We start from the raw sequence: 61571 nt of genomic DNA on the forward strand, positions 1-61571 counted from the left end.
TCCACAAATTTTCATTTGTTTTATTCTCATTTCGGTGAGCTGCTGTGAAAGTGTCTTTCATTCCCCCTGGGCTGAGTAAACAGACCGTATGATGTAATAGTCCATTCTGGATTCGAGCCAAAATAAACTTAGTTTAGAAATTATTTCCCAACAGGCAGCCTTTTCCCTAGAACTCCGCACAAAGTGGATCACCTGTCTGATTGGCGCTGCTGCTCAGACCTGTTCTTCTTTCAAAAACACTTTCACCCCTTTAACACCTAGATAGCATAATGGTCTGTATTTTGTGGAACAAAAGAAAGCTCATGGTGATGTAATTCTGCAACTATTGGGTAACCAACAGCAGACTTCCTGCGCTGTAGCCTTTGTATGCATGAATGCAGGCGGTGCAGTAACTTCACGGGCTACCGGACTGCTTGACATTGGATCTATGCTCATAAAAGTCCGGACAAACAGTGATTGTAGACGTTTGTGTTGAAGACCATCCCCTCGTTTTTAAAAGATGTGTTTGTTTGGGAGGAGGGGAAGGTAGAAAGCGCGCGCTAAGAGAACAAAAACGTGACTAGGCACCAAAGCTTTCTGTTATGCAACCGCTGACCTACTAACACACATTGGAAGACTGTGTGTGTGTGTGTGTGTGTGTGTGTGTTTGAAACTGGAGCAAAGCATCCGACATGAGGACACGAGTAGGGAGGGATTCACAGCAAATAGCGCCACATTCAAGGACACAGCCTACAGAGACAGCAGCTCGTGTTAAGTTACTCCACCACGCGGGACATTTTTAGCTAAAAAGTCTCACAGACTTCTGTCTGCAGGCAAAAGAGAAGATAAAGGAGGACAGAGGACGCCACTTTCTGAGACGAAAAGACACCCTCTTTAGCCTCGAAGCGGGTTTTCCTCGGTAGACGGAGCGAGTCTTCTCCACCCGGGTAAGAGCGCCGTGTGAATAGGTGTGTGCGGTCTAACGTGGTTGCGCACAGGCGGCGGATGGTAGCAGCCACACCTCAGAGAGGATATAACCGCTCAGCGCCATGCCTCTCCCGCTATGGTTCGGCGGACACGGGCTGCTTTGGCATCACACGTTTCGTTTCTAACGTTTCACAGTGATTCTGAGTGACTGGCGGTTTGAAAGCGGAGCTGATGGTTGCGGATGATACGGGAGCGCAGGTCTGACACATTGTTTCGCTGCGTGTTCAATGTCACGGCCAGACGGTTCCCCCGTGTTTCGGCACCCGGGGATGAGCGGGGAGACTGGGCAAAATAACACACAAATCCGGCTGACGTTCCAACGAAATCTGTTTAATTACAGTACAATGAATCAAATCCATAGACGGGGAACTATTATTTCTTCCTCCAGTTCACGTATTTATCGGTGTACTTGATCTAACAAAGACAATGACATGCACATTGAGGGCAGAATGGCTTGAATAAATAGCCAGTAGCTTTACGGTGGGAAGTTCGCAGCAGACGCTGATCCATAAACGCCAGGGTAGCATCCGCAACACCAGGCTTCACAGCTGGACTGTGATCAGTACCCTGCATGACTTTGTTCTGTAGTTCGTAGGGAACTACCGGACTGGTTGAGCTGACAAGCTAATGTTTGTTCCCACAGCACGTCTACGTTGCGAATATTGAACTCCTGAACACAAATATTAAATATTTGTGCAGGTCGGGCCATAACCTGCAGAAATATTTATTGTATGCTTATTTTTATACACAACGTATGCATTGCGTCATCAATAAGCCAATCATCACTCCCCACCAACTCAACACCTGCATGTGTCTACATGACGTCACCAGAATAGACCACGCTACAACTCCACTAGGACCTGATGCCTCGTACCCACGTGCTGTGTTGCAGAGTCTGTCCTATAGTCCACACCACAGCGTCTTGCCTTCCTCTCAGAAACTGCATGTGAGCACGAGCACACACACGTGCATACATTTATCTCTCTCTCTATGTGTATATATGAAAAAAATGAAACGTTTCTTTTGTGAAAATCTTTCTACCTGTTCAGAACTATTCTGACAATTTAGATTAGTCCAGTTTTTCTTTGCATTTTCTATGTAGTGAAGGAGGTGTATTGATGTATGAACACACACAGTAGAAGTCAGACTAATCCCAGAACAGGCTATGGAGAATATGAATGATGATGGACCAAAGGTAAGAGAGAACAGTAACTCCAGTGGCTATGAGGGACTCTGTTTCCATAAGATCATACTACTCATTCCATGTATATTACAATACTGTTTTGTTATATAATAACTAATAGGCCTAAAACTTAATCCTGGCTCTTTAATCCAAACCCAGACCATGGTATTGTAATCACTGAGAAATAAATTCAGTGGATTGGCCACTGTGAATTCCTAGGTGAAGGCAGGGCTCGCAATCTGCTGGCCCTGACCCACAAAGAATAAGGACTGAATATCAGAGCCTAACAGATGGTGAAATTAATTTGGAAGACAATACAAATGTCATTTTATGAGGTTGACCCCCCTGGTTTAACATTTAGGACACAATGTGTTTAGTACTGGTCCTGGTCTGAATAGGCACCTTCCTGGAAGAAACATGTAGGCCTCCCACCATAATGATGCCTGCCCTGTTGGTGCTTGGGTGTAGCACACACAGCATGCCATGTGTGCATGCAGGAGTGTGTGTGGGTCACCGTGGTCACCCTGACATTACAGCACTGGTTGACGTCAGTCCCTCTCTGATTATTCTTGGAGACCAGTCTTCCTTTTACAGACTTCCAAGAATCAGAACATTTAATCCATACAGTGAAGTCTGTGTTTTGGGGAATGTAAGTCTGGTGATCTCTGGTTTCAGCACATAGTGTAAATGCTGATATTGTTAATGCTCATATGCTGATGTGAGCTGGGTTTTTTTTTTTTGCCTGCGTGTCACTGCAGTTCTGGTAAATTCCACTCTTCTCTGCCAGTTGGAGTCTGGAGCTCCTCCCTCACACTGTGTCGCTATTTTTAGGATGCACTATAATTCCCCCCAGCTTGCTCACTGGCGCCCCCTCCCTGTCCCACTGACCTATTTTACAGCATAATGTCAGTACTGAGCTAAGTACTTAGAGTGGTGCTTACAGTGCTTACTGTTTCTAGGTCAGTGGGACATGCGTGCTGCCTAGACGTCCCTCATGCTAAGAGGGCAAGTCTGACTGAATTTGTCATACCCTGACAAAATCTTCAGCTTCACTTTGGCTTATTTGTGAAAAAGCTCTGACTCTGGACCAGTGAAACAAAGTCGTTGTGGGTGAGACAAATTAAGGACAAGTGTACTGGAGTAGCTTCAGAAACAGTGTGTCACTTTTCTAAAAGGTCCTTTTCATTTTCATTTCTAATAAAATCTTCCTATGAGGAGGAACGAGCTATATAACCGTAGCAGGCTGAACGATGTCAAAACCACGCTGAGGCCCAGAAACATGCCACAAGAGAAAGCAAAAATTAATAAAAAATGAATCTTTCATTATTTTGTATGTAGACAGCCCTAATGTGATTTTCAAACAAAGCTTTTTTATCATCACAGAGGGCACACAACGTTTGAAAAGGGTATTTAAGAGCAAACAGTCTGGTGAAATACTGAAAAAGCTTTCTGTTATCCTTGGCATTATAGCAGAAGACAAAGTGTTCCAGAGTTATACTGAAGCACATTTTTTGGGTTGGAGCTCTTGGTTTGAACTCCTTCACCAGCTCAGGATTCTTACAGAGTAGTTTTACCTGTATGTTCTAATGCATGTAGATTGAGAACATAACTAGTCTTTTTATATAGACCACATACCTTATATAGTCTGCATGAATTTTGAGAGGCAACAGAAGTGTAATTACAAGAAAACATTCCAGTGAGAAGTGTGTTACATCTAATGCAAACTTGGTGTTTGGCAACAACAAGAAAAAACAATTGTTCTGAGAGGACATATTGCAGAAATCTGTAGGAGATTGATATTTGAGAAATAGTGCTTGATAGGTCATGTGACTGCAGCAGCTCATTCACTCTCACCCTCTCTCTCATTCACACTCACCCCCTCTCTCATTCACTCACCCCCTCTCTCATTCACTCTCACCCCCTCTCTCATTCACTCTCAGCCCCTGTCTCATTCACTCTCAGCCCCTGTCTCATTCACTCTCAGCCCCTGTCTCATTCTCTCTCACCCTCTCTCTCATTCACTCTCAGCCCCTCTCTCATTCACTCTCACCCTCTCTCTCGTTCACTCTCACCCCCTCGCTCGTTCACTCTCACCCTCTCTCTCGTTCACTCTCATCCCCTGTCTCATTCTCTCTCACCCCCTCTCTCATTCACTCTCACCCCCTCTCTCATTCACTCTCAGCCCCTGTCTCATTCTCTCTCACCCTCTCTCTCATTCTCTCTCACCCCCTCTCTCATTCTCTCTCACCCTCTCTCTCGTTCACTCACCCCCTCTCTCATTCACTCTCACCCTCTCTCTTGTTCACTCTCATCCCCTGTCTCATTCTCTCTCACCCCCTCTCTCATTCTCTCTCACCCTCTCTCTCGTTCACTCACCCCCTCTCTCATTCACTCTCACCCTCTCTCTTGTTCACTCTCATCCCCTGTCTCATTCTCTCTCACCCTCTCTCTCATTCACTCTCAGCCCCTCTCTCATTCACTCTCACCCTCTCTCTCGTTCACTCTCACCCCCTCGCTCGTTCACTCTCACCCTCTCTCTCGTTCACTCTCATCCCCTGTCTCATTCTCTCTCACCCTCTCTCTCATTCTCTCTCACCCTCTCTCTCGTTCACTCTCATCCCCTGTCTCATTCTCTCCTTGTCTGCTGCTCTCTGCAGTCCTGGCAGAGTGGCAGGGTGCTGTGGTTATTAGAGTGCAGTGTCTTACACAATAAGCAGCTTACTGTAGAGCTTTAGAGAGCTATTACATGGCTCAATGTTCAGTTATTTCTCTGACCCATATTTCTCAAAAATTCTTCTGACTGAGACTAAGTAAGTCTGCACTTAGAAATGCTTAGAAAAAACCTAAGCACTGGAAAAAAAAAACATGAATTGTTCGTCACTAATGTGAAGATGATACTCTGAGATTGATGACATATCTGCTATAACAAAAATCCCCCACTTCTTTCTTTCTGGCTTTTAATCAAAGTGTGCAGCTATGGTCTTGATCTTCTAATTCCAGTTTGCTAACACAATAAAGAAATCCTTATCTTGTGTTACAGATTTAGTCAGTGGAGTTACAGTGGACTGTGGACAGACATCAATCAACCAGACTGAAGCAAGTTTTAACAACCAGACTTCGTCACTTAAACCTTCAGAAGATACTCATCAAAATACAAATGGTACCACTCAGAAACTTACTGGTAGACTAATTTTAAACACTTCCCTATCAAATGAGATAGGGTTTAATTGAAATCCAAGTCTTCTTTATGTATCTAGCCAATCTGGCCTCTTGAACGTTTAGACAGTGGGTATGAATAGAGAGGAAAAATAGGCAAGAATCAATAAGGTTCCTTCCTGGAGGTGTAAGGGAACATCACAGGTCTTTGCATTCTGCACATTTAGGTAGTTATTTCATCCTTAACCTCACACTTTCAGAAGTCTTATTTTCAATGTCAGCTGAGTCCCAGTCATACAGACTGGCCTCTGCAGGAGCACGATGGAGAGTCAGAACCTTTCTGCTCAAAACCCAAATGCCAACATGGAAACAGACACATTTTCAAATTTCACAGAAAGCTTACCAACACCTCAGATTAGCAGCTCTTCTCGACAAGGCAGACTTATTAAACCAAAGCCCAACGTGAACTGTAGACGCAAGCGCGAGTTCATTTCAGAAGAAAAGAAAGATGCTTCCTACTGGGAAAAACGTCGCAAGAACAACGAGGCAGCAAAGCGTTCAAGGGAGAAGCGACGACTGAATGACATGGTGTTGGAGAACAGGGTGATGGCGCTGAACGAAGAGAATGTTCGCCTAAAGACCGAGCTCCTGCAGCTGAAGCTGAGGTTCGGCCTCATCACCACAGCCTCATATATGGAGAAAAGCCAGCAGATCAGCAGTGGAACTGAGGCTGCTGGCAGTAACACCACTGCTGGGAGTGCAGCTGGAGGAAACACCTATTTCTCAAGTAGTGGATACTCCAGTGCCTCCCAGATTATGATGAACTCAGACTCCTCAGAGACAGAACAGTCGAGTCGGGGTGAGCGGCAAACACCATTACCCAAGTACTCCCCTCATGGCTCTTTGTCTGACATGTCTGACGGATCTTCTCGGGACAGCCCCGAACCGATTTCATACAAAATCAAGCAAGAGAGTTCAGCTATGGACATTAACAGACTTGAGACGAGCGTTCTGAATGGCATGTTTAGTGGTCAACCTGGATTTTCCCAACTGCAGACCCACCAACTACAAGGAACAGAACAGCAGGAGTCTGGTACCAGCCCAGCTAGTCAACCTGCCAGAGTTCAAAGGAGCGTAATCCTGTATCGTTCAGGCAGTAGCACATACCCACTCGAGACCCAGAGACTTAATAGCATGGATCAGCAGACTGGACTACCACCACAGCAGAAGGTACAAGTCACTCACGTGAGCCAAGCAGCATTTAGTCTGCCTGCAAGAGCAGATGGTTTAGAGACTCTGTCAGAGGTTGCTCAGCAACTAGCAAGGAGGTCATTGGATTCACCGTCTTACGAATACGCTAAAAGCAAGGTGGATGCCACAGAAGTCCAGCAGTTTGTCTCTCAGCACATTCAATCTCCCTGCAGTCCTCAGCATTCCTCTAAAGACAGTGTCCCAAATTCCTTCACTACAGACCTTCTTAGTGAGACTGACAAGTGTCACCTTTACCAGCATCAGAACTCCTACCTCAGCCCCATGGATGAGGAGCCACCCTTGTTAACGTATGAGGGTGAGTCTAGAGCTGACAGGTTCTACCAAGAGCCCTCCTCTTCCAGCAAAGACACATCCTCCAGTGATGGAGATCCTCGAAGCTCTGACAAAGAGGCCTCCACTGATGATGAGTCCCCATCATCCTGCTCTTCAGAGACCAGTGGCTATAATGCAGCCATTGCTATCAGCAGTGCTTGCCAAAATGGTGACAGGCAAACAGAAGTAAAAACCACAGCGCTGCCCCACAAGCTAAGGCTGAAATACAAGGCACTGTCCAATGGTGGCTCCCAGGATGGAACCAGCTCTATTACCACTGCCACTGCAGGCACTTTGCTCAGTTCAGCACTTCCCCAGCACCCCTATCTGGCCCTCACACAAGTCCACCAGCAGCCGGGCAGCAACTGTCAAAACAGAGAGGAGGAGGTGGAGGGGGCAGATGGAGAGAGCACCCAGCAGTCCCCATGCAGAGAAAACACAGAGAGCAGGAGGGACATTGGAAGGAAAGTGACAACAGCATGGAACTGCAGAAACAAGGAATATGACTGAGAGGACTGACCTGGAAGACTCAGCCAGCTGATGCCAGATACCTTTAACTGTTCAACAAAACTGAAGTACTAAAAAGACATCATAAGACTACTGCATGAAATAAACTCTTTGATATGTATTTAGAGTGAATTTTAGAAGATTTCATCCATTGTACATTTTTATTGTCCTCACTCAAGCACTTATTTACACAAAAATGAAGAATAAATTAATGGAATTAGTGGAGCTCCTTTTCTATTTTTAAGTCAAATTAAGGGCACAAAGAACAGACCCTCTTTAGTGACAGTGCGTGTCTGTGAGGAAAAGCCTCTGTCATTAATTTTTCGAGCCTCTTTTTCCCCTGTTTATTTCAAGAACCAAAGATACAAAACCCGAGAGTTCCACTCTTTTTATCAGTGTCACTGTTCTTCATAGTCCTTTGACCTTTGTGTTTCTCAAGAATTTAGACTGTAAAATACTGTGATATAATTACAAATTCATATTTAAATATATTTTATGGAAAAAAAAACCTTGGAAAAACTAAAACAAAGACAAGATGGCAGGGGAATGAAATTGGAATGAAATCACTATTTCTCTGTGCCATCTATAAATACTGAGGTCAGCATTGTTTATCTTGTTTTTTCATAGGGGTATTTTTTTGACACCTTAAAACCAACCTGAATTTGTTCATGTTTTGGTTTTAAGCCACTGGGAGACTAAATGAGAAAATAAATCTCTTCACCTCTCCACCTTTACTCTTAAAACCACACAGTCTGACAGAGACAGACTTGCTGTCAAGGTCACTCTGACCAATTTATCTGTAAAGCACCTTTACCTGCCTGATTAGACTGTATAATCACAGCTGTCTCTTCTGGGACTTAGCTTTAAATTAGCATAATGTAAAAACTGTACAATATTTCACTAGCATATTAGGGCAGTTTTCCCTCCTGTGGTTTCAGAAATGTTTCATGCACTACCTCATTAAAACAAAGTGGTCACAGTTATACAGTATTTGAGTGTTAATGTATTTCTATTCAGATGATGCATTGTAGCTTAATTCAGTCACCCAGCAATTGCCATGTAAATGAAACACTATGCTGCATTTCACTAGAAAGTGAACAGCGCTTTTGTTACCCTTCCAGAAACTGAATAGCAAGAAAACCAGCATCAATCTCCACCCACCGAGGTGGTTTAAACACGTTAACTAATCAGGTGGTGTTTTATCTTGTTATGTAATTGGGTGATATTTTATTATGTTGAGTAACCCACATGTTGCTCCTGCACTAAAACATCAGATTTTCTATCTGTGTTTGCAAAACAGGTGCCTGCCACTGGACATTGTGTATAAATGTAAAAGTGTTCTCTTTTAAGTAATGTAAAGTTTTTATCTAGTTTATTTTTGCATTATATAACTAATTATTGTATCTTATTTGATATTTGCATCCGATATTTTTTGTTTGTTTCCAGTGTCTGTTCATTTAATTGTGATTGTGTGGTTGTACGTGTTTGTTCCATATTCTGCTGATGAACGTAGACAGACCATGTGGTGTTTGTTCAAGTTTTAAGAATGAAAAGGAAAAATAAAACATGTAAGAGAAGAGGGAGGGAGAACCTGATATGATGCTCAGACTGTTCGTCATGTCAAGATGCGGGACAAAAAAAATAAATAAATAAATAAATACAACTTTGTTGAATTAAAAAATTTCTATTGTCATTGTTCTATTACTCATTTTTATTTACAGAGCACCTTTAAAACCGATGTAGCAAACAGAGAAATTGGAAACACTTGTGATAAGTGCAACATGTGGAACACACAGGGTCAAACACCAATAAAGCACAACTGTCTCAAATGGCTTTAAATATCCAGGAGGAGTCTAGGAGGAGGGGTCCGTGCAATGACAGACACCCCACCCCCCACATGGCATGACTCCTGGCGCGCCATCCTATGGGGCCTGGCCCCAAGACCAATGCGAAATGGCGAGGCTGGAGGACTGAGACCTCCCTGCCCCAAACACAGGTTAGTGCAGACAGGACAGAGGGGAGGACAACAGGGACCAAGACAATGACAGACACATGGGGGGGCATACTGGGAGACATGGGCATGGAGACAGTGACAGGAATAAGACTAACCGGCCCTATGGGAAGGCTAGGTGAAGGTCCAATGACTGGCTGGAAGGGGACACCGGTGAGTCCATCGATGAGTCCAGGACAAAGCACTTGTTCACATGGGCAGTGAGGGGACCTCTGCCTTCCTGGTGGATGTTCTAGAGAGCACATGGCGAGGGACTATTCCAGATGAATCGCCCACCACAGGCTTGAAAGTGACTAGTAAGTGGGATGCTGAGGCAAGTCTCCGTGATAAATGTATTTATTTAAAACCAAGCCAAAACACAAAGAACAAGGAAAAAAAATCACACTAGACAAACAGAAACTGGAAACACACCATGTGGAACATACAGGGTCAAACACAGACAATGCACCCCTGCCAAACGGCTTTAAATACCCCTACTCACAAGGACAGTAACTAGGGACAGGTGTGACGCGCGACCAATTAACAAGGTAGGGGCGTGGTGATAGAGAAACACACACACACACATTCACATGTCACTTGAACACAGGGAGGAGAAGGGGGCCATGCAGTGACTCCAAGGTGCTTTAGTCAAATCAATTGATAAAACACTATAAAATGAAAAATAATAAACAATTAGATGAAAGATTGTTTTCTTGGTACCAAGCACATTCATATCAACCACAACATGTCACAAAGCAGCTTTACAAATGTCCAAAAGAAAAGATGTTAAAATGTTAAAATTAATTAACTGTAGAAATTAAGATATTTTAATATATTACTAAAAATATGGAAATATATAGAATATAAAAAATAAATGCTAGTAAATGCAAGTTTACATTGAAATGTTACAGCTTCGTGTGGACTGTGCAAACTGTAAATGGGTTGTAAACTTAATTTAATTAAGTTAATTGTAAGCTGTGCATTACTGGTCCTGTATTTCATATTTATTGTTTACTTGTGTTCTTTAGATTTACACCATAGCCCTGGAGAAACATTATAGCATTTCAGTGTATACTTGTCATAGTTAGAATGACAATAAAAAGCATCTTGAGTTGATGCAGGTCTCAGTAGTGGCTTCAAGATAGATGGTGATGACAGGGTCCATTACTGTATTCATGGTGTTAAACAGGCCCATGCTACTATAACATATTTAGGAAATATTTTGCTCTGGCATCTGATAGTAGACTTGCATCATGTTTTTATTTTATTTTGTTCCTATATTGCTGCATTAGAATCCAAATACCACTGATGATCAAATGTCTAACTTTGGGCCTTCTGGACCACTTTATTGGAGCACTAGAGACTGGACAACATTGTGGGTGGAGTTAAATAAGACCACCAGTCCTTTTGTGCTAAGATCTTTTGGAGGATTGGTTAAGGGACTCTTATTGATGAAGGTTAAGGGAGCAGCTGTTAAAAGTCCCTAGAACTGGGAGTACAAGGCCTATTACAGCATGAGCAGTTGAGAACCAGGGTTTATGAGATGGATATGAGATAATTGCATCAAACAAGACAGGGTAATGATCAGGCAGGCAAATAGCTGCCATTTCTACATTTCAGACATGAAAACCAGTGATTATACAAAGTTAAGCTCATGTGTAGGACCAATGACAGACTGCAGATATAGTCAACACTGGCCAGTAATGCTATGTACATCAGAAGTAGAGAAGATGTTTAGCCTACAGTCTGTATTCTTGGGTAAACAACACAGGGTAGCAGACTATAAAAACATTGGGTGAGGGCATGGGTGGAGTCAGCACGGTCTGGACAGACATTGGGTGAGGTGGTGGGTGGAGTCAGCACGATCTGTACAGACATTGGGTGAGGGCGTGAGTGGTGTCGGCACGGTCTGTACAGACATTGGGTGAGGGCGTGGGTGGAGTCGGCACGGTCTGTACAGACATTGGGTGAGGGCGTGGGTGGAGTCGGCACGGTCTGTACAAACATTGGGTGAGGGCGTGGGTGGTGTCGGCACGGTCTGTACAGACATTGGGTGAGGGCGTGGGTGGAGTCGGCACGGTCTGTACAGACATTGGGTAAGGGCGTGGGTGGTGTCGGCACGGTCTGTACAGACATTGGGTAAGGGCGTGGGCGGTGTCGGCACGGTCTGTACAGACATTGGGTGAGGGCGTGGGTGGTGTCGGCACGGTCTGTACAGACCAGAACTCCATTCTGAACTCCATTATTCTCAATTGTAGAGTTCCATTGCATTTGTAAACATATGGCTGTTTTTCTTTATCTACTCCCTCTGTGTAATTTGTATGATCTGTTGTCTTTGGATATTGACAAAAATCCCCTCAATTCTCTCTCCAGCTGTCCACTCTGACTAACCCAAAATCTGCAGACTGCAGTCAACCAGAACAGACTTGGCCAGGCTGAGTAAATGTTGCGCAGTATAACCCCAGCTTCTTTACTGGCTGCATGTTGCAGCAGCTGTTTGACTAGCTGCTCTAGTAAGAACAGCTGAGCTCATCATGTGCAACCAGGATATGCAGGACATCTACCAGTCAATATGCCTTAGGACGACTAACAGAATCACAGTCTGCTTACCAGGCTGCTATTTGGCAGGCAGTACTGCAGCATTTAGGTCAGGACTTGCAGATTAAACAACAGTTTTTACCCTAAGGCTATCAAGCACCTGAACTGTATTCACATTCCCTAGTCACTGTACCTTTTAATATTCTTTAATGTTCCTTCCTTTGAAATCCCTGTAATGTTGCTATGTACTCAGTCTTATGCCCAATCCTAATACTTACACCAAGTAGTAGTCCTATTGCTTGCTCTACTACAGTAATGTTACGTAGTTCTACACTGTTGTACAACAGTCATATTGAAGTTGCACTTATCAGTGTAGTGCAATAGCTTATATCTTCTTTTTGAATTAAAATGTTTTTTTCTTAATGTCAAACTTTTCAACCCTACCCCTGGGACTGTCAGTCTCACAGAAACCAGGAGCCCTGTTGTGTCTTACAAGAACATCCATAAAACGGCACTTAAGCCTGAGCAAGCAAAAGCCTCATCACCCCAGCGTGGCCATCTGACCTTCTGCCCCTTTACCCTTTACATTTAAATTTATGGCATTTAGCTGACCAGACATCCCAAGGGTCAGAGTTCACAGGTTGGAACATTAGAGATTTTCTTCAAAGCACCATATTGCCATGACTCCATGATTGCCATGTTTTCAAACATCCATCATATTTTAAATTCATGTCCTAGTAATTTTTAAATTCCTAGTACATGAAATTCAGCTCTCTGTGACAATATTTTGCAGAGTTATGATGTATTAATTAGATCTGATTGATTTTTTCCCCATAACCATAGTACCACCAGGAAGTGAGGAGTGCTCTATTGGTATATTTCTCCTTCTATGGATATGTCTACAAGCAACAATTTAGAGTTATTTCTCATAGGCTCCTATTATTGTGCATGTTATAATGTTTCCTTTATTGTGAAATAGTGTAAGCAGTGTCTTATTTCATTACATTTTGTTTTAACCTTTGTTCTTGTTGAGCCTTCTTATAATGCCTTGACGAGGAATCCTCCCCTCCCCATCCTTAAGGGAGAGATGATAATGGATGAGACAAAAGCACGTGAAGGCAGAGACTCCAGCTCTTTTGGGAATGTATATTTTGAGAATGAAATTCCAAGAGCAGTTGTGGAAAAGTTAGGTTGGTAAAAATGGATATGAAGTGAGTGTGGAAGAACGAGTAAAGTTTACACATGAAGAAACTAATGATTACATTCTGACTACATTTTGATTATATTTAAAATGATTACATTTTGAGAAACAGTCATCTTTAGAATCAACATGATTTTAATTGTATTTTTCTTAGAACTAAGTCTTTGTTTATTTGCCTTGTTTATTTGTCTTCATTTGCTCATTGCACTCTCTTTCAGTAACATATGTTTTTTGATTAGGCAAACCCGATTTTTGTTTGTTGTTGATAGAGATGGATTTTTCTGTGTGTGTGGCCAGCGATTAATCAGTTCCAGTATCTTCAGACAAGAGAAGAACCTGCCTGGAAGGTGGTGGATCTAGGAGAATGGGGTTCTAGGAGACCACATAGCAGCGGGGAAGGGCACAGGCAGATCCAGGAAATGACAGAGCAGCAGATCACATGGAACTGGAGCATCTGCTAAAAGTATCATGGATGGATCCAACAATATGCATATAAGATGATTGAAAGTATCCATGTTCAATCCAGATCCAGACACCAAGATCTCCACCACACAGTGAGCTTCCTCAGCACTGAAAGCAGGAGCCACTGGAGTAGAAATAGCAGTAGGAGCAAAAGGAAGAGCAGCCAGAGCATCCTCTAGGTGTTTTATAAGCTCTCTCTCTCTCTCTCTCTCTCTCTCTCTCTCTCTCTCTCTCTCTCTCTCTCTCTCTCTGTCTCTGTCTCTCTCTCTCTCTCTCATTGGATTAGCTGAAATATGAGGAGTGCATCTGAAGTGATGCTCAGCTATGATGCCTCGGCTGGCACTTGGAAATCTTCTGCTCTGATGCAACTGTGGCCTAGTTACAGGATGCATGTCAAAACATTAGGAACACACCCTGGGGCAAGAGCCCAACCCCCCCGCTCCACACACACACTGGCCACAGAGGTGTAGGCAAAACATGGAACATATGACCATATTTACATTAATCTCTCCATGAGAGGCGGCATGTCACCTTTCATTTTTTATCTGTATGTATAAACCATATAAGAATCACAGCAATTTATACATAGTTCCACCATGTCATATGAACTGAACACATTAACATAATCTTTTATAAATGTTCATGTCAGTAATTGGTTGTAAAGTCTAAAATCCAATGAGAGTATACAGTATATCAAGACAACTCCTCGGTCAGAGGACGATGCCTCTCCCTTTGAGTCTTGGTTCCTCTCAAAGTTTCTTTCTCATGTTCTAGGGAGTTTTTCCTTGCCACTTTCGCCCCTGGCTTGCTCACTGGGGGCTTGGACTTGGACATTTGTAAAGACTTTGACTTTGACTTTGACAATTAAGCAAGTCTAGTTTTGCAAAACCACCATCGACAGCATGGTATTTGCATGGAAATGTCAACAGTAGGATATCTGCGCTATGTTTATACACATTTCAGGATGCCAATCATAAAGAGATCCTTGCAATATCCTACGTACACCAGATTCTTTCTCACCCAATGCTTAATGCAGTAACTGAGAAATCACTGACATTTAAAAATGATAATAAATATGCCTGCTTGGTTGCTAATAGCAGTTCATCTTGGTAAGTCTTGATCAGGGGATAAGAAGAACTGCCCTCATTAACATCCCACATTACAAGCCAGCAAGTTAGAATGTAAACTTAACAATACTCCAAAAGCCACTAGCTAAGTTGTTAAATCATTCTTGCAGGTAATCCACTCATATAACTACTTATGTGATTAATGTGAGAACAACAATTACACTTATTGTTGTCTTCACTGCTAACTGCTTTGTGTTTTCCAGCACCTTAGATGGATATCTGACTAGCTCATTGCTGCAGAGATGGACTGAGACACCTTGTGGATAAATGTTTCAACCATGAGGATCAATGAGTCAGTCACCTTGTGAGTGAAAATGCTTCTTCCTGTCCGGGTTGCCAGGTGGTCCAGCAAAACAGATGTGCTTGCTGTGCAGTTTACCTGATACTGACCTCCACACCCTCAAATTAAAGCTGACAGTCTGTACTTAACCTCCATGGTCCTTGTGTCTTTTAAATTCGAAAATGCTGGATCACCGAGACAAAAACAATTGTGTCACTGTCCAAATACTTACAGACTGTATTCTTTATTGGTATTTGGACAATGACTTGAATATGAGCTAAAATGTATATGTCTTATTTTACAGAATAAAGGTATTTGAACGCTTGAGTGAGCTAGTGTAAGGTACTACTAGTTACTTAGAATGTGGTCCTACAAAATCTACTGGTTTAAAAACAGTAGTCGGTGTAATATAAATGTATATTTATGCATCTAAAAGTCAAATTAAAAGCAAATGTCACACCACGTCTTTAATACCACCTCATGTTCCCTGGCAACAGAGATGGAATGGTTGCCACGGCAGCATGAGAACAAAAGCAAGGTGACATTTGCCCAGAGCTGCAGTCTTCAGCCCTTCCCAGTGCCCCGCCCACGTTGCCCCACCCCCACTGCTCTGCCCTTCCCACTGCCCCACCTTCTGTAGTGCTCCACCCTCCCACTCTTTTCCACTGCTTTACTTCCTGATGTATCCCTTTCTTTCACTTTTTTTTTTTTGCCCAAAGTATGTGAAACCATCAGTAAGCCGGTCAGGAGAAAAGTAGGTCAGTGTGAAGGGAATGGGAGGAGAGTGGGATGACGAAAGAAGACGGGGTGGGGGAGGGGGATTGTGTGCGTCAGTCGTTCAACTCTGCAGGGACCAGGAGGTAAGTCTCAGCACGCAGCAGCGACCTCAGTATTCAAGTGTCAAGAAGCAGTGGAGTCTCAGCCAGACCTGGCAAATTCACGCCAGAACCTAATTAACCAAACTACAGACCAGAGCCTAATTAACCACTCTACAGACCAGAACCTAATTAACCACACTACAGACCAGAGCCTAATTAACCATACTACAGACCAGAGCCTAATCAACCACACTACAGACCAGAACCTAATTAACCACACTACAGACCAGAACCTAATTAACCACACTACAGACCAGAGCCTAATTAACCATACTACAGACCAGAGCCTAATTAACCACACTACAGACCAGAGCCTAATTAACTAAACTACAGACCAGAGCCTAATTAACTACTCTACAGACCAGAGCCTAATTAACTATATCCTGTAGGAAGTTACAGTCCTTTTCGCTACAGGAAGCGCTGCTGTGAACGTTATCTGCTCGAAAAGTAGAGTATTTGGAAGCAAGTCACAGCTTTGCTGATCTTCACCACCTCTGATCAACTCAGCTAATAAGCAACCACCTGAGCTGCAGTGGAGTGGAAACAAACTGGCCTCTACACCATTACTGCTGCTTCTGTGCTGTGCACAGGTATGTGCTGTGTGCTGTGCACCTGATGTTTTCAGCTCTAAAGCAAAGGATGGGCTGGAAATCAACTGCAGGGTGTATGGATCTCCACGAGCAAGGCCGGAACTAAATTCTCTAGGATGGTGGATCTCTCAGAGCAGGTTTCAAGTCCACTGCTCCAGAAGGCAGATTTAATAAGGCTCATGTTCATTAGAAGTGTGTCTGATTGCTATAATTTAAACAGGTTTTCCAGCTGAGGACAAACTGGGTGCATTTGAAGAGGCCATCTCATGTGCACAGACACATGAGGAGGCGAAGCAGCTGTGGACCAACTGCACTCATTACTTAACTTACATAACTGGGCTGCTGAAATATGGGTCAGGCATGTGTGTGTGTGTGTGTGTGTGTAAATAAGAGATTTATATGCATCTTTCCCAGATGGGCATGTAGTATGTAAATGTGTGTCTGTATGTTCTAGGTTTTCTATGTATATGTTTGTAAGTGAATAGTTCATCTGCACAAACATTGGGCCTCTGTAAATGTAAAAGCACATGAACAGGTGTGTGTGTCGATTAAAGATCAGTCTTTAAAAACATGGGAATGAATCAGGAAGAAAATAACTAAGGCATCCAGTAGCAGAGGTAGGACTGTGTGTGTGTGTGTGTGTGTGTGTGTGTGTGTATGCGCCTCAGTGTTTGAACAGTCTCTCAGAGCAGGAGTATGACTCAGACGTATGGCGGAGGAGTTTTACGGACAGGTCAGCTGTGTTCTTTCAGATGATCTCCATCAGTCTCATCTTCACCCTCTCTTTCTCTCTCTCTCTCTGATTCATGCATTCACTTTCTTTAATGTGTGTGGCTGGACTGCTCTGTATTTCACCTGCCTGCAGACTGTGTGTTGTAATGACCTGATCGGAGGTGGAGACATGTGCAGGTGGCAAAGGTGGTAGAACCTCACAGTGTAGGGACAGTAGAGTTGGTAGAACACCACAGTGTATGGACAGTAGAGTTGGTAGAACACCACAGTGTAGGGAGAGTAGAGTTGGTAGAACACCACAGTGTATGGACAGTAGAGTTGGTAGAACACCACAGTGTAGGGAGAGTAGAGTTGGTAGAACACCACAGTGTAGGGACAGTAGAGTTGGTAGAACACCACAGTGTAGGGACAGTAGAGTTGGTAGAACACCACAGTGTAGGGACAGTAGAGTTGGTAGAACACCACAGTGTATGGACAGTAGAGTTGGTAGAACACCACAGTGTATGGACAGTAGAGTTGGTAGAACACCACAGTGTATGGACAGTAGAGTTGGTAGAACACCACAGTGTAGGGACAGTAGAGTTGGTAGAACACCACAGTGTAGGGACAGTAGTGTTGGTAGAACACCACAGTGTAGGGACAGTAGAGTTGGTAGAACACCACAGTGTAGGGAGAGTAGAGTTGGTAGAACACCACAGTGTAGGGACAGTAGAGTTGGTAGAACACCACAGTGTAGGGACAGTAGAGTTGGTAGAACACCACAGTGTAGGGACAGTAGAGTTGGTAGAACACCACAGTGTATGGACAGTAGAGTTGGTAGAACACCACAGTGTATGGACAGTAGAGTTGGTAGAACACCACAGTGTATGGACAGTAGAGTTGGTAGAACACCACAGTGTAGGGACAGTAGAGTTGGTAGAACACCACAGTGTAGGGACAGTAGTGTTGGTAGAACACCACAGTGTAGGGACAGTAGAGTTGGTAGAACACCACAGTGTAGGGACAGTAGAGTTGGTAGAACACCACAGTGTAGGGACAGTAGAGTTGGTAGAACACCACAGTGTAGGGACAGTAGAGTTGGTAGAACACCACAGTGTATGGACAGTAGAGTTGGTAGAACACCACAGTGTATGGACAGTAGAGTTGGTAGAACACCACAGTGTAGGGACAGTAGAGTTGGTAGAACACCACAGTGTAGGGACAGTAGTGTTGGTAGAACACCACAGTGTAGGGACAGTAGAGTTGGTAGAACACCACAGTGTATGGACAGTAGAGTTGGTAGAACACCACAGTGTATGGACAGTAGAGTTGGTAGAACACCACAGTGTAGGGACAGTAGTGTTGGTAGAACACCACAGTGTAGGGACAGTAGAGTTGGTAGAACACCACAGTGTAGGGACAGTAGTGTTGGTAGAACACCACAGTGTAGGGAGAGTAGAGTTGGTAGAACACCACAGTGTAGGGACAGTAGAGTTGGTAGAACACCACAGTGTAGGGAGAGTAGAGTTGGTAGAACACCACAGTGTAGGGACAGTAGAGTTGGTAGAGCACCACAGTGTAGGGACAGTAGAGTTGGTAGAGCACCACAGTGCAGGGACAGTAGAGTTGGTAGAACTCCATAGTGTAGGGACATTAGAGTTGTGTGTCTTCATACCTTTCTTAGGGCTTACTGCAATAACTTTCATAGTTTTCAAACTGAAACTGCCATGTTACAAAGTGCTGTAGAAAAGTATTCAAATTCAGATTTATGCTAGTTATAAGCCATAAAAGGAGGCTTCCAGTTTAAAGACGTATTACACTCCAAACAGGCTGACTATAATTTATATTTATAGCATTTAGCTGATGCTTTTTATCCAAAGCAACTTACAGTTATGACTAAGTATAATTAGAGCAATTGAGGGTTAAGGGCTTTACTCAGGGGCTACCATTGCCCTGAGGCCACTGCCCTATCGAGGGCAGACTAGCTGGCCAGGTATGGATGTAGCCAGGTAAAGAGTAGGGATGCTGTGGAATGAGGTGGGGAGTTGAAGTTGACCCGCTGGAACAGCCAAGCCACCCGGCTGAGCAAAAAACAGCCTATGGCTACTGAATCCACCAGTGTGTGTGTGTGTGTGTGTGTGTGTGTGTGTGTGTGTGTGTGTGTGTGTGTGTGTGTGTGTGTGTGTGTGTGTGTGTGTGTGTGTGTGTGTGTGTGTGTGTGATGTGGGACTGGCTCCCACAACCACTCCCTGAACAGCTGTTGCTCTCCACTATGCTGCCATAAATCCTGCACCAAGCCTGCTGGACTCGGGGAACTGCTCCAGTCACACACTTAACACAAACAGCTACTTCACTTGTATTTAGTTTAGATCAGCACTACTTAAATCCCATGAGCTATTCCACAGTAAAGCTACACTCCCATTCTGGAGCTGGCCTCTTTGAAACTGCAGTGAGATGGCTGGGTGGATGAGAGGTCAAAACAAAATGTATTTATTGATATAGTGCTTCTTACAACAGATGTTGTCACAAAGCAGCTTTTTACAAATGTCCGAGTCCAAGCCCCCAGTGAGCAAGCCAAGTGCAACAGTGGAAAGGAAAAACTCCCTAGATCATGAGGAAGAAACCTGGAGAGGAAACATGGGTGGGTCCATCCTCCTCTGGCCGAGGTGGGTTAGCTCTGACTGTCTACAAAATGCTGCATGGCTGTAGCAGCAAATATGTGGTGCTGATATCAGATCAAAATGAACTTCCTCCAAGCTGCCATTCAGAAAGCTCCACTGCCTGCTCTCAGCAATGCAGGACGTGCATCAGCACAGTCCCATCACGCAGGAGCCCTGCTCTCTTTTAATTTTCACCGACAAACACACACACACACACACACACACACACACACACACACACACACACACACACACACACACACACACACACACAGACACACACAACTTGGAAAGGCTAAGCCTTGACCTACATTTGAAGCACACACACACAGCTGTGTATTAAAAGTATCTTAAATTACTGAGCAATATTTTTCTCTTTCTTCCAGTGGAAAGGATTATAGAATTTTACTCGAAGACAACAACACAGCTAGCAGATGTGTCTCACACACACACACACACACACACACACACACACACACACACACACAGTCTGTGATTCTAATACAGAAGTTAAAGGCATTGGAAATCACAAAGGGAAACATGGATCTTACAGCTCACAGACAGTGAGTGATACTGCACACACCTGGCCAACCACAACACACACAGTGAATGATACTGCACACAGCGCTTGAGGGCAGAATGAGCAGTGGGTAGGACCTAGCACCAGATAAACACCCCCCGAACTCTGACACTCTCCCTGCACTGCAAACCAAACTGGTCTGTCTACGTCTTATCAAGAGCTGGGCTTCCTGTTGAGTGTTGCTCAAGTGTTACCACTGACTGCTCTGCAGAATAAACTAGTGCCTGGAACATAACTGGACAGTTGGCTGTAAATCTGAGTATGGGGTGCGGTGCAATGTTTTTGCTGTTCATAGGATTGCAGTCTTCTGGACTGAGATTGATGTAATTCCCGCAATCTGTGGGAGCCCATGTGTCACAGCCCAAAGTGCCCCTATCACCACCGGGGCAACATTAATGCTGACCTTCTACACTATTTGTTCTTTCAGTCCCTGGTATTTTTCGTATTCCTTTGCTTTGGGTGTTTCCATCACTGGGTACTGGCTCATCCATGATGCGTGGTTGGTTCACCACTGCTTGTTTACAAACCATAGCTGGTTAGATATGGTTAGATGTACGGCGGTCGTACACAGGCCGTGTGTGCGCTCATGTTCCACATGGCCAGTACACGGCCACATTAATAAAGAGCACTTTTGATAACAGATTTAATTAAGTAGTTTGAGTATAATTTCGAATTAAGTAAATTAAGTGAATTAAGTAGTTTAAGTATAATTTCGAAATGTTAGAATACGCGTATATAGCAAAGTTGTTCTATCTCACAAAGTATAGGAATCGGTTAAATTCTTGTATCGATGCCAGTAAATAGACTTTTTCCGTCGGCCTTGAGATGAGCATTACTTTGAACTGGGAGTAGAATATATGAATCGCTCGTGAAGGCTTTATTACTCGATAAATATCTCCCTCTAGTGGCACAATAGTGTTCTGTACATTTTGGCTAGGTTTGAAACGCTTACCGTAACAACCAACTCGCCCAGTAAAACCCGCAAGATCATAAACTTACCACTGCGGTCGAACACAGACATGCATTTCCTGGCCAGCATGACGAAGTAAACAACGATATATTACGAGAAAGTGAGATCCTGGCTAGCTGTAACTTGCACCCTATTGAGAAATTAATGCCTTATTCATTGACATCATGGTCGAACCACAATAGCTTAATATTTTGAATTGTGGTCTTATCCGTTATCTGTTTTGACCACGGCAAAGGTTTGTCACTGCCCCTATATGATTAAGCTGAAACTAATGCATTTCTGAGTGCAGTGTTGTATGGATGTGAACGCATGGTCTCCGACCCCATCATTCAAAGTGGCACACTCGTTTTGCTTCACAAGTATATAGTGAATTGTGAAGCTTTTGAGTTCACCCATCATTAAATTAAAGTTAACAAACGAACTGTTCAACAGCACAGCTACAGAGAGGTCAAACAGGCCCGCTTGTGTAAAACAGTTTACATCAAAACAAATATGGGAAGGCAAAGAAAAGCTTGACTGCATTCCACAATGTAACTTGTTAATGAACCAGACTCTTGATTCTGATGTCTGTAGTCCAGTAGTCAGACACCGACCATCAGACCAGCTGCATATGTGAAGATTTCTGACTTGGAACCAATATGTGAAATCTCGGTCAGTTGTAATGAAACCGTGGTCTTGAACCGGCTTTAAAATATCAGTTACACTTCTTCTCACTTCTGTGCTTCTATTCAGCAGGAGATATCATTGTTTCACAGAACCCAAAACATTACACATAGGCAAAATCACCTGTGTGATTACAACGCTAAACCACCTACATATGCCAGGGTCGAATACTACAGAGCTTATCAGTATCACTACATTTGGACAGAAACCACTACAGTCATGCTTTAAATGTACACTAAAGATGCACCTCCTGCGCCCAACCAACTTTTACATTAAATGTTTTCATGCATCTTTGATTATGAAGTCTGGTTCATTAGCCTTTTAAGGCAAAGGAAGCAACTGTTAAAGGCACACTAAGCAGATGTTTGAGCTTCCTTCCTGATGTAGGAGACTGCTAGATGTATCTATATTACTCTGTTGGAACAGGTCTTACCCTAGTCCAAACCTCAGCATAAGCAGAGGGCATTCACAGACATGACCCATTCGAAGAGGCTTCAATTCTCTGTGCAACATTCCATATAACTAGTGGTTATGGGCTTTGTTGTGCTTTCATGAAGTTTAAAGATGACTAATTATGGCATCTTTAATTAACATTGTGGTGGTCAGAGAAAGGGAGCTCCAAACAACTGGATGTGATACAGTACAACACAGGAAAAGTGTGTTTTCAATGATTAAAATAAATAAATGATTCAATGATTAAAATAAATAAAATTCAATGATTAAAATAAATAAAATTACTTCTCTGCTGTTAAAAATAATCTTAAAGCTAACACTGAACTATAGCAATTGTATATACACAGACAATTCTACAGTAAAAATATCCTCATTCATTTAAAAAAAATTATATATTACCTCTGTGTTATTAATACTATACATGTAGATATCCAAATAAATATTTCTCCTGTTTCTGTTTACGAGCAACACTGAAATTTACTGGACGCAATGGATTCCTCTGGAATCCAGAGGGAAAAAAACAAAAAACTGGTCTGTGCAGGTTTATACATCCTTCATACCGTTAAAGAGAAAACGTTTTAAAAGTGATTTTTTTTTTTTAGTGTCAGACTATGACTCTGCAAGCTTACATAGAAGGCAGTAATACTCTACAGGCATCTGTGAGAGGAGTGTTAGTGAGGGACGTTTCTTGTATAAAACCGATCTCCAGAACTTGGCGTGGTTCTAACAGCTTAGTGATGGTGGAGGCCTTCATCAGTCAGTATTCTAAAGTGGGCTTGCACCCATTAATATCCCCCATTGTGGTGAGTCTTCCAGGCCAGAGATGGTGTCATCACTTAACATGACGGCCTCTGGGCGTGGCTGCAGGACTGCAGCATGGGTTTTGTGCTTGGCTGTGGTTTCTCCAAAGCTGGCGAAGCACAAAGTCATAATTGTCCGAGGGGTACATGGCATAGAATACGTTGGCTTTGTCTGGCATCCAGAGCTCTGATGGAGACAATAACACCATATTAGTCCTATAAAAAAGTGGTGGAATATGTGGGCTCACAAAAAGAGTTCTTATCATCATCATCATCATCATCTTTGAAAGCACTACATTACACCAAAAGTAATTCCCATTAAGGGCACTAGGTAAAACTGCACTTTGTGTGTGCGCCACATCTACCTTTTCCTTGTGGCAGGATCTGTACGAGGCTGAAGTCATGGCAGCTCAGGTCCTCCAAGTTGTGTTTGTCCAGAGCTCTCTGCACTACCTGACTCGTCTTGTCCTGACTTGTTATCTGAGCCACACAAAAGATCAAACCACAAACTCAGCCAGGAAGAGTCAGTCACCCTAAGAGAACAACCACTGAGTGCTAGCAGGGGGAAGAGCTTAGTGGAGCTATGTGAGACAGCACCTCCTGGCTGTTGTAGTTTCAGCCAACATACCAGAATACTTTTGTAGACATTGCCACTGTCAATTTCCAGGCTGACCCTGATGACGTAGGAGTCTGGGCCCTGCTTATAGCAGGGAGGCTGCTGGGGGAGGCAGGAGGTGGAAGAGGATGTGCATGATGACAATGGGTTAGAAGATGCACCATCAGAGCTCATGACGCAGAGGTCCAGCTGAGAAGAGGTGCAGGAGGTGCAGGAACCAGGGGAGGAGCACCGTGAAGATGAGCAACCAGAGTCTGCAGAGATGTTCACACAGGATCCAGACTGTCCAAGAAAGATTAAAAACCTCCCTGTAAAACAATCTGTCATAACCATTCTACTGGAGATACCACTCAAACTTTAGGTGTACAGTTATAGTCTATAGCCAGTCTTTTGCTATGTAGCTCTCCTTCAAATGTTCATTAACGATCATAGTTTCCATGTCCCTGCCTTGGCAGAGTTACTGCTGCATGGAAGATGGTTCACAACCCAAACACTATCCAGTCAGCAGTGGTGATGTGATGAAATGGTTGCGGGATGCATGATAAATTGTGCATGTCAACAGCTGCACAGCAGTTTGGAATTGTACAGTGCAGGGTAGGTGTCTTTGATAAAGTGGCTTGTGAGTATATAAGGCATCAAAAAAGAGACAACAAAGCACAAACTGTCTCTGTGCCTTTTTACAGTGCTCCCAGTGGGAAGGTGTATTTGCTTTAGCAGAACAACAACCCCCCCCCCCCCCCAAAAAAACAAAACAAAAAAAAAAAACAAATCCACAGATCTTTTCATCAGACACTGGCATGTCATCTCACTCTGGCAACTCAGGAGCCATGAGAGTCAACATCAGCCAGGCTTGGACATGAAGGTGATCTCCACATGATGGAGCTTAGAATGGCACCCACTCGTGTTTCCCATCCACGATAAAACACAAAAACGATGGAAAACATGAAGGGTTAACATGCATGAGTGTCTGACCTATGATTCCTAGGTCATTTCCACCCGGCCAGTTTGTTTATATGTGGCGGTCACTTGCAATGTAGACGCCAATAAGGAGAGGAAATGGCAAGAAAAAACAAAAAGAAAAAAAGACCAAAGTCGAGGAGCATGAAACGAAAACACCAACTGCAGTAAACAGTGTGACAACAGCCTCTGCCTTTTGGGAACTACTGAAGTCACATGACAACCTTGAATCAGCATTTTCTAAAAGCTTAGCCTCATTACAACACCAAAGCTGTGTGTTCAGAATTTCCCACTCGGAAGAGTGTATTTGATTTCAGTTGACTTTCAAATTTCAGTGTTGGGAAATGCTGTTTTAGTGTGAACAAATGGCCTTTACATATGACCTGTGTTAATGTGTAGGATTACAATACTAAACATAAAAACACTGATTACAATACTGCATGTCACTAAATCTAAAGGACATTTATCATCAAAATGGCCTTTAGATTTAAGCCAACCCAGTAGACAATATAAAGTTAGGATGGCTCTCTGGGCGCCGACAGCAGGCAAGGTGTTGTGGGCGGATAATGCACCTGTGATTTGGGTCGGAGGGAAGAGCTCAGAGATGAAAGCTCCTCGACCTCAACGCCACTGGACCCCGAGGACGACACACTGATCTGGTCTACATGAGTCTTCTTCGGAGTGCTGTCACTGCTGTTCAGAAACCTACACACATGATCCATTGCTGTTAATGTGCGTTCATACTCTGGCTTATAATTCAGTATGAAAGTGTTAAATGCACTGCTTTAAAATAGGTTATAGTTAGAAGCTGCTGAATACAGCTTGGCTGAGCGGAATGTGGGGTGTGGAGAGTAGTAGTGTTGGATTGGATTGTGTCTAAGGTGGGCAGGTCAAAGGGGAATCTCTGGGTGGGTGAATTCAGCAGAGGGCAGTAGTGTTGGAATGTACAACATGGGAGTGTTGCTATATTGTGAGGCAGGTGTATTATACAAACTTACAAGCAAAGTTTCCTGCTTATAAGCCGCTGGCTCCAGGTGGGGGGAGAGTTTGGACACACATCCACTGGAGGCTCCAGCTTTACGGACAGATCATAACTACAAAACATAATCCAAATGTAAAACTAGAACCAACGTGCGTGCAACACAAATGAGTGGAAGTGTTGGTGTGCAGCCTGACCTCTGCTGCTCAGTGAGGGTATTGCAGCTGTTGAGCCAGGAGGCGATAACAGGGTGAGATGGGAGACAGTAGAGAGCACATGATGTCTGCAGCTGCCGAATCTGAGACAGAACCTCAAATTCCTAATCTCTCACACACACACACACACACACACACACACACACACACACACTTGTGAATTAAGCACTCTACAAATCTGTAAGTGATAAACTAATTTTTTCATGTATGTAAAGTGTGTGGCTTTACTCACTCTTCTTCGCTTCTCAAAGTTAATCAGACCATCCTGAGAGAGAGAGAGAGCGCTTATAGATCAGTTCTGTGAGGTTGTTGATTCAAGTGTAGTACGAATTGAAAACAGAGGGACAGTGAGTGGACAGGTGAGATGAGGTAAAGTGTCTGACCTGCACGGTGTCTGGGAGTGCTGTGTCCAACATGGTAAGTACGGTCAGGTACGTGCCCAGGTAAGGCACCTCCCCACTGCTGCCACTCTGCACAGTCAAAATACCCCCGTCACACCAAAACACACACACACACACACACACACACACACACACACACACACACACACACACACACACACACACACACACACACACACACACACACACACACACACACTTCCTCCTTTAACCACAAGGGTAATTTCCTGATAGCACAAGAAAGGGGTTGTGATTTATAATTCCATTATGACTCCAACAGTAAAACTAAAAAGACGGAAGTCTGTTGATTCATACAGATGAATTACATGGCATCAAAGAAACAGAAACTTTGTGAGCAATTCTGTTGGCCATTTCCATCAGCCTTCTCCTGAACAAGTACTGTACACACAGGTCCATATTATTCCTTAAAACCAAAGTACTGTACACAAAGGCTCATATTGCTCATACTTATATAACTTTGAGTGCATGTTTAGGCTATCTTGTGTTTGCTCTTAATGACTTGCTTATAAAGAAAATCTTATCTTCCCACTCCAAAGAGGCAGCAAAAGTTCCAAGCTAAGTGTTTTTTAAATACCATTTCATAAACCTTCTGGGAGTAACTTTAACAAACAAATCTGAAATCTTCCAAGAGTAAATTCTCAAAATAAGGGTTTCTGTGACATGATGTTTCAGGACTGAATTTCAGTAGTGACTGGCTGATACTGTAATAGTCTGTGTGTAATAAATTCTTAAATAAAAATGTAAAAAATATTTAACACTTTATTTTTTTTATTAATCATTTCATACATAAAAGCAAGTCTGAATGGTTCAATTTAATAGTTATTCAATACAGTAATCTATAAGACAATGTTTGACACAATAAGTCACACATCACATTATAAACTAATTAGAGGATAGGACTGAATTTAGCTAATATTTAAGTAGATGGTGTATTTTAATTGGCATCTTATAGCCTAGGAAATGGAATTAATTATTGTTTATAGAAACCATTTCCTGTTTGAAGTAGGCTATAGATGACTCAGTGATCACTGAGATGTTCCTATTTTAATCTGGCATAAATGGCTTTTTAGTGCCCAAGTAGTGGAGAGTTGTCAAACTCTTCAACTCCATCTCCAAATCTTTTACAGCCCTTATCTAGACTGTCATGACAACCATTTCAGTACTGTGTGATTTGATTTTGGTCTTTGATACAAGATTCCCCTGGACTACTCCCAAACTGTAGAGTAGCTGTTTTTAGGACTAAAACGCTTTGTGAATTATTCTTAGGCTTAAAACAGGCTGTTTTAATATGAGGACTGATACACCCTTAAGAGTTTCTCCCAAACCAGACAGGTGGGAACTATTAGTCTTTTATTTTTAGTACATCTAGCCTTTTTTAAATACACCGTCATATGAAGAACTCTAACATAACCATGTCAATCACTGCATCACTGTACCTAAAATATGTAAGAACTGGACACTCCCTAGCAACAGTACAACTTAACTAGCACTGAGACCCAAACATGGAAACACAAAGATCAGGCCACGCCAGGCTTTTGGCATGCATCTCCCTGGAAGAGCCACAGTGCCACAGATTCGATAAAAAGTCACATGCTCTAATACATGCTTTGGCCAGCTTCTCTGAGCCTGCAGGCATGCTGTAGTTGAATAACGAGTGCTGGGCGGAGCTCAGATGAGCACCGGCTCCCCCGCGTCTCCCTGCTGGCTGAGCGGTCGTAGACCAGAGGAACACAGCGGCTGTGCTATCTCTGTTTAAACACTGTTATCTCGCTCGGCTAAACGGAAAACTATTGTAAGCAGCTGGTTTTTATATATATATATGAGAGAGAGAGAGAGATATGAATACACACCTCCACCAAGAACTCTCTGGTGGTCAGAACACAGTTTTCATCAGGAAAGGTTTCACACAGGTGATCAAAGATGACCAAGCTCTCTCTGCAATTACAAACCAATTACAACATTTAAGATTAGACACAGCTGAAATCTACAGTGCCATGGTGAAAGTCACATGTCATGTTGCTTTTGGGAGCGGCAGGTGGAGACCGGTCAGGATGGGGGTGGACCGCCTGAGGGTGCGTACCTGCTGACTGCTGCCCAGGTGTTCTTCAGGCGATATACAGCGTTGGACTGCAAAGCTGACAGGATAGCACGCAGAGAGGAGAAGTTCCTCAGCTGACGGCACTCCTGCAAAAGAACACCACCAACATCATCACCATCGGCAACTTACTAAAGTAACATTACTTACCATAGTTTATTAGTACTACAAACTAAAATTCCTGATGCTTTTATTTTAGCCTGTTCTAAGACAATTAACCCTTTCTGTTAACTTTACTCTCCTCCTCTACACTCTTTACACACCTTTTTATCTGAATATATCTAAATATATACTCTGGAAAATATTCCAGGGAGATTATACACACACAGAGACACACACACAGACACACACACACACCTGTGCCACAGAGATCCATTTCTCTATGATCCGTGCCCTATGCATGGGTCTGGTGGCAGCGTGCTGGGGTGACGGGGACAGTCGTGGAGAGATCGGCAATCTCTGCACGTGGGGGGAGTCAGGCGTGGAGCTGGTGGGGGGGGACAGCAGGGAGGTGATGACCGCGTTGGTGACGCTGTTGAACTGAGCAATGGTGGCGCGGACCGTCGGCGCCAGGCTGCGGTTCTCCTTCTTGTCCCTCTGTGACCAAACGCAGCCAAGGCAGTGGAACGGGACCACCCGCACAAACAGATCCTGAGGCAAAACACGCCATGGGCACGCGTGAGAAAAGGGACAGGCTCTGGCTTCTGAATACATTTCCCCTGGAGCTGCTGCATCTCGGCAAACTCCCAAGTGCTCACAAAAACACCCAGCCAAACACTAGTCTCCCACACAGACACTCTCAGACAGACCTCCAGTCAATCTTCTGTCGTGTGACTGAAACTTACGGCATCCAATCGCGTGAGCTGCTCAGCAATATCACGTGTGGAGAAACTGAGAAAGCCTCCCTCCTCCTTGAACTCCCTGGTGGGTGCGTCTCCACTGGGTCTGTCCCCCACAGGAGCGCTGCTGACGCTGGACGCCTCACTCCCAGCCTGCCTGTCTGCAGAGGCAGATGCATCAGACATTCACCAGCACAGGGGATATGAGGTTCATTAATGGTCTGCACTTCTGAAAAGGACCTGCAGCCGATGCATTGCCAACAACCCTCATACACCACATATAGACTATACTTCGTTGTATACGGGGGGGGGGGGGGGGGGAGATTACCTTCCTCCTTAAAGGTTTGGAGAAGAGCTTCTGCCTGGCGAGCGAGGCGTCGGAAACAGAGGCGGTGACGCAGGTGAACACAGAGAAGGCGGAGGGGCTGGTGCTCTGGAGATTCTCTCAAATCTTCCCAAAACTCATCCAACCACAGCCGCACCAGGAGAGGCAGAGTGCTGCATGCACACGAGAGCGCGAGACAGAGAGAATGAGGGATTCATTAATAAATTAAAGTCACTGAAGGCACGAGTGTCACTGGGTTGTAGAAGAATACAGTGATACGGAATACTGGGAACACTGGCATTATTCACACCACTCACCTTTTCACACAGACACTGTTGTCCAAATCGGTGATAATATCTTCCCTGGAGAGACACAACAACACTTACTGACGTTACCATACCCATTACATACTGTTCCATTCTCACACATGGAGCTCATGAAGCCTGACACACACAACTGCGTCAGAGGCTCCTCTAAACAAACCCTTTCACAGTTTTTGCTCCATTTACTGAGAGGAACGTGATCTGATCTATAGATATACACACAAAAGACGAGGAAAGGGTATCGTTGACTCGTTCAAGCATAACCTGTAAAACAGATATGCCCTGGCTAGTCCCGCCCAAAATAAGCAACTGACAAAAGGTCCAAATCTCTGATTAGCCTCTCAGTTTACCATTTTTATTACATGCAATGCTGTTTCCCCATTTTATTTTTACTTGTCTGACCTACAAATAAGTCAGCTGTAATTATATTTCCCCCTTTTCAGTTAAAGGTAAATGTAACTTCTGGGTTGTTCTAAAATGAGTTAGGTTTTGCAATGCAAATGACTCATGTTGACGACTCATGCAGATGCTCTCACAGTGTCTTGCGGCTGCACAGTGAGGTGCGGAGCAACTGTGTGCCAGGCAAGCACTACGAGCTCCTCACCTGCGGAACAGCAGCTGGATGAGGGTGCTGGGACTGGTGAACGCCCGGTAGGAGGAGAGGAAGATCCGGGCATAGTCCGGGTCCTCACAGTCCGGCTTCACCAGCTCAGAGACCAGACGCTCCAGGCCGGCTGCCTTCACACGCCGGGCCTTCAGGGTTCTGTACTGCATGCAGCTCTGGGTGGAGGAGGCGTCAGGCACGTTGGCTGTAGGCAAGGATGCCGGCGTGGGCTCCCTGAGAAGGGTCACGCCATACACCACCCCTTCCTCCATTTCTTCTCCCCACTCCTGCACTGGGTCCTACGTGCACGCGTGCACACACAAAACACACACTTACTTCAAGTCTGCAGACATGCAACAGTTAAATCATCAATAATACAGAGTAGTACAATGTATTCAATTTATTTTTTAGAACACTAATAATTAGGTCTTATAATTAGTTAAGGTAGCATGCCACTTTAGTAATTTATTTTAGTATTACAGTCATTAAAATCAACATTTTGTTTTTTAACTTTTATTTTGATGTGGGGGAAAACAAAAACCCTGCATGACATTCTGATAAGGTTAGCCTCTGCTCAGAAGTGAAACCCACTCTGCTCTCTCACTCACTCTCTCTCTCTCTCACACACACACACACACAGAGCGCACAGAATCCTTACTCATGGAGCACTCCATTTAGGACACAGCCTCAAAAAGGTGAATATAATACAGGTATCTGCCCCAATTACGGCTGCTGTAAGGACAGATACCCTACAGGACAAGACTTAAATCAACTCCACAAGAATTGGGGCCCTAAAACCATAATCTGCCTGAAGAGGTTGAGTCAATCTTTAACTCTTTTCCAACTAAGAGAGCGTTCATGGTGGCCTGTTACTAGAGAACTGTAAGAATGCCCTTTGAAAGGTCAGACTTGAAGGAAACACCTGCACAGCACAGAAAAACACACACCAATACCAGATGAGGATGAAACACTTATGACTTCCTGAAACTATGTTCCAGGCTCATGCAGTCCACAATATGAAAGCCTAAACCTTCAGTGACCCAGTATACAGTTCCAACAGCCTGGAAGACTGCACCAGCTAATCAGTACTAAGGGTTATGAAGAGTTTTCATATCTAGATCAAAAAGCAGGAAAGAAATGTAGGGTTTGTGTCAAGACTGGGCTATTGTGTGGTCAGGGCTTGGGTCAGAGCTGGGCTAGTGCATATAATTCGGGTCAAGTCTAGGCTGGTGTATAGGGTTCATGTTAGAGTTGAGCTAGTGTGTGTAATTTGGGTCAGAGCTGATCTAATGTATAGGATGATCTAGGTTACAGTGCTGAAAAGAGCCAAAATACCCAAATCAAAATTAAGGACACAGTCACTACAACAACATTCTCATTACAGCAGACAAAAGAATATCTACATGATGAGACACCAATACAAATCACACAGAATTATTCAGAAACCAGAGTTGACACTTAAAAACATTCACAAGCCCTTCTCTGGAATCCAGGAAGAGAGATTCACCTCCTATGAATTACCAGTCTGACCAGACATTTGCTGCAAACTCATTTCAAACACTACAAATGACAGACACAGGGGTGGTAGTGAGGAAGATTCATCAGGGATAATGGGATGAGGCATCATCAGGCTCAGTGTTTACAATTGTTAATGTTCACTAAAATTCACGTGTGGTACAAACATTCATATACAAAAAATATTGTCTCAATTCATACCAACTGTAAAATCAATAGAAAGTGATGTCAAATGTCAACACAAAGCAACACATACTGTTGACAGAAAGGTTAATGTGAACACAGCATATACATTCAATACAGTATACAAATTCAAACTGCAAATCCGTGCACAGGTGCGTCATGAACCACGCGCACAGATATATGAAACCTTTCTGACTTTGACAAGAAATATAGCATAGAAATAGTCAAACTTTCCCTTGTGCAACGTGATTGGAGTGCTGTTACATTCCGTATATCGCCTGATAATACTGGGTGGGAATAAGAGCACAATGTAGCCTAGTCAGAACCGCGGGTTATGTTTTATAGACGGTACAAGAGGCATCTGGATTATAGAGAAGACATCTATTGGCATATTTTCCAAGCAGCACCGCGTAGCGCGTTTTTTACGTTTCAGTGCTAAACGCGAGGTGCACACCGAAATGGACAAGAACCAATATAAGGATGCTACAATAAAAGTATAACCATTTACCATTGTTAACTGCCATTTTCCCATACTTTCCAGTCAGCTTGAATATAAATGACTTCAGTCGCGTGCTGAGGCTATTAATGGGTGATCGTCTCCATGAGCGCTTCGAAGTTCTGGATGGACGAACTGTCTGTGAAACTTGCCAACTTCAGTTAAAAAATATATATATTAGTCATTCTCGAAAAAAAACAACCATCCAACAAGTTTTGAAGGTAATACAACTAAAGATGCGCTTTAATATTAAAATAACGTTATCGTTACTTTCATAAAAAGTCCGAGGCTTCCCTGAGCGCAGCTTGAACGCAGTGTGTTCGCGTCCAGCGCTCGCGCGAACCTGTGGGTGGAGCTGCGCGTGCAGTGACGTCTCCGTGACGTCTGCACGTTTCTTGCGTTCTACACACGTTATTGTAACTTCTATTTGCAGTTCACACATTCTTTTGGAAAAAACATACCTGAGATAAATACTTTTTGATCTGGTAATAATACATTAAATACTTTATAGTTTGGTAATCATAAATAAAACGAGAAAACACAAAATACTGAGTTTACCACCACCTTCCGGCTAATGTTCCCTGACCCTTAAAAAAGAGGAACATGGGAAGTTCACTGTTCCCAGCATATAATAACACAACAAAGCTGTTCACCCACTAAAGAAGAGTGGGCCATTAAACAGCCCAGGCTATCCGTCAGACAAAAGGTACACTGTTAGATTCTGAGGGACTTCATTCTTGAGATGGTGAAGTCACAGCACAACAAGAACAGTTTGATAAATCACTTCATTAACGCAGAATGGGGGCATTATTAACTCATACAACACACGTGCCGATGAGTGTGCATATAGGCCTACACACACACACACACACACACACACACACACACACACACACACACACACACACACACACACTTTTCTGCATTTCCCATTAAAATGGATCATTTTATATAGCAGTGCTATACAACAAACATATACACAAGTCACCACAAGTAAAAATGTATTAGATTAACTTTTTAAATATTGGCTACAGTGTTGGAATAAATGCACGTGTAGGTGGGATCTCACCTCAGTGTGCTGCTCGGTAGTCATTGGATGGAAGTTCGTGAGCCAGACACAGGACTCCAGCCCCAGGTCCATGCTGGGTCCAGCCTTATACAGATGCTTCCTCACCTGGAGATGCTTTAATGCGCCCTGCCATACATACACAGCTGGGTGCCCTCCACACAGCTCCAGATCCACCCTCATCCTTTACTCTGTGTTTTGAAAAGTAATATCCTAACGACACCCTTGCTTAATGCCATCATTATACAACTTCATGCCCATTAACAAATTACGATGCACGATGCACAGTTCGAATCACATCATCAGGTTCACTGATGACACAACTGTGGTGGGTCTCATCAACAAAGACAACGAGTCAGCATACAGAGAGGAGGTACAAGAACTGGTGACCTGTATCTGAATGTTGACAAGACAAAAGAAATGGTTGTTGACTTCAGGAGAGCAAGGCGAGATCACTTCCCGCTTGCCATCAACAGCTCCTCAGTGGAGATCATCAAGAACATCAAGTTCCTTGGTGTTCACTTAGCAGAGAACCTCACCTGGACCCTGAACACCAGTTCCATCACCAAGAGAGCCCAGCAACGTCTTTACTTCCTTCGGAAGCCAATGGAAGCCCATCTCCCATCACCCATCCTCAGTACCTTCTATAGAGGTACTGTAGAGAGCATTCTGAGCAGCTGCATCATTACCTGGTTTGGGAACTGCACCACCTTTGACTGCAAGACCCTCCAGAGAATAGTGAGAACAGCTGAGAAGATCGTTGGGGTCTCTCTTCCCTGCATCACAAACATCTACATAACACGCTGCATCCGGAAAGCCACCAACATAGTGAAAGACCCCACACACCCCTAATATGAACTGTTCACCTTTTTGCCATCTGGAAGAAGGTACCGCAGCATCCGGTCCTGCACCTCCAGACTGTGCAACAGCTTCTTCCATTAGAAGCCATTAGACTCCTGAACTCTGACTAACTCCAATTCCAATTCAGATTCCAAAAATGGGCACTTTTATACACACACACATACACACATGCTTATACAAAGTCACACACACACACACACACACACACACACACACACACACACACACACACACACACATACATACATACATATATACATATATACATACATATCCATACACACACTCAGACATTGTTTTGCATCGGACTAGTGCTGAAGTCAAACTTCACACAAATAAACTATGCACTCCTGTTGCAGTCTTGCACATTATCCTACTTGCTGCTAGAGTACTGTACTAAACCAGCACTGTACTCTGAACTGTTCTGGCTACTACTGGTGACTGCTATGTTCAGTGTAGCATGTCACTGACTCCTATGCACAACTCACTTTACATATGCCCAGTACTGTGTACTGGACTAAATAATTGCACTGTCTACTCATTTTGTATTTGTCCTGTCCTGTATTTATTATTGTTTATTTAATGTTCCTTTAATTACATTTTTGCACTATATTGGACTGTTTGCACTTGTGTAACATGTTGTCAGTTGCACTGTTGTTTTGTGTTGCACCATGGTCCTGGAGGAACATTGTCTCATTTTTGCTGTGTACTTGTATATAGCTGAAATGACAATAAAACTATCTTTGAACTTGAACTTGAACTTGAACATTAAACAATATGACTGTTGCACTTAAGCACACAGACCATAGTGGTTGTTTAGAACACAGCTGTTTACTGGTAAAGTCAGCAAATCAAGGGGTTGCGTGTTGATGGCAGTGCTGTATTAGAAGTTCAGGAGACATAACCACTCTCGCTGGGCCTTACACTACAGTACTGTACAGTACACTACAGTACTGTACAGTTATCAAGAGGAGAAAAAACAAGAGGACAGAGATTTAAAAAACTTGATTAACTACATATCTGTTAACTGCAATAATGCTCCTCCACACAATTTCACATTTTTTCACACGTTACATAGCTGTCAAACTAGCTTATCCTTTAAAAAGCGCACATGCACTGCTGCCTCATATTCAAATATCCGCTACACCCTCATTTCTTCTTATTATGTCCAAATTGACAGCAGGCGTAACCTTAACCTACTGTAATATCTCCCTGTGAATTCATCACACACATCACTTTAAATGCTTCACATGCTTTGGAAAAAGTTGATTACACGGAAAATAACCAGACAGTAAAAAAAAAGGGGCGTTGGCGCGCAGCCCTCGGGCAGAGCCGAGCTGCTTCAGGGTAACCTTTGACATCACCTTTGGTTTAATGCCAAAAGCTCGATGCACAGTGCTCCTAAAATGTGTGTGTGAGTGCTGACAGTGGAGTTTTGGCTGCTGAGCAACGAAAGCCGCACTTACCATTCGTCCCGCGCAGAGCTGCGCGTCTCTCCAAACTAGGAGACCCCGTGTTATGAACTATGAGCGCTTGTTTTAAATTAGCCAGATCTGGCGAGAGAAACAAGCAACCTGGTCTAAAAAAAGAAAAGCGAGACAGAGAGAGAGAGAGAGAGAGAGAGAGAGAGAGAGAGAGAGAGAGAGAGAGAGAGTCCACTTTATCAATGTATAGGCTATATATATATATATGTGACTTTATCTTGCATTTCATAAGAAACCATTAAAAAATACTGTAAGTAGTATTTTACTTTTTTTGTTTTTTCTCTAAAGATGAACAAAAGCAACTGGCCAACAAAAATGTGTAATGAATAAATAAAAATGAATGAAAATTAAAGTGAAGTAACGAATTCTTCCTATCACTTCCCATCACTATTTTTCCGTATTTTACCCACTTACAAAGTAGTTAACGAAGTAGATTGCACGATTTTGCCTCACTGTCACCTGTTTGCAGGTGGGTGGTAATACGCTGCATTTACTCCGTTACAATTGATTCAATTACATTTAATTTTTGAACAAATTGTACTTCTGAGAGTTGTTTTTAAAAGACGGTACGTTATACTCTTACTCGTCTACATTTGCGAAGTCAGAAAGCTACTTTTACTCTGTAATATTCGTCAGCGTTTATTCAATACAATAAAAATAATTTTTATATTTTGTACGTTTCGCCACAAGATAAGTGTAGGAACCTTGGAGAAATCCCTCAAGATGATCACCGTAAGTCAGACAACTGGAAGACATAATGAACAGAGAACAGGCACATTTTCCAGCATGGACTCGAATGGCATTCACGAAAAGTAACTCACATATATCATTTTCTATATCATCGCTTCTCGGCCTTTTGGGTAAGATCAAGTGTAGTATCTGTTCTTATCAGTTCAGATACGAAATTGATCTTTTAAAAGGTGGCGGGTTTTAATTCGTGATTTTAATTGCATTTTATTCTGTCTTTTTAGGCCCAGCTCACCCGGACCGGAGGAGGAAGCCCCCAGAGCACCTGGAGGACAATGGAACCGGCGACTGGAGGACCTGCGGTGGATCTCTGCTCGGGAGTCGGCTACTGGAGGAGGGCGGTGGATGGCGGCCGGAGGACCTCGGGGTCTGGAGCTGGCCGGTGGGGCCTCGGCGGAGGCCCTGGAGCCCTTGGGGACTGCCTCGGCGGGACCTGGTTCGGGAAGTGGGTGCCTGCTCGATACAGCCAGGTTCCGCTGGAGGAACCCGGAGGAGGGAGCCCTCTTTACGTAGAGGGTTACCTTCATCCGGGAGGTCCTCTTTGGAGCTCTGTGGTTGACGCCGGGGCACCTCATCTGTGCTCAGCGCAACGGGCCCTTGGGGTTCTTCGACATCACGCTCTCCTCCACAAAGGTGTATCGGTGGGTGCTGGAGCGGAGGGTGGAATTACAGCGCCACCCTGTGGGCCAACATTTCGTGGTTGAACCGCTGTGGGATGGTGACAGGACACTGATCACCACCCACATGTGCCCACAGATCAGATCCGCAGGTTTCTCCAGCAGTATGGTATGGTGCATCCAGGGGATCGGATGGTCCGGGATGAGTTGGGAATTTGGAATGGGCGCCGCCAATTTTTGATGACTTTTCAGGAGGACGGTGAGGGGTGGTTGGTGCACCCCCCTGCCCTCTTCGTCCTTGGCACTAACTGGGGTACTTATTTTACAGAGACCAGCCGGCCTTTTGCCGGAGTTGCCAGGGCCACGGACATAGGATAGAGGACTGCCCGGAGCTGGATTGATTGAATTGTTTGGACCCAGGACATATGGCTCGGAACTGTAAGGGCCCACGGAGGTGTAGGGTTTGCAGGGGTGAAGGACACCGAGAGTGTTCCTGAGAGGGTTCCAGAGGGTCCAGAGAGGGGAGAGAGGGGAGAAGATGAGTGGAATGCGGTGGTGGAGGAGGTCCAGGAAAAGGGGCAAATAGGGGCGATAGCCTCCAACCATACGCCTCCCCCCCAGAGAAGTGGGTCTCTTAGTTCCGGGCAGTGCCAGGATAAGGAGGTGGCCCCGGCCGGAGCACCTACAAGCTCGAGGAAGCGGGCGAGAGCCGGCTTGTGTACTCCCGGAGAAGTTGGAAAAGCGGCCAAGGAGAGGAGGGCCAGTCTAACTGAGGAGGCGGCGCCCAGTGTCCCCCTGTCTTCTAGTACCCCCAGGAAAGAGGCATCACCTAGTATTTTGTGCATGGGCACAATAAGTGAGACCAGCAGCTCAGAGACAGATGATTCCACTGAGGGTGATGAGGATGACTAAGAGGATGATGGTGATGAGGATGTGGACATTGGACTGCGGGGTCATGTTAACTTGGGGGATGAATTGGCAGGGGGACTTCTTTCTTAGGATTTTTAGTTGCTTTTAGTTTTTAGTGTTTTTTAAATCATGTTTTAGGACCCGTTATTTTGCTGGAGGCCGAGAAGCGATTTTGATTGATGATTATGGATTTTGTATGGATATTTTAATGTTTTATTGTATTGTGGAATGTTTATTCAATGAATGTGTTTTATTGTGAATTGAGAATTTGTGAATAAACGGGAAAAAAAAATCATTTTCTTTCTTTAGTAGTATCTGTTCTTATCAGTGGATTTTATGAGCGGATTTTATACCTGGAGAGAACGCTGCTGCGCTTGGGCTTTTTTTTTTTATAGCTTTTAGCGAGGCCAAGGGGGATCCTAGGTGCAGTTTCTGGAGGCTTGTCTTCCGTTACCGCATGTAAACCCTTGGTCTCTTTTATTGTTTTATTTGATTTTTAGTATTTAAGGGTGTTTTTTAATTTTGTTTTAAGCCCCAGCTCATCCCGGCGACGAGGACAACGATGACAACAGATTGGCCATCAGGGGGAGGACTTCCCAGCACAAAGGAAGCTGCTGACATGGGGGACCAGCTCCAGCTCCGGGACCGATCAGTAATGGCGACGGACGACAATGGGGCGGCTCCTTGCAGCACGGCGCAGGCAGCAGAGGCCCCGGCAGAGACCCTGACAGCCGGCAGGACCTCCCTGGCGAGACCGGATCTGAGAGCAGGCGGTGGCCTGCTCAATACGGCCCGGTTCTGCTGGAGGGACCTGGAGGACGGGACCCGCTTCACTGAGCGGGTACCCTTCATACGGGAGGTCCTGTTTGGCTGCTTCGGGCTCCACCCCGGGCGCTCATATGCGCTCAGCGCAATGGTGCGCAGAAATATTATGCCGTGACCATGGCGAGTGAAGCCGCCTACAAAAAGGTCCTGGAGCTGGAGGGAAGAATGCGTGGCCATCCGCTGGGAAGGCAGTACACGCTTGAGCCCTTATGGGATGGTGACCGGCGGACGGTCACCATTCATTTCTTTAACCCCACGTTTAGGCAGCAGACGTGAGGATGTTCCTGGCAAGATATGGGGAGGTCCTCCCCGGTGAACGTAGGGTACGGGATGAGCTTGGGATTTGGAAAGGGCGCCCCCAGCTCCTTATGAAATTTAAAAAGGACAGTAACGGGGAAATGGTGTACCCCCCTGCCTACTTCTCAATAGGGGGTACCTGTTTTACTGTTTTAACGAGTCTTCTCCTTTATTTCTTTTATCATGACAGATTTTACTATCTTAACTTCAAACGTCAGGGGGCTGCAGAATGCGGTGAAAAGGGCAGCAGTGTTCCAGGACTTGGCATCGACCCCTTCAGCACGCTACTGTTTGCAAGAGGTTCACCTGAGGGACCAGAGGGATTAGGCTCTTTTCTCCCAGCAATGGAAGAAAGGTAAAGCCTACTGGAGCGTGGGTGGCGTCCACTCTTCAGGCGTGGGAATCCTGCTGGGGGACCATGCCTTTGAGAAGGTATGACCCTTCATCATCATGCCGGGGAGGGCGATGGGGGTGGATGTCACCTGGAGAGGCCAACACCTTAGGGCAATTTGTGCCTATGCTCCGGTAGTGGCCTCGTCCCGAATTGCCTTTTTTGAAGCACTGGTCCCGTCCTGTGTCACACCTTTTTATGGCATGTGATTTTAACGTTTTTTTGGAAGGGCGTGCGGATGTCAGCTGGAAATATTTTCGAAAGCTGCCCCAGAGATCCGGGCCACACCTGGCATAACAGTCGACGGGCATCAAGCTGCCTAGATTACATATTGGCGTCACCCTCCGTGGTTTTTAAGAAAGCCTCCTTGACCCCACGCTGGTACTCTGATCACATTGCTTCCGGCGGGCCTATGGCCCGAGACCCTCGCCAAGCACAGGTTACTTTATAAGACTGTGCTTGAGGCACGGGGGACTCGCGCAGTTGTGGGCCTGGATGATGACACTTGGTCCAGAATACAGCCGAAAGATTTAGACAACCGGCTGCAAGACCGGAACTGGCAGTGTGTACATGGTAAGCTGCCAGTCAGGGATGTCCTGTACAGGCACGGGCTCACCAGACACCCGTGCTGCCCAAGGCCCAACTGTGCCGGGGAAGAAACTCTACGGCATGTGTTTTGGGACTGTGGGTATACGCAGGATGTCTGGAGCAAGGTAGCCGACCTGTGCAGGATATTAGACCCGCAGTTCAATCTGACCTTTGAGAAAGTTATTTGGGGGTGGCCCCAGGATACCAGGCCATCCTTCACGCCCCAGATATGGGAGCTGGTAAGCATCTCCAATAAAGAGCTATGGAATGCGAGGACCAGCCTCATCCAAAAGGGGGGCGCGCCTGGATACCTGGGGGTTATACAAAAAGATTGTGCAGATTTGAAATTCAGGATGGAGCATGACGTCATCCAGTGGGGCTACCACGCGGCGAAGGAGAGGTGGAAGGACCTCTTCGAGCTGTAGGCCCCCCGGAGATTCTAGGGTTTTTGTTGAAAAAGGTTTTAAAATTTAGCTGAGACTCTGCTCCATCTGGTGGTCCCAACGGACCACCGTGTTTTATTGTTTTAACCACCATGATAGAGTCATATAATAGAAACATTGTTTTAGGTAAAATTGCATATCTGTTTTTTTAACTAATAAGTGTTTGTTTGATTTATTTATTTATATTTATTTAATTATTTAATTAACAACTATTAACATCTTAGTGTTAATAAGTGTTTATTAATACCCTTTTTTAACTAATATTGGATGTACTTTTTAACTTAATCATTGTTTTATCTCTATCATGGTGGTAGTATTTTAATATTTTAGAGGAACTCTTATTGTCTGTTTTTTATGGAGGGGCCGTTTTAACAGTTTTATTGTTGTTTTACTCGGTTGCCTAGGCGCAGCTGGGCCGAGGAGTGATCTTTCAAAGGGACATTTTATCACGGACCTTTTATATGAACTTTTAAAGATACCCCCCATGTAATTGTTACATCGGGGGGGAACGTGATATTTTATGTCCTGGACTTTTTAAGGAATTTTATGAACATGGTTAATTTTTATTATTTGTATTTTTATTATGTATTGATTTATTGAATTAAATCCATATAATTTTCTTTAAGGCTTACATATCTGTGTGTGAAATCGGTGTTCTCCTAATGTGCATTATAATCTGAAAGCAAGAATATGAATGATATAAAAGAAACTTAGCTATAAACTACAAGCAGCAGGAAAATAAATGCAGCAGCTCAACTGAACTGAACTCATGTATTACTGAACTGGCGTGCAGAAATGCACGCCCTATATTGAGACATATTTTCAAGATTATAAAGGTTTTAAGTTTATAAAAAAAAAAGTTTTATAACTGATTTTATATGCGGATATTTATTTCGGCCACATACAGGCGCAGTTGTAAGATAGGCAACGCAGGAAGCTAGCCGGTTGCCTAATTGCAATGTAAATATAACGAAAAATAAAAGTGACCTTGGGCAAGAACACGGAATATTTCCAGAAATGGTACTAATCATAAATATGCGCAATATTTAGCCGATATGAAAATCCTCCACATGTATCTTAAATATAATACACGAACTGAATAGGACAAAGACCCAGAGCAAAGAAAAACAGCTGTGAAGTGCCTTTGTAAACTGAATCCAGATGTTTTCAGAGTTTCTCTATCAACCATGGGCTTTTTGTTCCGTTATATTTACATCACATTTGATTTGAATTCATCGTAAAACTTTGTTGCCCGCTGTTATTAAATGATGAAGTAACTCACTACACAATATGTGATACAGGGAGACATCATCCAAGAAGCAGTGGCGCACTAGATCATTCACTTACGTTACAACTTATATTTACAATTATGTTGATTTTATAATCCCAAGGCTGCATTTCTACCGATAGAGGGAGCTGGCAAACCACTGATTAATAATCTTTAAATGGGCCTTAATATGTTTGTTAGTCTAGAAATACAGAACAATTTCATGTGTGTATAGACCCCCATGGAATTAATGTTATGATTTAAATATCTACCGTTTTGAACAGATTCCAGAGAGTAACTATTTAAATATCACCATTCATTATGAACCAACACAACCACTCTGTATGTGCTACATGTAAATGTGACGCAGTCACTAAAATAACTAGCACACAAGGATTAATTGAACCTTTGTTATATCAGGGAAATGTTACAGCTCGCTGACATCGTGCAGCGGTGCAGAAAATGAAGTGTGTCATGGCATGACTAGAATGTTCACTTTATACGGAGTTCATGAGGTCAGCACTGCGCACCTTCGGGCATGACACGATGTCACAGCAGTCATATGACAAAGGCTCATGTGGCAGTGATGCATTGTGTGATAAAGAAACATCAGCTGCTATAACACGGAATTCGTTTATTAAAGGAATCAGTTATTACTGCAAGAGTTCCGACCAAAACCATATTGTAACATTCGCAGGGGATACCGCTTTGTCGTCACTGGTATCTGGTGGTAAGTTCATGGTCCATTCTTGCAGGAATTTACGAAGTGGTGTGATCGTTAATGATTGGAAATTAATCTCTCAAACACTAAGGAGTCGACTGTAGACTTGTCCACGTTGCAATCTCTTATAATAGACACACGCTTCAGTGGAAGCGGAGTCGTCCTAATTTAATTTCGGTAAGTGCGGTGTCCGCCCCAGATTCATACCTAGCGCCAAGGCGAAACTACACCTGCAGCGAGTAATTACAGCTAAGAGCAACAAGCACCTAGGTTCAGACAAGAAGCCTTGAATTTAACAGACGCTAAAGCAAAAGTAGGTAAACTCAGAGCCTACCTTAACCAACAGAGGAAAATCCAAGAGAGAAAAACCAAAGCACACACGAGAATTTTTGCTGAATAAGTTAAAATTCAAGAATACTGAAGCAATAAAAAAGTCAGCAACGTATTTACTTTCTTAGGAAGTTGAACTCCTTTTCTGTAAATCCATCTGTATTGTCCATCCTTTACGGCTTTTATTGAGTGCAGTTTTATCTTCTGCCACTTTTACTCCTTAATTTTGAAAACTAAGTCGTCATCTGTAGGGTCATGGCCACCTTCTTTATAATGACTGGTTCTTCCACTCAGGATATTGACTATATTTCATAAACAACAAACACTAAAGGAAGGGCGTTCCATTATTAACCATCCCTTCCGTGTCCTTCTTGTATATTTGAGCTGTTGCCTCATGGCCATCATTACCACTGCTCTTGGTGTCAAATGGTCTGCCGGGGAGTGACTTTTGTACCTGGAGCCATTAGATTGATTAATGACCACTTGGACCTGAATTGTAGAACAGGTAAGATTTATTTTAGAATTTATCATGTACATGCATGTGTCTTTGGAATATTTTTAAACCCAATGCTTAACAGGGGACAAAAAGTTGATTTGATTAAATAAAACCTGGTCAAAATCTAACTACCTGTTACTATGCCTATATGACAGATAAGAGTCAAACTATAAAGGGATTTTGTACTATGTATACCATCATTGTGTCTGCAGGGGGATTATGGGAAAGCTACTTTGTTTTCTGAGGTATTATTTTCTGCTCCTTCCCTGCAGGTGGAGGTGAGGTGCGAGGTAGCAGTGGAAGGTGTCTGCAGCCCCCATCACAGCTTCCCCTTCCTTTTCTTCATGCGAGTCTTCCTCTTGGTCTTAGAGTCGATAATTAGCTGTGATTGACGTTTAAGGGAGGCTCGTGTGATAATGTCACCCTCATCATCTCCACTGTCTTCATCTTCTGTTAGCAGTGAGGGCACAGAGACCGAGAGCGAAGACAGAATAAGAAAAGCGAACGCACACGCACAGAAAAGAAGTATACATACCTACTGATGCTCTAATCAAATAATCAAGAGAAAGGTGGCAGAGACCTGTAAAGTCTTTAGATCAACACAAGCAACACAAAATTTCCATCTTAAAACTGCATAAAAATGCACTTCCACAGTACAGTGAAATTCCATTAAACAGCACAGCTAGAGAGAACAACCTCCCAAGTCTCCACCTGAATGGTCTGTGTATATGCATGAATGTGCTTATGTAAGTCAGTAGTCTCACCGTCATAGGGGTCGAGTCTCTGGGTTTCAGGCAGTGTGATGCGGGTGTTATACTGTGGAAGCTTCCCCTCAATGCTGGCCTGGAACTACACGCGCGCACACACACACAGTGATAGAATTCCAACCATCAGTTTTTCCTCTCACTCAAAAGACACACACAAAAGTGTGCAGAGTAATCAGACTGTGGCTAAATCCACATTTCATGTGTATGAATGTACAGCATTTGTTTGTGAAAGTTGTGGAATTGGAAAGAGTCACGCATTTAATATTAGCAAGCCACTCAAATGCAGCCCCACTAGTCCAGTGGGCCTGGCTGGGCAGACACTCACCTCCTCATCCTCCATGTCCTTGAGGAGAGTTGGCAGGTCTTGGTCCTGCAGCTCCTCCTGCACCTGCTGCAGTTTCCACTCAGCCTGCCGCAGCAGGTCTAGAATCCTCTCTGCCGGGTCCACCACCGCCTGCTCCACAGTGCCATCCTTCGGCTAAGGGAGAGCGGAACACCGGGGTTTACACACACGCGCACACACACACACGTGCGCACATATAAACAGAATGGTTTAGTTGCTTTAAGTAGCATTTGCATAAACTAAAGATTTTAGATGGAGATTTTATGTTTGCTGAGACTGTGTGTACCAGTGGGATGTGCTGTAACTTGTCTGTGAGATGCTCCACTCCAGCATTGACTGTGTTCAGTAGGTGTGTGAGTCTGTCCAGCGTCTCTTTAGCTCCATCTCGTCTCTGCTGCTCCCTTTGCAGATGTTGCTTACAATCCTCCAACATTTGCCGGCCACTGTAAAACACACACAGAGCAGAGTTCATAAGCCATTTTAGTCTATATACCCATAAACATGTACAGTTATGCTTACATTAGCACACAGATTCACACACACACACAGAGGCACACAGAGGACTATGCAGTCAAACACACACACACACCCATAACCCAATAGGATATCTTGGACTTCACTCATGTTAGATGCAGAAAACTTCTCACTAATCCAGTTAAATAAGTTGTGGAGTGTGTGTATATGTGAAGCAGGTTCTCACCTGGTTAGTTTGCTCTCTCCTGAGTATTTCAGCTCCTGGAACTGTGTGTGCAGGGAATCTCTCTCCTCCTTCAGCTGTTGCAGTATAGTCTCATTCTGAAGCTTCATCTCATGCAAATGCTTTTGAGTGTCCTGCTGAGATATGAACCTATCCACTACCTCCTGCACAAACACACACAATTACAGGCACACCATTAATCACAGATACAATTTAGCAAGTGGCGTTTGTGTGCATGTGTGTGTGCGCACATGTACGTGCCTGTGTCTCACCTGTGTACCGGTGACTCCGGTAGCCTCTCTGATGCGGTGGAAAGCCTCCTCAAAGCTGGACATGGCTCTGTCCTCCTCCCCTCCTCCCGTAACGCTGTGCTGGGCCTCACTGCTCAGCTCATCCAGGTGCACTGCAGCCCGCTGGGCCTGGAGTTCCACAGGAGCCAGAGCATCAGCACAGCTTCCAGTACTTAGAGAGCAGCCAACCAGGGTATTTTATAGACAGTTATATTTAGTTTATTTAATTGCCTTGATTTGTGTGGTGTAGGCAGTAAAGTGGTGTGTGTGGTCTGATATAGGGTGGTGTTATAAATCATGTGACTCACACGGCGCTCTCCTCTCTCAGCCTGTGCTCGCCGCTCCTCCACCTGCTTCTTATACTGACTTAGAATGACCTCCCTTTTCCTCCGTTCGCCATACACCAGCTCCTCCTGCCGCTGTAGCTCTGCCTAACGCACACACACACACACACACACACACACACACACACACACACACACACAATAAGTAAATTAGACACACCTCACTGCCAGTATGTGAGACTCGGCTTTTTGTGTGAGCTGCACCTTTGCTGCGTCCTTGGCCAGGTGGGCATCGTTGTTCATGACCTGCAGCTCTCGGAGATCCTGTTTCTGACGGAGGATCTCCCCCTCCAACTGGTCCAGTTGGGACTGGAAGGACAGGCTCTCCTCCTGAAACAGAGCACATCTCAGCCTGCTGACCATGCACACTGAGTTCATCCACTAAGATGCACTTCAGCGGTTCTCACACAAAAAGTTTTAGTGCACTCATACGGAGGACACGGTACTGCTGTACACACCGGGTAAACGCTCCCCTGCCCCAGCATGTCTGCCAACTTCAGAGCATTACACCATTGTGCTGCTGTGGGCTTGATTACCTGCAGGTGCATTGCATTACCTGGAGGTGTGCTGCTGTTACCTGCAGGTGCTGCTTTAGTTTCAGGTAGCTCCGCATGATGTGTTCAGCCTCTTTACATTTTAGTTGTGCTTTCTCCAATCGGTTCTCCAATACACGTAGGTTCTGCTAAACACACACACACATACATCACAAGCCTGTACACAAAATGATCCCATACCTTTTAAATTACAACACCATTTTCAATAAATTACTGAGGAGCTGATTTTCAGAATATGCGTTTTTATTTAGATACTGAAGCTAATAGGGAGGAGTAGGATTTATTGGGCAGTAGGAGAGATAGTGGGTGGGGCACTGGGCAGGACAGGAGGTGTAACCTTTTGGGGAAGCACATCAGCGGAGTCCCCTTCTTTCTGTGAATGAGTGCAACATATCAGTTGCCAGCACTAAACAAGGAACTGCTGATTTACTTGTGTTTTAATGTGTGTGTGAGAGGGTAGGTTTAAAAAGATCAAGTGTAAGATGCACTGAGATATAATAATTTAAGAATCAAATGTCAGATAGTAATGTACACAAAAACAGGCAGTAAGTTTTTGGTGAGCACATTCTCTGAACACTGTGTTTTGGATGTGTGTGTATATTATTTTTGTGTACAGTTTACAGAAATATGCACAGCCTGAGCTTTGTGGGCAATAGATGTAATTTCTTGATGTGTTACCGTTGTGTCTTCTGTAGATGGAGGCCCCCGCCTCTCTTTTCTTGCTCTCTCAAACTGGACATGCAGTTCATCTAGCTGCCGACGGTATGTTTGCGTGATGTATTTCTGTGCATTCAACTTCTTCATCTTATCACACACCTTTTGATCCAACACCTGCACTGCTGCCTATGCATGGGGCAGGTAAAACAGACAACACACAAATTGTGTGTGTGTAATGTGTTGGATAGTGAAACCATGTAAAAGGTGTGTGTGAGCCTGCCATGATCTGTGAGCTCATCCAGACCTTCGCAGACATGTTCCGGAGTGCTGCCTTCTCTGAGCCGTGGTTTTGAAACGCCTCCCTGATCACCTGCTCATCTCCCTGGTAATAGAGACAAAGAACAGTTAGGACAGGTGACTGGATACAGCTGCAAAACCTACCTGCAGGTTTTACATGCAGACTTGCTGTGTGTGTGTGTGTGTCATACAACTAGCACCTCTGCTAAATGTATTTATGTGTGGTCTGTGTAATTGTCATAGAGTTAGCATTTCTGCTGTGTGTGTGCGTGTGTATATGAAGGTGTCATACAGCCAGCGCCTCTGCCAGTTTCTTGTGCAGAAGCTTGTTTTCCAGCCTTAGTTGTAGGATTGTGCTTTTGTTCTTCTTGATTGTAGTTTGAGAGCTCTCATAGTACGCACTTCTGTCTCCCTCTGTTGGGAACAAAAGTTCGCTGGCCCATTTATTTGATTGTCCATCACTGAACAAACTAAGGTACCAGGGTAGTTTTGGAATTGACAGTGTTAAATGCTGCATAATTAGCTAGTTAGCTACAACCTTAGCTAACTAGCTAGCATTAATTAGCTGTCATGTTAATTTTACAGGCGAACACTTACCAAGTAGTTGAATTTTTCGCTGCAGCTCGACAATTTGATTATGAATTGGAGGTTTTATACTACCTGAGCTAAAAGTGCCAGGCATTGTGACATCCGCTTATTATAACATCCGATGACTTTTGCTCACGTCTCTGAGAGGCGATTGTTTGGCTGACTTTTTCCACGTTGCTTAGCTACGGCAACACGTTCTTCCTCAGAGGAGGGTGCATGTCCTAATGACAGCCCAGCACCGCCCCCTCTGACGCGCTCAGTAAACCACTTAAGGAATTACACACACAACGGTTAAATCGGGATTAATATTTATTGAAAAAAAAATCAATTATATTCTTTTGAGATAGACTCGATGGCTTGACTTGTTAGACGTTTGCCTGCATTTTAGAATTTTGTTCTTAGCTGCTTTCTTTCTGAAGAGCTTTGACAAGCAGCAGTCAGGTTATAAACGCATATATCCCAAGTCCATGTAACTTTTCAGCCGGTGGACTATTTGTACCTTGTGACAGACTATGGAGGACTAGTAATACGCACGTTTAAGCAATTTACGTGTTTAGGTAAACGTGTACTGTGGCCTGATAACTTGACTGTGGTCCATCTGAATGCTCATACAGGCGCCTCCCGTTCTCCCCGTATTTCAGTCTTTCGTCCTTTATTGGGCACTCCATGCTGTCCTGCTCTTCTCACTGGGTTTGCTGAGGGTGTTGAGGAGGGTCTGGGACATTAGGTGAGGTCTCGCTGCTGATCCGTCGTTGCGCTCCAGATCTTCCACTGGAAAAACGTTCAGTGACGTCATTAAAACGGCACGCTATAGAAGCGCGAGCATGAACGCGCTAAAGCACGGGGTTTTATTCCACAGTAAGCTATGCCCCTTTCTGTAAGGAAGCGTAGGCGCTGGTGAGGTGTTAGAGACAGAAAGGTACAGCCGAGGACGGCAGCTTTAGTCAAGCACTGGGAGACGTACAAAGGTAGAAGAAAAGAGAACGACAGGCAGAGGTAGAAACAGAACGACAAACATCCGGAAACAGTAACGGCAGCACAAATCACCACAACACAGGAACACCTTAACCGGGTCTGTCTGCCACCTGTCTTTTCTTTTCATTTATAGTAAATATGTATGATCGATTCCACACATTTATCTTTATTATTTTTTACCTTTTGAAATCAAACCATTTCACCAAATGGCCTTAGCTGGTACGCATGTAAACGAATAAGAGTTTTGCCTTTATCATTGTAAACATAGTAATACTAAACTTTAAAGAATTGCAGTGTTTAAAATTATTAATAATTCGTTAATTCACAATAATTAGGCACAAATCCATTACCTATAACACAGTGTACTGGAAACAATCACACTTTTGCACTTCCTACACCAAACACAAATCTGTCTCACTCTGCCGCACGCAACACGTACAGAGCCATACAATATATAATAAGATTCAGGTCCACTTAACAGCCTAGAGGGTTCACAAGCGTGTTATCTTTTTCCAAGTCTACAAGCTCCATCTCACAAGCTTACACTTGCATTCAGTAACTGTAGTGCTAAACATTTTTGACATGCACCTAACAACAGAAAGTTTCTGCTCTCAGCCAGTTAGAAACCTTCCTAAACATGACCAGAGTGGCAGAATAAGCACCACTGAAATACATGCTGTCGGGTGAAATCTGAAGTACATTTGGTTCTGCGAGTGACTCCAATGAGCAATTCTTCTACTTGGCTGGACAGACTATACCATGAATGGGGTTCAACGAGTTGTCTTATAACGCATACGCACTACTGCTGGGAGTGAGTGGGGCTTCATTCTCCCGAGGGCCGTTTTCCTGGGGCTCAGCTTGCTCTGGCTCTACTCCCACCTGCTGGAGCTCCACCTGTGGCTGCACCTCCTGCTGGTGAGCAGGTTCTTCTGTCTCTTTAATGTCACTGTCATGAGGGCCGTTTTGCACTGTGTCTCGGAGCGTCTCATATGGCGGTGCTGGTGCTTCTTCATCATGGGTTTTCTCCTCTTCTTCCTCCAACACCTCCAACTGCTTTCCCACCTCCTGGGAACTGGGGGCTTCTGGCTCCTCCTGCTGAGCCTCCTGGGTTAGCGGCATCTCTTCCTCGTTGTCCTGTTTAAGAAGGTCCTGCTGCTTCAGCTGAACCTCCCCATTCTCCTGCAGTGGGACTTCCTCCCTCGTTCCTGGCGCAGGTATGTGATCCGTGTCATCTGCTGGCTTGCTCATAGCCAGAATCTCATGCAGCTCCGGAGACATGAGATAGGGCCTGTCTGACGAACCATCATTCCTTTCTAAGTCCTCGCCTTCATACAAGGGTTGAGTCGGTGTTTTTGTGTTAATGGTGTATTATGAGAACAATTAGGCAGCAGACAGTCAACAGGGCAGATTGCAGTTATGTGGATGGAGAGGGAGAGAGAGAGAGAGAGGGAGAAAGAGAAAAGAATTAAAGTGAAAGCACAGTAAGTGTCCTTGAGCATATTAGAAATTTGGAAGTAAAGAGAGTAAGAAAATGGAAATACTGTAGTGAGCAAGAAAGCTCAGTACAGCTTGATTAAAATGTATCTTTTGAATGTATACTTGAATCACTTGAAGATAAGCACCATTTTAAGCATCTTTTCAGGAGGTTTTCATTGTAAACCTGGGCCTCTAGGCAGCTCACTGAGTGTGTCACGTCCTCCCTGTTATAGAGTTTGGCTACTATTTGGCCTGCTAAGATAAATAAAGCCTCACACTCACAGAAGCAGAGGAAGAGTGTGTCCACACACATGGCGTAGACACTGAAAAAGCCATGGGCGATGAGGTATGAGCCAAGCACCACCGTCTGTAGAGAGAAAACAACAAACTGGCTCTGCTAAGGTAAACATTCGTGTTGGGTAAAACCCAGCCTCGGAGAGAAGCTAATCTCTGCTAATGTTTACAGTCCTGGCTGATTCTAAGCAAGTTGGTCACTATTATTCATATAACACAAAATACAGGTTTGGATGCAGCTTTATTCAGATAAGATGTATTATCCTGTAATACAATCTGAGCTGTAGCTGCGCTCAGATCAGCTTTGTATTAAGCTACATTGAGGTAAGAGTAAGTGCAGAATGAATGTCTTAGAACAGCTCACTCACTAGAATGGGAACCCAGTAGTAGTTGAGCGAAGGTGCCGCTTCCTCCATGGGCTTTATCCTCTGTGTGAAGAAGAAGAAGGAGCAGATTCCTGATGGAAGGAAAGGCAGGTTAATTTCTGACTTTATTAACATATAAAAAAAAAAGAACATGGAGTAGAACAGCCGAGGCAAACCTGAGACTTGTCGAGATGCTTTACAAGATCCAGCCTGAGGCATTGTCAGTGTGGATGGCCTTTTTACTGTGGGATTTTGCTTAACCTGTGTGTGGATGCTGAACACTGAATGGAGGATGTGTGTCTGCACAGCCCCAGTCAAACCACCAGCCCTGACCAATGATATCACGCGGACCTTACCAACTATCCCAACAATGAGAAGCTTGCCCAAAAACAACAGGAAGTCAGTCACACTGTCCAAGACCACCACTCTGAGTGAACAAAAGAGAAATTTGTTTTAGACAACATATATTGTCAAGGCAACTGTTTATAGACTCCCACACCTTCTGTAACAATTCTTACCGAACAACATTTCTCATCAAGAGGAAGAAGGCGTCACGAGCAGACGTGCAGAAATTTTTACCATAAATAGCGATCTGGAAAAAAAGAAATTGTAAAATCAACTGGCATTTGGCAATGTTACAGACACTGAAATTGTTCCATTAACATTTAAAAGCTTTCTTTCAACAAATGTCAGCAGCAATGCTCGGTGGAGGGCTTTGTGTGCACCATGATGTAGGCATTTCTGTTAAGGAACTTGATACATTTCTCCAGACACCAGAAGCAGCACTTCATGCAACTCAGGAGAAACTTGGCAAATCCATTTTCAGCATCTGGGAAAGCAAACAGAGGAATGAGGAGCCCCAGAGCATGGAAGGTGTCATAAACTGGAGAGGCCAGAAGCCTGGAAAAACTCCATACCTTTCAGGTGATCTTCCAGATACTCCAGAATCACCCGGACAACCTGCACGATAGAAAGGATAAGGGAGCCAAAGGCCAAGGAGCCTGTGTGATACCTAAGAGAAAGACACAACCACAAAAAGCTTCATCAAATGTCATACTTACTTACTTACACACACACACACACACACACACACACACACACACACACACCTTAGAGCTCGGCTGAGCGAGTAACAGATGGGGCTTGCTGGGATGTCATCTGGTTTGGTGAAGGCCCAGTAGTAGGAGGCAAAAGCCCCTGCCAGGGTGACTTGGCCCAGTGCCATTACAAAGTTGGCACACCAGAAAAACAGGAATAGGTTGTAGAATTGGACAAGAATCAGGTACTTGTGGTAGTATGTCTCACCACCATAGAAAGCAAACAGGCACTCTGCGTCCGGACACCGGGCAGAGATATTACTGCCGTTGAATGTCTGTGGAAAAAGTCAAATACATTCAATACTGTGAAAATGTGCATGGAGAGAATAGCGCACTAGCTGGCATTGCTGCTCCCATGGTGTCCATGCCATGTGATTTTGTTCCTTTACATTCATGTCTCCACCCTTTTGTGTGTCTCTGCTCCCTGCCCCCGAGATTCCTCATTGGTGTCTTGTTTAGTCTTAATTAGTCTGCATGTTTATAGCATACATGCTTTGTTTAGTGTTTATGAAGTCTTAGCCGAAGTTAATATAGTTTTCTGTTTCCAGTCCTGCCTGGTCCTATCCTTGTGTTCTCCATAATCATGTTTGGACACCTCTCACCACCACGACTCTGCATTTGTTTTCTGCTTTGCCTCGTCCTGTGATAGTTACTTTAACCTCAGTGATACAGATATGAGCACTTTATACACTGTATGCACCATACACACACACACACACACACACATATACAGTACTCCCAGAATCTTGTAAAAGATTCAACTTATGAAATAATTATCAGTATGATGATTAAATGCTCCAAGTGACTGACCTTAGGATCACAGGTGTCTCTAGAGTATTCACACTCGCTGGTGTTGAAAACCTTGTAGACAGGCTCATTGGAGGTGGACAGAAAGCTGGAGGGATCAGTTAGGGAGCAACTCGGGTCAAAACCTCCTTTGTAGGATCACTTTGGAGTGTGTGACATGAGCAGGAGCAGTGTAACATGAGCAGGAGGTAAAAGACCTCTAAGGTGGATACACTGCAGTGATGGCCCAGTATGCAATCACTAGACACAGGAGAGCAAAGGTCAGCACCGGGTAGAACAGCGATGACATCATGTGACTGATCGCCCTGAAAAACAGACAAGGTGTTGGGTTTAGTTACGCATACGTCTAAGAGCATTTTTGTGAACACACAGCTGCTACCTCTCAGCTCCCCTAAAAGCAGAGGAACAGGGCAGGGAAACTCCAACCAGATAATATCTCTGTACACACACTTAAAACAGTTAGGTCACTCTAATTTCTCTTTGTTTGGGAACAAGCTTTAGTCTTTTGTTGCATTTAATATCAATGTTGTTTTTGTTGTATGTTTGTTGCCCTTCTGGCCCTGCTGTCACAAGGTAACTTCTAATTTTTAGACCTGTATGAAGGTGTGTGGGTGTGTGTATTCAGCACAAGCTGAAACTGCGTGTGTGTTCATGCAACCTGGTAAGACCTATGATAACCTCACCTGCTGGCTTCTTTAAGCAGAGCGATGCTGATGATGAGTCTTTTCCTGAGGAAGATGAGGGTAATGATGACAACTACCTCCACGATGCACAGGATGATCACTGTGAGTGCAGAGGCCAACCCACATACAGAGCTAAGTCCTCCAGCAGTGCAGACACTGTTATGACATGCTATATTCATTATTTCTATTGTTATTGTAATACTATTGGAAAACACCAATGCAGAAACTGTCTTTACTACTGCTGCATAAACAGTCATGCATCTTTTCTGACTCTAAAAGTCTCAACCACGCTGACCTCCTACAGCTTTCAATCTAATGGCTGGAGAAGCTGAAGAAACAGAGACGGTGTCTTACTGAAAGCCAGCCAGGTCTGCTGAAGGTGTAGATATACTGAGAAGTCCGTTTGCAGGCCCAGGTCCTTGATTGTGATGTTAGCACCAGGCTGTCCCTTGAGACTGTCATACTGCATGTAGCAGTGTAAAATCCCTGCAGAGAAATTGAGTGGCAGAGATGGCTCAGGAAACTAGTGGTAGCTCAGTGGTTACGGTACTTAACTTATAATCAGAAGGTTGCTGGCTCAAGCCCCACCACTGTCAAGTTTCCACTGTTGGTCCCCTGAGCAAGACCCTTATCCCTCGATTACTCAAGTTGTACTCAGTCATAACTGTAGGTCGCTTTGGATAAAAGCATCAGCTAAATGCTGTCAATGAAAAACAACAAAATAACCAAAGAGCACTGGGAGATCTATTCTTTGCTGTGATGAGGTCAGCTGCAGCAGTCATTCATGCTGTAAGGTCTTCAGTCGCTTTGATCTCTGAGTTCCATTGCTGTTTTTTCCCCACTAATAGCACAATTAACCCAACTGCTCACTGGGGCATGCAAAGACTCCGCTCCCTAGACGAGAGGACACACGCGGAACAGAGGCAAGGGAAGGATGTGCAAGGGTTCCACAGCAACAAGGGTCCTCACCATAGCCGATAACAGCGATGACCATGGTGATTATGACCCAAACCATGACCCCAGCCAACAGACGCAAGAGAATGATGAAGAACAGGCTCACAAGCATCGCGATCACCAACCCACTGAAAGGGAGAGACAGAAAAAATGTAGTGACCAGACAGAAAAAAGTGGGACAGAGACCAAGTCAGACTCACGTTTTGTGAAGCTAAAATTGATGAAGTAAACAAACTAAAACCTTACAGCATGTACTCTTAAACATTAATGGATTAATGTTTAATTGAACCAACAGCTGCTAGCACCTGACACTACCAACCATACCAGGTGAGCTAGAGGCTTTCCTCAATTAGGGTAAAGTTCAATCAGACGAGGGTGGCATACGTGCTAGAGAGAGGGCTGTATAGTGGCTTCTGCAGTGTGTTATGGCTGTGCTGTGGTGTTATAATGAGAGAAACAGTAGCAGTGTTTCTTTTGGAGAGCCTCACAGCAGAATCCAAGGCCAGGACTCTGTGTAATCCTCAAAGATTTTCATGGCCACCTGACGAGCCTCAACAACCAAGTTGGAATTTCTGAAAAAACACCAGCACTATGTTTAAGGACTTCTTTGTATTGAATATGTAGACATTCAATTATGCCTGTTTTGTTTTCATTAGGCTAAATGCAACTTCACATTAGATTTCTAAAAATGCATACTTTTTGTTTTCAATTACTGTGAATGCTATTGTATGATAAACTGACTTTGATGCCTCCAGGAGATCTGTGGCGTTTAAGTTGATGTCTCCATATACAAAGGTTGTTTTATTGCCGATTACGACAACACCCCCCTTTGTCTCCAGGGCTGGGAGGCACCGACGCGTAACTGCAGACACAGACACACACATATTAGATGCTGGCATAGAAACACTTCAGAAGACGGATGCTGCTAAAAAACTTACAAGGCTTGCTGGGAATGACCATAGCTGGACACATTCGATTCTTCAGGATTTCAGGGACTGACTGGAAATAGAATCATGAGATGAGTGAACTCTAGGCTTCATCGGATCCACAACCAGAACCCATATGCACACAAACTATACTGTACCAGAAACCAAACACATACAAAACCATACCATACCAGAAACAATACTCTACCAGGATCCATACTCTACCAGGAACCATACACATAAAAGTAATAAAGAACCAGGAACCATGCAATACAAAACCATACCATACTGTAGCAGAAACCATTCACATAGAAGAAATAATGAGAATCCATATTGTACCATAAATCACACTGTACAATAAACCATATTGTACCAGAAAGCATGTAAATGGAAACCATACTGTAACAGAAACCATACAAATGGCAATCAGAAATCAATTCTGTGCAATGAGCCGTGTTTAATATCACACATTCAATAACAGCACTCTGTCATATCGTAAAGTTCACGCACTATCATACTATAGGTAATCACACCCACTATCACACTATCTAGGCACATGCACTCTCCATCGCACTGTCTAAAGTTACAAATACTGTCTAAAGTCATACACACTATGCATCACACTATCTACAGTCTCACATACCATCACACTACTTTGTTCACAATCACACTGAATGCACTTTGATTAAATTCAGAAATCAGTGAAACCATATTCAGCTCAACACAACCTTAGTTGATCCATGCCAGCTCAGTGAGCTCTAACACTTAGTGGCATCATTCTGCTCTAAACACTGGTGTGTGTGTGTGTGTGTGTGTGTGTGTGTGTGTGTGTGTGTGTGTGTGTGTGTGTGTGTGTGTGTGAGGCAGGGTTCTTGTCTTCACCAGATTAAGGTTTGCTCCCTCCTTGCAGAACTGGAAGTAGTACCGTGTGGCCTCTGTGCTGAGCTTGGCCTTCACTAGCGTCAGGAACTGATTTGGACAACTCTCCACACAGATCTGTATCCACACACATACATGTACACACACATGCATACACAAAAACAGCTCTGTTGTGCCTGATGTCAGTAATACAGATACACTGGTCATAGAGCACACTGCTCTGCTAAGAGAGTTTACGGTAGGATGTGGTAGGTAAGACCTGGGTGGTGGGGCACTGGAATTCCAGCAGTACCAGTGGACTGGCACACTTCATGATGTTGAAGTAAAACAGGAAAGGTTTCTTCCTAAGCACACAAAAGAAGAGCATCATATGTAGCAAGTGCAGCATTCTGAGGTTTGTTTTCAAGACAGGTGTGTGTGTGCTGTCAAGGAACTGAACCCACAACCTCAGGGTAGCGAGCACCTCACATTACCTGCTGAGTTACAGGAGCTTTACTCTAGCACTATAAAGGTCTATAAGGACATGGGTGGATGGATAAATGGAGGGATAAATCTTTAGGGAACTTACTCCAGTGGAGTGCCTATCTGTCCACAGAACTGCCCCGTACTGTCTGTGGGGTAAATCAGTTTCCGTGGGTCACCCTGAGTCCATGCTGGGGGAGATACATTGATAGATAGGTAAACCAACAGACAGATACATTCTCTTGGGAATAATAACATTTCATAGTTATACACAAAATGGTACATGATGTTCAGAGTTAGCCTCATAAATGATGGTGGGTGGGTAGATGGATGGATGGATTGATGATGTCACAAGGATAAACCTACCCAGAATTCCCACTGCAAAGTAGCCCAGCAGTGCCAGGAAGAAGATGAGGCAACAGAGGATATCTGTACAACCCCTGTAAGAAAAACAAATATCACAAAATTGCCTTCTACAAGCACCCTCTACACACACACACACACACACACACACACACAGCACATGTCCACTCTATACAGACACCCTGCAGTTACCGTCTATACACACCCACACACACACACACAATGCATATATGCTATATGTACACCCAGTAAAGACACTCTGAACTACACTCCAGTGTTTACAAGAAACAAGACCTAGAGACTGAGTCTATAAAATAAAGACTCTGTTCTCCACATTCTCCATACCGCCACTCTGCTGTGTATAAATAAACATTAAAGTTTTACAGTATGGACGTCCAGTATTTCATTCAAACTTGACTAAATCTGAAGTCTCTTGAAAGTTGCTGAACTGCAGAGCAAGTGCTGCAGCTATGGGGTGGAGAGGGCTCATGGGAATACAGAAGCTCAAAAAAGGCTTCAGGGGAGGGAGGGGGTGGGCCACTTTGTTTCCTGTCTTGAGATCTTGGTGTGCGGTTGGTGTGGTGTAAAAATAGCACATAAACAAGCAAAAATGCAGAATACAATTCACTGCATTTTTAAAAACCAGTTACAAAACAGCACCAAGGAAATAAATAAATACAAATAAATATCTATCACCTGTTATGAATGGGGCCTTTAAAATCAGGGTCAAATTTCCGTGAGTCACCTGAGAAGAAAAAGACAAGATTTAATTAAAGAGCAGCTTTATTGCCTATTTATTTGCTGATATCCAACCTCATCTATGGACAGTTCCTCGCACTTCCATCTATTTTCCCAAATTCCAAAGCAGCGCACCGTTGACTCCATTTCAAATAGCCACCGATATGTTGCCAATCAACACACAAGTGATCTGAGGAAGGCAGAACTTCCCAACACATCCACAGCTGTCTAAAACCAAACACCAGTCTAATATTGTCATCTCTAATGGGCTCCAGGTTTTTAGCAGGTCATAAAAGATTACTGTCCTTGTTGCAGTTTAGCTCACAGTAAGCTACCTGTACCAGGCCCACAATAGAAAAGGCAGTACGAACCAATACGAACAATGTGGCCTAACACTACTTGTCTCTTCTCTGTCGTCTTTTCTGTGGTTCCATTTGTTATAATATCTAGATAGAGGCTATCTTGCCATTTCCTTTGTCTGACACAAAGTTTATTTTGAATGTACTGCTTTGAAGCTAAACACTGCTGCTCATTTGCCCTCTGGAATGCTTGACACAACAGACACCAGCACATGACACTTTACACAGACACACACACACACACACACACACACACACAGAGACAAGAAGCTGCACGTTGCCTAGGTAAAGAGCGTAGTGTCCAGTTTAACTCTGCGGCTGCTGTGTGTTTTCTTTTTCTTGATTAAATTAACACACAGCCACTCTACTCCAGAGGCTGATGCTGAACTGCATCACATTACATTTCTGTAATGTACAGCCTCCTCAAGCCAGCAGCAATCAAAGCAACCCTGTGCACAAGCCTCATCACAAAAGTCAAATCTTTTCCACCTCTATTGTCATAGGACTCTTAAACACATTAATCTGATATTGATATTTGTGAAGTTCTGTAATTCTTGAGGATTCTTGATGTTACAACTTGAAAAACAATTGATAAGAAACCACCATGCTTGTCTATCATTAACCACACGATGAACTCAGCCTCAGTTACAGAAGCCTTCTACAAGAACTCATGAGAGATTTTATCCGCAGAGATCTATGTATTCTTTAAAAAAAACTCACGTGTTTATCTCATTATTACGACACAAGTTGAGCAATGGAGGGTTAAGGGTCTTGCTCAGGGGACCAACAGTGGCAACTTAGCAGGGGTGGGGCTTGAACCAGCAACCTTCTGATGATAAGCCCATTACTTTAACCACTGAGCTACCACTGCCTTTTCACATTGTTATGTCCTGCCCTTTCGCAACCTTAGAAGTGTCAACAAGTGTTGTGTTTCAAGTCTTACGTCATGACAGAATCTATTGAGCGCTCTGACAAAACTGTTTTATTCAGAATTAATTAACGGATAACATTTGTGCATAGCCAGTGTAACAGACAAACGTCCCTTTTTGGTTTACGCTGTCTGCGTGTAGAGATTGCAACTGAGTCTGATGACATGTAGGCTACCCTTTGTCTATTTCTCTTAAATGATAAAATGTCTCAGAATGGTCAGCTAGTCATTCATGAAGACCTTGTAGTAACATGGCAACAACGTTACGGTCGGCCCGCGTGCACATGCTCATGCAAATAGCGGCAAAAAGAATCCTAAGTGTCTGGTGCCTGAATTGTGAGAGACACAAATCATCTTCTAGCAGGCATCTATCTTTTCTCCAAAGCGAGTCTGATTTATATCAAAAATGATTTTAAGTGGAAGCTGCTACTGGAAAACGATTGCTTTAGTAATATACTCTAATCCACGCTAGCCACCCGCGCGGTACCACCCATCTATTAGGCTACTCATTGTTTCCTCAGACTGACTTGTGCCAGGAAAAGGAAAAAAAATTCAACTACAAAGCACTTACCATATTTAGGCTTGGGACTTTTCTCTTCTAGCTCCATACCGAATTGTTACTGTAATTTAAAGATGAAGGATGAGAAATGTTTCAGACGAGAAGATAAATGCCACTAAGATATCCTGGCCCAGCGCAACGCGTCAAGCCTCCGCACCGAAGCGTGCGTGCCCTGACTACACCTCGCGTTGATGGAAAAGAACGTAACCTGAAACATCCAATGACAGTTGGGAGGAATTACTGACAGTCCACTTCACCAATAAACACTAATTGCTTCTTCATTGGAATTTGCCGAAACTCACCAGGGCTTTTTTTGGCATATGGCTCTTAACTGAATTAGAATGGCACAGAGCATTGCATATTTGTTTATTAAACAATATTTATTACTATTTAAATGAAACGTAAAGATTTTGTAACTGTTACACAATAATAACGTTGTGATGGATAATATTATTTGCTGCGGGCCAGGGACAAGCTCGAGATTTTTAATTTTTTTATTTTTTTTAAATCCAGCACCTTAGACCACTCTGCCACGCTACCCGTGACAAGCTCGAGATAAGCAATTTGCTAATGTCCTAACAGCACATATCCGTAAAATGATAACATCTGTAGCACGTAGTGTAGTTCTGGATGCAGCCTTATGTTGGCGAAAGGCAAGCATACTTCTAGGAAACGTAAGTTGTGACCGTAGTGTCCAGACATGAATAATGTAAACAGCGTCATGTTGCAGGGTCGCACTGGTATCTCTCTTGCCAGGCGTGAAAGCGTAGGTATTACTAGAAGGCTGACGCGCACACGTTTGCAGCTCACTAAAGTTGCAAGCAACACACAAGCCACTGAAATTACCGTTTCATATCTTAAAACATAAAAATGATAACGTTGAAAACCCTTTTATCTCGAGTTTAGAGTGAAACTGATGGAATTTGAGTGAAACTGAAATGGATGTATACAAAGCAATAACTTTTCGGAGACTGAAAATGTGAGTTATTGTGTGAATTATTTGCAAAGCTAAGACCGCAGCAAAAAGAAATGAAAAGACGCTTGAGTTTTATGAAATAAATTTAGGTGACATTTAACATAACATGGCATTCTCCACAGAGTGACATTTAATGCGGACTGTTATGTGAAAGTTGACTAAAGTGAAATGAACTGCAGCCCTGAAGATCGGTGTTATGGCATTTTCTCGCTGAACCCAAGTTTCCGGTTTGAACAACAGAGGGCGGTATAAGATAACACGTAGAGTTGAAACCGTTGCAGTC

The 61571-nt window shown here is 43.9% G+C and overlaps 4 protein-coding genes and 1 pseudogene across 11 annotated transcripts; 2 read left to right on the plus strand and 3 right to left on the minus strand.

The window, feature by feature from the left end:
- Nucleotides 1-380: 380 nt before the first annotated feature.
- Nucleotides 381-9071, plus strand: nfil3-5 (nuclear factor, interleukin 3 regulated, member 5). 2 transcript variants are annotated; one of them, XM_027028135.3, is made up of 2 exons: nt 381-926; nt 5190-9071. In XM_027028135.3, the coding sequence occupies exon 2, from the start codon at nt 5627-5629 to the stop codon at nt 7397-7399; it is 1773 nt and encodes a 590-aa protein (XP_026883936.2). In that variant the 5' UTR covers nt 381-926; nt 5190-5626; the 3' UTR covers nt 7400-9071. The 2 variants fall into 2 exon arrangements, with proteins under 2 accessions (XP_026883936.2, XP_081566835.1); XM_081710709.1 differs by lacking the exon at nt 381-926 and adding an exon at nt 938-1912.
- Nucleotides 9072-22018: 12947 nt separating this feature from the next.
- On the minus strand, nt 22019-33423 carry rgl3a (ral guanine nucleotide dissociation stimulator-like 3a). The gene is made up of 17 exons (XM_027028141.3): nt 33139-33423; nt 32881-33023; nt 30675-30973; nt 30065-30109; nt 29751-29920; nt 29429-29583; nt 28941-29234; nt 28569-28672; nt 28339-28423; nt 26450-26536; nt 26299-26331; nt 26049-26170; nt 25871-25966; nt 25445-25577; nt 23928-24197; nt 23665-23779; nt 22019-23486 (listed from the first exon to the last, which is right to left on the minus strand). Exons 2-17 carry the CDS (start codon nt 32902-32904, stop codon nt 23332-23334), a joined length of 2187 nt encoding a protein of 728 aa, XP_026883942.2. The 5' UTR covers nt 32905-33023; nt 33139-33423; the 3' UTR covers nt 22019-23331.
- A 3696-nt stretch (nt 33424-37119) lies between these two features.
- Nucleotides 37120-37283, plus strand: LOC113588802 (U2 spliceosomal RNA; annotated as a pseudogene).
- Nucleotides 37284-43898: 6615 nt separating this feature from the next.
- odad3 (outer dynein arm docking complex subunit 3) lies at nt 43899-48678 on the minus strand. 4 transcript variants are annotated; one of them, XM_027028149.3, is made up of 14 exons: nt 48457-48678; nt 48152-48273; nt 47867-47944; nt 47584-47748; nt 47243-47278; nt 46929-47030; nt 46556-46681; nt 46316-46438; nt 45990-46136; nt 45721-45881; nt 45307-45463; nt 45003-45155; nt 44675-44759; nt 43899-44360 (listed from the first exon to the last, which is right to left on the minus strand). In XM_027028149.3, the coding sequence occupies exons 1-14, from the start codon at nt 48539-48541 to the stop codon at nt 44230-44232; spliced, it is 1671 nt and encodes a 556-aa protein (XP_026883950.2). In that variant the 5' UTR covers nt 48542-48678; the 3' UTR covers nt 43899-44229. The 4 variants fall into 4 exon arrangements, with proteins under 4 accessions (XP_026883950.2, XP_026883949.2, XP_026883952.2 ...); XM_027028148.3 differs by having other exon boundaries at nt 46929-47033; XM_027028151.3 differs by lacking the exon at nt 47243-47278.
- A 60-nt stretch (nt 48679-48738) lies between these two features.
- slc44a2 (solute carrier family 44 member 2 (CTL2 blood group)) lies at nt 48739-60509 on the minus strand. Of its 4 annotated transcripts, none has more exons than XM_035530483.2 (23): nt 60325-60509; nt 58425-58473; nt 57732-57805; nt 57472-57556; nt 57163-57247; nt 56907-57020; nt 56037-56097; nt 55840-55960; nt 55587-55670; nt 55114-55226; nt 54499-54630; nt 54145-54244; nt 53674-53766; nt 53465-53549; nt 52667-52929; nt 52475-52569; nt 52283-52386; nt 52076-52149; nt 51734-51984; nt 51561-51649; nt 51181-51265; nt 50223-50747; nt 48739-49218 (listed from the first exon to the last, which is right to left on the minus strand). In XM_035530483.2, exons 1-23 carry the CDS (start codon nt 60359-60361, stop codon nt 49100-49102), a joined length of 2838 nt encoding a protein of 945 aa, XP_035386376.1. In that variant the 5' UTR covers nt 60362-60509; the 3' UTR covers nt 48739-49099. The 4 variants fall into 4 exon arrangements, with proteins under 4 accessions (XP_035386376.1, XP_026883946.2, XP_035386379.1 ...); XM_027028145.3 differs by having other exon boundaries at nt 51914-51984; nt 60325-60508; XM_035530486.2 differs by lacking the exon at nt 50223-50747 and having other exon boundaries at nt 60325-60508.
- Nucleotides 60510-61571: the final 1062 nt, after the last annotated feature.

This window comes from Electrophorus electricus, chromosome 3 (assembly GCF_041902795.1).
Source record: "Electrophorus electricus isolate QZ-2024a chromosome 3, ASM4190279v1, whole genome shotgun sequence".
In the NCBI taxonomy this organism is placed as follows: Eukaryota; Metazoa; Chordata; class Actinopteri; order Gymnotiformes; family Gymnotidae; genus Electrophorus; species Electrophorus electricus.

What these genes read in the sequence shown, in the direction of transcription:
- nfil3-5 (XM_027028135.3), top strand. Translation starts at nt 5,627, where the DNA reads ATGGAGAGTCAGAACCTTTCTGCTCAAAACCCAAATGCCAACATGGAA.
- rgl3a (XM_027028141.3), bottom strand. Translation starts at nt 32,904, where the DNA reads ATGGGAAAATGGCAGTTAACAATG. An exon ending in GAAAATGGCAGTTAACAATG is followed by an intron (nt 30,974 to 32,880) that starts GTAAATGGTTAT and finishes GCGTGCACGTAG; the next exon opens with GACCCAGTGCAGGAGTGGGG. An exon ending in CCAAACCTTTAAGGAGGAAG is followed by an intron (nt 29,584 to 29,750) that starts GTAATCTCCCCC and finishes CTGCCTCTGCAG; the next exon opens with ACAGGCAGGCTGGGAGTGAG.
- odad3 (XM_027028148.3), bottom strand. Translation starts at nt 48,541, where the DNA reads ATGCCTGGCACTTTTAGCTCAGGTAGTATAAAACCTCCAATTCATAAT. An exon ending in GCGAAAAATTCAACTACTTG is followed by an intron (nt 48,274 to 48,456) that starts GTAAGTGTTCGC and finishes TGTTCCCAACAG; the next exon opens with AGGGAGACAGAAGTGCGTAC. An exon ending in AGTTACAGCACATCCCACTG is followed by an intron (nt 45,156 to 45,306) that starts GTACACACAGTC and finishes GCTCTCCCTTAG; the next exon opens with CCGAAGGATGGCACTGTGGA.
- slc44a2 (XM_035530483.2), bottom strand. Translation starts at nt 60,361, where the DNA reads ATGGAGCTAGAAGAGAAAAGTCCCAAGCCTAAATATG. An exon ending in GCAGACCTGGCTGGCTTTCA is followed by an intron (nt 54,245 to 54,498) that starts GTAAGACACCGT and finishes CTGCACTCACAG; the next exon opens with TGATCATCCTGTGCATCGTG. An exon ending in CACACTCTTCCTCTGCTTCT is followed by an intron (nt 50,748 to 51,180) that starts GTGAGTGTGAGG and finishes CCTTGTATGAAG; the next exon opens with GCGAGGACTTAGAAAGGAAT.